The sequence below is a fragment of the Candoia aspera genome, chromosome 17, assembly GCF_035149785.1.
Source record: "Candoia aspera isolate rCanAsp1 chromosome 17, rCanAsp1.hap2, whole genome shotgun sequence".
Classification (NCBI taxonomy): domain Eukaryota; kingdom Metazoa; phylum Chordata; class Lepidosauria; order Squamata; family Boidae; genus Candoia; species Candoia aspera.
Window position 1 is genome coordinate 2,769,596 of NC_086169.1, and position 56,786 is coordinate 2,826,381.

At 49.5% G+C, this 56,786-nt stretch overlaps 2 protein-coding genes across 5 annotated transcripts; both read left to right on the forward strand.

Moving 5' to 3' along the window:
• The first annotated feature begins 3,314 nt into the window (after nucleotides 1-3,314).
• ATP8B2 (ATPase phospholipid transporting 8B2) lies at nucleotides 3,315-33,162 on the forward strand. 4 transcript variants are annotated; one of them, XM_063316585.1, is made up of 28 exons: nucleotides 3,315-3,530; nucleotides 8,268-8,335; nucleotides 9,680-9,738; nucleotides 10,985-11,098; nucleotides 11,902-12,000; nucleotides 12,573-12,634; nucleotides 13,370-13,442; nucleotides 15,135-15,205; nucleotides 15,459-15,538; nucleotides 16,137-16,295; nucleotides 16,802-16,890; nucleotides 17,394-17,590; nucleotides 19,143-19,351; nucleotides 19,682-19,725; nucleotides 20,229-20,394; nucleotides 20,951-21,139; nucleotides 21,785-21,900; nucleotides 22,856-23,020; nucleotides 23,618-23,729; nucleotides 25,337-25,442; nucleotides 25,684-25,828; nucleotides 26,294-26,477; nucleotides 27,052-27,275; nucleotides 27,375-27,458; nucleotides 28,487-28,717; nucleotides 29,028-29,166; nucleotides 29,645-29,775; nucleotides 30,815-33,162. In XM_063316585.1, the coding sequence occupies exons 2-28, from the start codon at nucleotides 8,305-8,307 to the stop codon at nucleotides 31,109-31,111; spliced, it is 3,576 nt and encodes a 1,191-aa protein (XP_063172655.1). In that variant the 5' UTR covers nucleotides 3,315-3,530; nucleotides 8,268-8,304; the 3' UTR covers nucleotides 31,112-33,162. The 4 variants fall into 4 exon arrangements, 3 of the variants coding, with proteins under 3 accessions (XP_063172655.1, XP_063172656.1, XP_063172654.1); XM_063316586.1 differs by lacking the exon at nucleotides 3,315-3,530 and adding an exon at nucleotides 6,090-6,218; XM_063316584.1 differs by lacking the exon at nucleotides 3,315-3,530 and having other exon boundaries at nucleotides 8,149-8,335.
• A 1,214-nt stretch (nucleotides 33,163-34,376) lies between these two features.
• On the forward strand, nucleotides 34,377-56,520 carry IL6R (interleukin 6 receptor). The gene is made up of 10 exons (XM_063316821.1): nucleotides 34,377-34,584; nucleotides 42,832-43,080; nucleotides 43,246-43,366; nucleotides 43,957-44,135; nucleotides 44,826-44,986; nucleotides 45,129-45,276; nucleotides 45,846-45,889; nucleotides 51,883-51,961; nucleotides 52,241-52,337; nucleotides 53,155-56,520. The coding sequence occupies exons 1-10, from the start codon at nucleotides 34,476-34,478 to the stop codon at nucleotides 53,375-53,377; spliced, it is 1,410 nt and encodes a 469-aa protein (XP_063172891.1). The 5' UTR covers nucleotides 34,377-34,475; the 3' UTR covers nucleotides 53,378-56,520.
• The last annotated feature ends 266 nt before the right edge of the window (nucleotides 56,521-56,786 follow it).

Consider the following 56,786-nt stretch of genomic DNA (forward strand, 5'->3'; position numbering starts at 1 on the left):
TTGTAATGTGCCATCCCACTGAACTACAAGGCGCAGAAGGCACATCCCACAGCCTTGGGAATGGATAAGTTTAGGCAGCATCTTGATAACTTCTCCCCAACTCTATGGATGTTCCCCAACCAAAATGTGCTTGGGCGGTAATGCACATGCAGCCTCCAGCCTTCTCTTAGCCACATCGCAAGCTGGAAGCTTTCCATCTCTCTCCCCGAAAGGAACCCTCATCCTCTTGATTTTTAAAACAAGCAAAAAGAATCCTGGGGACTGGGGAATTCTGGGAGTTGCAGTCCACATGTCTGAAAGTTGCCAAGGTTGAGAAGCACTCAACAAGGTTGAGAAGCAATGCAGAGCTTCCCTGAACTTATGACTCCAAAGCAATATGCCAGGCAAGGCTAAATCAGCCCCGCCAAACAGGGAAAGAATAAATAGGCAAAAGAAGCTCTTTTCTTCTGACAAAGAAAAAGAGGGAGCAAAATCTTAAGAAAGCTTGCAGCCTCCTTTGCAAATCAGCTCTGCTGAAAGATGCTGGCCGAAAGGGGTAAGAGTGTGTGTGTGCGTGTGTTTTGCACACCATGCAAAAAAAACTTCAGTCTTGGAAACTGGCAGAGCTCTGTTGTGAATTTTTAAAAAATGTTTAAACAACCTGGCAGCATTTCCACATTCCCTGAACTGCTGGCTGCTTGGCACCCAGCAGCACAGCCTGTCCAAAATCAGCGAGAGGCGGCATCAGAGCGGGCTCCATTTCTGCCGCTAGAGGCTGTTGTGGCCTTTCCGTGGGCTTGTGAGCACAGGCTAGGCCTCCTCCCACTGGAATGTGGACTGGCAACTCTGGGCAAGGCCTGGCGTGTCTGGGTGCCGAGATCGAGAGCCAAATCAGCATCAAAGGGATCCTGGAAGGAGCTGTAAACAAAGCCTCCCCAGCTGAAAGCTGACTTCCCAGCTTCCTTGCTCATTTCTCAGCGGCTGATAGTCAAAAAGGAAGCGCAGCAGGAGTGCAAAATGTGGCATTTTCCCCATCAACAATAACATGCCACTTGGAGCCATTCGCCCCCATAGAGTGTAGCAGTTTTTACAGACTTTTTCGCTTTTATTTATTTATTCTCAGTTGCTTTTAGGAAAACACCTGTATCTCTTGTGAGCTCTGGAGGAACACCCTATGTGTTGAGAAGCCAAAGTTCTCCTTTTGGGGGAAAAGAAAACTAAAAAGGAGAAAAAAAAAATGCTTCTTTTTTTTTCTCCCCATCCAATAAAATACAAAAGGTTCAGTTGTTGCTCTCCAATCAGAATGACTTAGTTTCCCTGAACATAGCTAAATTTTGCTATATTGTCTGCAAATTAGGCAGACCTCGACTGCCCATTGACGATTCTATCAATTTGTAAATATATTATCATGTTTTGTTCATTTCATTTAATGTATTTTTAATGTATTTCAATGCATTTCAGTGTACTTTTTTTAAAATTTGTACTTCTGGTCTGTGACCATAATAATAAAGATTGAAATGCAAAAGGTTGGCGAAATTGAGGGCTGGGGGGAAAAATGGGCAAGAGGCTTTGAAAGCATCAAGTCCCGGTTCCTACATCCAGCCGGTCCAGTCTGTGACCCAATCTTCCAATCTTACCAAATGTCCTCGGGTTGCATCACCACCCAGCAGAGAGAGATTACAATTCGGCTCAACAAGCCACGGAGCCTCCATGGATGGAACAGTGTACCTTGGAACAGCCTGTCAGTGCTGCCCCTTTGCTCTGCAGGGGGAACCCCCTCATCTTCATGGGCGTGGTCTTGAGAAGGATGGGGGTCCCCATCATGAAGGGAGAAGAGATTTAGGGGGAAAAGGACACATTAAAAGGAGGAGGAGAAAATTGCATTATATGCAATAGATTGCATTGTAGGTAATGTCTTCCCTCCCCCCATCTTGCTTCAGCATTGGATGTTGTTTTAATTGGTTTTGTACAATGTCTTATCATGCGACATGCTGGGCTTGAGGAATCCAAGGCTGGGGTTAAAATCGCTGGAAGAAACATTAACAATCTCAGCTATGCAGATGATACCACTTTGATGGCTGAAAGCGAAGAGGAACTGAGGAGCCTTATGATGAAGGTGAAAGAAGAAAGTGCAAGAGCTGGTTTGCAGCTGAACCTCAAAAAAACCAAGATTATGGCAACCAGCTTGATTGATAACTGGCAAATAGAGGGAGAAAATGTAGAGGCAGTGAAAGACTTTGTATTTCTAGGGGCGAAGATTACTGCAGATGCTGACTGCAGTCAGGAAATCAGAAGACGCTTAATCCTTGGGAGAAGAGCAATGACCAATCTCGATAAAATAGTTAAGAGCAGAGACATCACACTGACAACAAAGGCCCGCATAGTTAAAGCAATGGTGTTCCCTGTAGTAACGTATGGCTGCGAGAGCTGGACCATAAGGAAGGCTGAGCGAAGGAAGATGGATGCTTTGGAACTGTGGTGGTGGAGGAAAATCCTGAGAGTGCCTTGGACTGCCAGAAGATCAAACCAGTCCATCCTCCAGGAAATAAAGCCAGACTGCTCACTTGAGGGAATGATATTAAAGGCAAAACTGAAGTACTTTGGCCACCTAATGAGAAGACAGGACACCCTGGAGAAGATGCTGATGCTGGGGAGAGTGGAGGGCAAAAGGAAGAGGGGCCGACCAAGGGCAAGGTGGACGGATGACATTCTGGAGGTGACGGATTCGTCCCTGGGGGAGCTGGGGGTGCTGACGACCGACAGGAAGCTCTGGCGTGGGCTGGTCCATGAAGTCACAAAGAGTCGGAAGCGACTGAACGAATAAACAACAAACAATGTCTTAATTGTTAATCTTATTGTACGGGGCTCAGAGTCCCTTCGCTTGAGATGGAGGGCCATATCCTTTTGACCAGTGAAGGAAGGAAGGGAGGAAGGGTTGGAAGCGCCTTGGAAAACGGGGCGCGCCGAAGGGAGGCCGGCCGAGGCAGGATCGGAGCGCTGACGGGGGAGCCGGGGTCCGACTGGATGACCTCGGAGGGACCCAGTACGGCTGGATGGGGGGAAAGGGCTGGAGGCTTGGCGGGGAACGGCTCGTCGCCTCTGCCCCCACCCCGGGAAGGCCTGGGGGAAGGAGGCCCGGAGGGGAGGGGAGGGGAGGAAGCGCCGATCCACGGGCGCCCAAGCAGGCGAGGCTCCTCGGCCAGCCCCCGGTCGCCCCGCCGCCACCCGGAGCTGCTTCGGCGAAGTGCGGCCCCCCGGCTCGGCCGCCCCTTTCATCACTTCCGCCCCTCCCCTGCTCGCCTGCCAGCCAGCCAGCCAGCCAGCCAGCCAGCCGGGGCCGGCTCGGGGGAGCGCGCTTTCGGCCGCGGGGGCGCACGGCGGGCGGCGCGCGGAGCGGCGGGCGTGCGCAACCATGCGCCAGGGCGCACGGCCGGCCGGCCAGAGCGGCGAGGGCGCACGGGCGCCGCCCGCCAGGGGGTAGCGGCCCTGGCCCAGGGATGGAGCGCGGCGGCGGCGGCGAGCGGCCCCTGACGCGGAGGGGGCTCGTGAAGGTGCGCTGGGAAGCGGAGCGCGGGCGCCTCTCCGGCTGGCGACGCGGTGGGGCAGCTCCAGCTCTCCGATCGATTAGCGGGCTGATTGATTGGTTGGTTGATTGGTTGGCGAGGGGGGATGCTCCCCCGACCCAGCGCGCCCGGTTGCCCCCCAGCGGAGCTCGGCCAGCTTCCCCCACCCCTTGTTTTCCTGCAGCAGCAGCTCCCATCATCCCCTGCCCAAGCCGCGTGGACCTCGGGCTCCGGCTCCCGAATTCTTCGGCCGGCGTGGGCCACCGGGAGCTGCGGGGGGGGGGGGGCGCTGAGAGCGGGGAAGCTGGGCCAAGCGAGAAAGAGGGTGGAGGCCTTTTTCCCGGACGGGCGAACGGGTTGCAGGCGAGTCCCTTCCCCGAAATATTGTTGGCTCGACCCCTTCCGTCGTCTTTTGTTTCGCTCCCCAACTTCCCTTCCTTTCCCTTCCCCTAATTTTGCACGTTAGGTTGAAAAGAAGCGGCTTGTTTTCTTTGTCCCAACTTCTAATGGCCCTGATTTGGATCTTGAATCTTGTTGGTGGCGGGGGTGGGGGTGTTAGATCTCCAAGGATGCTGTGGCTTTGCGGTGTCTTTAAAAACAAAAACCATCCCTTAAAGGGGACTACGAATCTAAAAACGAAAGAAAGGAAGCCGCTGGCACCTTGAAACTTCAGTCCTCTTGATCCCCTGCCGTTTCTTGGCCTCCCCATGTTTAAACCCTTTATGCAAGTCTTCCCTCCGCTTAGAAATTGACGCCGGGCTTAGTCGGTGGCAGAGCTCGGCTGGCCTCGCCTCTCGACCTCTCCTTTTGGCTTGGAAACTCAGCAGGATGGGACCTGGTTAGTACTCCCAGAAAACGCCCGGGATTTAGAGGAAACTGGGGGAACTCAGATCACTAAAAGCCAAGCTCTGCAAATTTATTTGCGGACATCTTTATCTGTTATACTCTGCTCCTCTGCTGGCCCCGTGAGAAGCAGCTGTCTTTAATTCTTCCTCTGGGCTTAGAGATTCTCTTCTGACCTCTTCCTGATTTTTCTTCCGGCCTCTCTTGCACATCCCCGCCACCCTGTCCTTCCTCCTGGATTTTGCCTCCCAAGATGCTGAGATATACCTTCCCTTCACCCCCTTCGGGAGTCATCTTCCTTCCTGTTTCATTTTGCTTCTCGAGATGAGGGATCTTCAGCTTTTCAAGCTGTGGAACCTGCCATTTTTTAAAAAAACCCAAACTCCTCAAGGAGCAAAACTCTAGCGGCTGGAAATTGGCCATAAAACAAAACCTGGGCTCGTGGTAATTTATTCAGGCAAATGGATTTAGTAACGGTGTTTGCATTTTTTCCCCCTGCATTTGGTGCGTGGTGGTTTTTTTTTTTTTTTGAACCCGGTTTGAAAAACCCTGTTCCAGATCGCCTACTAACTTTGGCTAGGCCTGGATGGCTCCTTTTCCAAGTTGACGGCTGAATTTTTTGGCTAAGGTTCTCCTTCCTGGAGATTTAAAAAAAAAACCTCCCAGTTTTTAGCGTTCCGGATGGCTTGTGCCAGTCTTCCCTTCTCTGGGATCTGTTTTTTTTTTTTTTTAAATTTTTCTTTGGCTTCTTTCCCAACCTGGAGAAAGAAGCGGGAGGAAGTCAAAATGTTTGCATTCGTGTCGTCTCAGCAGCCGGGCCATCTCAGCATCCGGGCCAGGAGGATTCCCCACCCGGGCGCCCTCTGCCTGTCTGGGACACCGAATCCAAGCCTGTCTTAGGATATCAGGTGGAGGGAAAGCTGGGCTGAGCAGGCCATAGATAATCAAGGCCTGGGCAGCTCGGCTGGGCTCAGAGGCCTCCCCCAAATTCTACCTTTCAGAGCGAGTCGGGGAAGCCCGATGGCAAGCTTCAAAACTAGAAGCTACAATTGCCAAAATGCACCCCTGTGTGCCGGATATCAGTGGATGGAGTTGCCAGCTTGCACAGGACGGAGCTGAGGGGCGACACCCACCCCCCATTTCTTCTGCAAGATTATTTTTCAGGCTGTTGTTGCTTTCATATGCACTTAAAGGTGGCCCTCATCCCCAAATTGACTCTTTAGAACAGTGTTCCTCAACCTCAGCCACTTTAAGATGTGTGGACTTCAGCTCCCAGAATTCCCCAGCCAGAATTCTGGGAGCTGAAGTCCACACATCTTAAAGTGGCTGAGGTTGCTGAGAACCTCATTTTGGCAGAGACGGGGGCCGGCGTGGTGGTGGAAAGAGGCTGGCTTCTTTGCCTTTTGATGCCCTCCCCAAAACAGCTCCCCGGTGTTGGGCTCAACAAAAGCCCCCATGTGGTTTTTTGCTGTTCTTATCACTGGGCTGTTGGTTTGCACAAGCAGCTTGCAATAGCTTCCGGTCTGAAAGAATCGAAACTCAAAAGAGAGATGGTGCCACTTCGTTTCCTTTTCTGTTTTAAGTTTTTTCCTGGGTTGCCACGTCTTTCTTTCAGTTTTGCCACATGGAGGCTGCTCCTGCCTGGTCTCCTGAGGCCAGCAGGATTGGGCGACAGGCAACCCGGGAAAAATTAGAACAAGGATTTCCTTCCTTGCCGTCTGTTTCCACAGCCCTTTCCACTACACTATCCACTTTTGCCTGCTGCACTGGGATTTGCACTCAGACAAGGGTGGGAATGAATTCTCATTAGACTCCAGAACCCATCATTCCCAGGTACGTGTGGCTGATGGGGGTTGGGGCCTACGGTCCTCTGAAGAGCCACTGCCTATTCCTCTCCTTTGGGGCCGGAGCAGCCTCCTGCACTCCGGCATGCTGCGGACCTGTGGTACTACAACTCCCATCATCCAGCACTCCTGTTCTTTGTTGGGGGGAGGAGTCCTTTCTCCCCCCCCCTCTGCTGCTGTCATTTGAAACTCTTGAGTTCCCAAATCGGGTCAGGGCCTGCTGTGTTTGTTCAGGAGGTCAGGGTTAAACCAACCATGGTTTATCGCATGGCAAAAGTGAACCTGGTTAAGCAGTTAAGAGATTTCCAGGGCTGAACTGGGAGGGTGGGAAAGGCGTCCCCTCCTTGGCCCCTCGCAGTACTAGGGGGGTTGTGGGTTTGCTGAGGGAACCTGCGTTACCTAAGAAGATCTAACCTCCATCCAGCTGGGGAGTTGGGGAGAAACTAACCACGACAGTTTGGCACAGCCCCAGCTGCACAGGACGCCACAGCAAAGGGGGCGCCGTGTGGGTGCCGCAAGGGAGGGACGGTTGGTGGAGCACACGGCAGAGGAGCATTTGTAAAGGGGGGGCTCCCTTCTTCTCCCCCCCATCCCCCAGTGGTAGCCCCAGTCTTGGAGATGGTTCGCACTTAGCTTGCGGCCGTCCAACCGATCGGCGGACCCGCGCCTGAGGAACGTCACAAGCCCAGATTCCTGGGTAGCGTTATAAAAGACATGAAATAAAAGTTTTGTGGCTTTTATTTCTTCATTTGGAGCAAGAATAGTGTCCTGGGTGTCTTGTTTCAGAAAGAGGAAGGATCCGTTTTGTGTGTGTGTGTGTTCCCCTGTTTTTTAAGCCTGTTTTCCATCATTTTGCTGAATATGTTATTTGCTCTTATTTAAGCAATTGGGCTGTTTGTGTCACGGCCTCAGTGCTGAGAATTTCCTCCTGCAGTGCCAGCTTGATGCACCATCTTGGCCTCGTTCACGTGTCACACTAAGCGATAGTTTGATTGTGGTTTATGGGAATAACCATGTTGCTGGTTTGTATAACCAGCTAAGCCCTAAGTGGTGTTACTAGGAGTAGCATCTGACCAGTAACCATCATTAGGCTATCTTTCACAAATTGGCTTAATCTCGGTTAAAATTGGTGGTTGTGTTATTACTTGTGGCAGGGAGTTCCACAGCTCAATTCACTTCAGCATGAAGGAACTTTTTGTCTAACCCAGAAGTGCTCAGTTGTACTGGGTGATGCCAGGATCCAGTATTTGGAGACAGGGGGAAAAATTTCCCCACATGCCCACCTCATTCATACCTCTGTAACAAGCCTTGATTGCTTTTGAAATGATTTGAAGTGGAAGGAAATAAAAATTATTCTGACATTTAGAAGCCCCCAGCACTGTATCCTTTCTTCACAGGGTCTCCTTTGGTTGGCTACAGAGGCAGCTCGTTAACCAGGTTGGTTAAAACTTGGTTGGCATTAGCCTCAGTTAATGGAGGGGGGAGCACAATTTTCTTCCTTCTCTTTGTTCCCATCTGAGTTCCTTCTTTTAGTTTTGCGTGGTTTCCTTGTTTTTAAATGTTTTTAACGATTTGTGAACTGCCCAGAATTGCTGGGGGTGGGGCAGCTTGTAAATTTAATAAATTATGGTGGATCGCAGTCCGCCAGATGTTTGGACTGGATTTGGCATTTTTGTCCACCTATCGAGTCCTTCCCAAGGACCTGAGATAGGCAGATGTTTATTATTATTATCGATATTATTATAGATATTATTATTATTGATATTATTATTGATATTATTATTATTGATATTATTGATATTATTATTGTTGATATTATTGATATTATTGATATTATTATTGTTGATATTATTATTGATATTATTATTAATAATATTATTTCTATTATTCACATGTCCTGGAAATCCGGCCTGTCTGGTTAGTTTCTGAGTGGATGGATTGTGGAGATTTGAGAACGGGCTAAGTTTAATAACCAGGTTTAGCATGCTGGTTTCCCTCACCCCGCAACCCTTGTTCTTCTCTCCCTCCCCAGACCCAGCGTCTCCTATGGGCCTGACTGCTTGCCAGCAAATGCCATGGAATTTTGTGCTCAGAAACACCCCACAGGTAAGACCTCCACATCCCAGCTCTCCCTCTGGAGGGAAACAGGGTTAAGGTAGATGCTGCTTAGCTAGAAAGCTCGGTGGGGAATCCGAGGCGCCAGGGTGCAATCCCCGGGCAAAAGCAGGGTGGCCAACTTTTGCACTGTCTGCAGTGAGGGCATCTTTGCGTTTCTTTTCTCTCCCCCCCCCCCCGCGTGGGGACTCGGCGGCCTCGATCTACCTCGCAGGGCTGTCGCAAAGCCTCGCCAGCCTTGAAACAGATATTGGCCACCGCCTGACCCAACCAGGGCTTTTTAATTTGATTTTTTCCCCCCTTGGGGCGTTCCATGGGCACGAACGGGAGATGGGGCTGCCCGCACCGGAATTGCAGCGCCCCCCGCTTTGCTGGCCGTCGCGGGGGAGGGTCCGGAAAGGGGAGGCAACCCGCAGAGACCCCCGCCCTTCCCATCAAGCGGTAGCCTTGGTGACGCCATCCCTGCCCCTGATTGGATGCTGGGCGGCAGTGGGTGGCGCCCCCCCTTCTCCTTCAATGTCAGGGTAGACTTTATCTTCTGCCGCAAGTGGGGCGGGGGGCGCAGGAAAGGAAGGGGACGGGGTAGCTGCCTGTCCCGCCGTCTCCGTCCGGGCCATCCCGGCTGGCCGTAGCTATGACGATCCCCAAGGACATGCCGGAGAAGTGGCCGTGGGTCGCCGCGGCGACCACCGATGTCCGCTGCCAGCCGCCTTGGGGGACAGGTGCGGGGGGGAGCCGTGGGGCAAATTGGAGCCGTAGAAACGGGGGGGGGGCTCTCCGAGCGAAGGCCAGCCGTCCTACCTTTGTCCTGCGACGGACGGACCGGATCGTCGCCTTGCTGCGGCAATCTTGGCACATTACCTCATCTTCCACCGGCTTCCCCCCCGCCCCCCCAGCCCCTTTGCATTTTTTCTTTGTGGAGGGGGGAGATGGCCCTGCTTTTTTCACCCCAAGCAACCCCCACCCCCCTTTCATGCCACCTTCCTCGAAGAGACCCTGCGTCCAGCTGCCGTTGGGGGCAGAGGGACCCCCTTTCCCCGTCCGTTGCAGAATCCGGCAGGGCTTTTCTTCCCGTCTTCGGGGCGGGGGGGGCATTGCAAAGCTGGGGACGGGCGAGGAAAGTTGCAGCTGGAGGCTCGAGCGTGCCCCCCCCCCGCGCCCGGCTCGACCGAGGGGTCTCGAGTCCGCCCCTCCTCGTGGGTCCGACTCAACCAAGGTTTCTTTCTCCCTCCGCCCCCCCGCCCCGGATTAAAGGGGGAAGCTCGCGGTCGTTTGGGCGATTGGCGGCGGGGTGGGGGGGCGGCAGCGGCTAATCCGGATCGGGTTCTCTTCCAGAGGAGGAAAGGCGCGTGAAGGCAAACGCTCGGGAGTACAATGAAAAATTCCAGTACGCGGTGAGTCGCAGCCCGAAGTTGCGGGGTGGGGGAAGATTTTTTTGGGGGGGGGACGCGCGCCGTTCGCTTCTCGCTGCAACGGGGCAATCCGGATCGGGCCGGCGCTGTTGCGCGGGTGTCCCCGATCCAGCGGGGCTGCGGAGTTACATCGCCCATCCGGCCTGGCAGGGGATAATGGGGGCTGCCTTCCGCACGTCGGAACGCGCGGCTTTGTCTCCGGCAGAAAGGGCAGCGGGGTCCCCCCGCTAGGCAAAGACCCCAAACTTTTTTGGGGGGGCGGTCTGCGTGTACACACCATCTTAACCGCCCCAAGACATCTGTGTCTGGGCTCTCTTCCGATTTGATGAGGTCTTTGTTGGGGTGCGTGCGTGCGTGTGAACGGCACCCCGCCGTCGAGGGAGCGAGCGAGTTAAACGTCTGAGTCAGACGCAGCTTGCGGGAAAGCAGACGCCAGCAGCGGGGGTCCCGGGCGATCTGTCCCTTTAGCATCCAGCGGTCCTCCTTGGGGTCCTGCCTTCAGCCTCAGCTCTGCCCCCCACCCTTGAACCCTTCCCCACCCCACCCCACCCCACCCCCGATCTCGGCCAGGATGTGGCTGCGAAGAAGAACTTTGCCGACAACAGACTATCCAGCCGGCACTAATAAATAGACCAGACTCAATTTTTTTTAAAAAAAATCACGGTCTGGAAAGGAGACAGGCAGAGAAAGGGCGGGGGGGGGGCGGGGGGGTGTCTGGATATCCGCCTGTCTCCCCCCCCCCCCTTCTAGGATGATGGATCGGCAGTTGCCCAAATAGAGGGAATGGGAGCCTTTCTGGCAACCGCCCAGAGTCCCTCTTTTGGGGGAGATGGGGGTAACAAAATTTGAATAACAATAATAATAATTACAATTATAAAATAATAATTTGAATAATAATAATAATTATTATTATAATTTAGAAAATGTGTAAGGATTTTCAGAGGGGGAGCATTTATTTGTTAATCGCTTCTGGGGTTTCAGCAGCCCTACATCAGTATTGCTCACCCTCAGCAACTTTAAGGTGGGTGGGCTTCAACTCCCAGAAGCCCACCCACCTTAAAGCTGCTGAGGGTGAGAAACACCACTCTAGTTGTGGCAGGGCAGACATCCAGGAATAAGAAATGGGGGGTGGGCAGGCCTTGCACAGATCCACCCACTCCTGCCTGGGCGTCCCGTTTAATTCTTCCCCTTCTTTTCCTTTTTGGGGGTCTTTGCTGCTCCCCCCCAGAGTAACTGCATCAAGACGTCGAAATATAACGTGCTCACCTTCCTGCCCATCAACCTTTTTGAGCAGTTCCAGGAAGTTGCCAACACTTACTTCCTCTTCCTCCTCATCCTCCAGGTGAGGGTTCTTCCAGGGTGGGGGAAAACAGGAGCACCCCCTTCCTCCCCGCTCAGGGGGCTCCTCTACGCTGCTCGCTTGGGCCCGGGGGTTGGGGGTGCATCACTAAACCTCAGTTTGGCCTAGTTAATCCCCCCCCCCCCCAGAAAACACCTGGAAGTGCCCTGCTTTCGTTTACTGGCATTCTTTTTCTTGCTTTCTGTCCCCAGTTCATTTTTCCTTCTGTTTTTTGCTGCTGTTTTTTCTCTCTCTCGGGTTTTTGGTCTGATGTCCTCTCTTTCCTTCCTTTTTCTCATATTTTTCCTTCTTTCTCTCCTTCCTCCTCATTCTGTTTCTCTCTTTTTCCCTCCCTTTCCCTTTCCCGTTCCCTTTCCCCTTCTCTTTTTTCCTTCCTTCCTTCCTTCCTTCCCTCCCTCCCTCCTTCCTTCCTCTTCCTCTTTTTTCCGTCCTTCTCTCTTTCTTCTTTCCCTTCCTTCCTCTTCCTCTTTTTTCCTTCCTTCTCTTTCTTCTTTCCCTTCCTCCCTCTCTCTTTTTTCCTTCCTCCTCTCTTTCCCTTCCTTCCTTCCGACTTTCTCTTCCCACTTCCTTCTCCCCCCTCCCCTTCCCTTCTCCTTAGCCCCTACTGCTCTGCCTGGTGCTTCTCTTTTCCTCTGCCCTCTGCAAATTCAGCTCCTCTAATCACACTCTTGTATCCTGACCAGTATCTTATTGCCGCTATCCTTGAGCCCCCCACCCCAAGGGAACTCCGGGCCACGGGTCCAAATCACTAAAAGTGCCCCCTCTCGGCTTTCCCTCCCCGCCAGCTGATTCCGCAGATATCCTCGCTGTCCTGGTTCACCACGATAGTGCCTTTAGTCCTCGTGCTGACGATCACGGCTGTCAAGGACGCCACTGACGACTATGTGAGTGCCGGGAAGAACTGAGGCTGGATGGGGCAGCGCCCTGCCTTCCTAAGATGCTGCTTCCTTTCCTGCAGGGGTGGAGCCCTGCACTGGGCAGTGGGTTGGACTAGATGATCTTTAACTTTAACTAGATGATCTTCCAACTTTTCCATTCAGGGATCTCCCCCTTTTTCCTTAACTGGTGGGCGTGCTTTGTGCTTTGCGGCAAAGTGTTGAGCGCCGTGGCCACCTTTTATTTTTATTTCCAAAGGAATATAAAATGTTCGGTGCCCGTGTGCGGCTGCCCTTGGGGTGGGACGTTGGGCAGAGTGTGGAAAACCTTCCCAGCAGAATTGGACTGTCATTTGGAGTACAAAAAACACAGAATCCTGTTGTTCTGTTTAACCACAGGTTTAATCCAGGTTAGGGAACGCTGGGCTGCATTCACCGAAGCGCCGAGCCTTGCTCAGCTTTAACCTCAAGGGGCAGGGGGGGTTTTTTTGGCAGATGGTGTGAACTCAGCCCGAAACCATGCAGGAAAGGCAGCTTGGGTTCGAATTCTCCCCTTTTCACCTGCTACTTTCTGCCCGCAGTTCCGCCACAAGAGCGATAACCAGGTGAACAGCCGTCATTCCCAAGTTCTGATCAATGGGATGTGAGTACGGGCAGTACGGAGCTGCTGATCTGGGGGGGGAGGTGTTTTGGGGGGCCAGGAGAATAGGGGGCGGGCATCGACGTTGGTAAGAGGACTGACTGTAATGCAAACAATGGCTCCTATTTGCACGGGGGCCCACGCGCGATTGCCAGCCGCTCCCGAGCATTTGGAAAAGGCTGCTGCTGATTTTGTTTCTTTTGCGCATCACCTTGGCTAGATTTGAGACGACCATAATGGCTTCCCTAGTCCGAAAGGAAGTACATTGCGGGGGCAGAGAGATGCATCCTTAAACTCCCCCATCCTAATTGCTTCCAATTTATGGAGGCTGTTTCTGGGTCCTGCGGCAAATCCTTGCAACAAGCCTGCGAGGTAGGCTCTTCGGCTTAGGAGCGGCGTTGTGAGGAAAGCAGAACTGCAGCCTGTCTCCCTTCCTCCCTGCACGACAACCCAAGGGCCTTTTCTTACCCGATGATAGCCAAGCGGCTAGTCGCAAAAAAGATTCAGAATTTCCCAGGATACCTCAGTGAGCGAGAGGCTAGATTTCCCATTCTCCAGCCCAGCCTCCTGTCTCTTAGGGGACAGGAAGCATCCGTAAAGCAGTTTCTCATCGGTCGTCGGTCTTCGACGGTAGACTGTACTTAGGCATGGAGGCTCTGATTTTGCCTCCACGAGCCGCCGAGGAGATTTGGAGTCCCAAAGTCAAAAATGCCTTTCTGTGTCCCTTCTCTTTCCCAGCCTCCAGCAGGAGCAATGGATGAATGTTCGTGTCGGTGACATCATCAAGTTGGAGAACAATCAGTTTGTAGCGGTGAGTCCGTGCGGCGTGGAGCGTGGATTGGGGGACGAAGGCTCAGAGCTGCCAGAGGGGGAAAGGGAGAGAGAGAGGGGCTTTCCTTTAAAACTCGTTTTGGATCGACCCTCCCTTTTCCAACCCCGCCACCTCTTTGCTCTTTGACTCCGAAAACGTGCTTTTTCGTGGCTGTCCGTGAAGCCACCAGAACCCGTAAGAGATTTTACCATTATTATCTTTCGAAGGCGGGCTTCTTTGGCACGGCCTGGGTGCGTTGGCGGGAGAGACGCAGCGCCCCAAGGTGGCTGCCAGATTGTCGTTTTTAACGTCACAGCACTGATGCAACCCACAGGGGACAATCATGTCAGTCACAGGAGTGGCGGGTCTGTTTGATTAAAGGTCTATCTTGTCCGTCTTCCAAAACAGTCTGTGCTGGACATGTTGCTCTGTTGTCCAGCTTTGGGCCACCAGACATAGTGACTGGATCAAAGTCTCCAGCCTGAGCTCAGCACTTTCACCCCGCTGCCCTTCTCAGGTATTTTCTGAGCAATAAACCAGCCCAGAAAAACTATTATCAGTAATGGATAATAGTTTTATCCATAACTGATAATAGTTTTATCTGTTTAAGTCACTCCACAAACATTCCAGTTTATCAGCTCTGCAGTGGCTGCTTTTAAAAATTCTTTTGTTCTTCAACCAATGGACTTGAGGAGATGTTTTTTTCTCTAGCGCATGGGGGACTCTTTCCCAATTTCCCCCCCTCTTATCTCTTCAGATGAGTCTGCCTCTCTGGACGTCGCCAAATGTCTTTACAGGTAGTCCTCACTTAATGACCATTCGTTTAGTGACAGTTCAGACTTACGACCATGCTGGAAAAAATGACTTACAACCGGTGCTCACACTTACGACTGTTGCGGCATCTCCGCAGTCACTTGATCATGATTTGGGTGCTTGGCAACTGGTTTGCATTTATTATTATTATTATATTATTATTATTATTATTATTATTAATCAAATTTATCACTGCCCATCTCTCAAAAGGGACTCTGGGCAGTTTACAATAAAACATAAATAAAAATATAAAACTTATATTTTTATATTTTTATTTATGACCATTGCAGCATCCTACTGTCACATGACTGCCATTTTCAACCTTCCCGGCTGGTTTCTGGGAAGCAAAATCAATGGGGAACTGTGTGATTTACTTAACGACCACGTGGTTCGCTTAACAACTGCAGTGATTCGCTTAATGACCACGACAAAAAAGGTCATAAAGTCAGGTCGGATTCGCGTGATGACTGTTTCACTTAGCACCCGAAATGCCTGTCTCGATGGTGGTCGTTAAGGGAGGACTACCTATATGCTGCTCCTAAAATCACACCAGAGCTGATTGTTCCTCCCACTCCTTAAAAGATGGAAATTTTAGATTTAGTCTTTTCTTCTCGGCTTAGGGGTCCTCGGTCTAACCCCCGGCTTATGCCTGTAGACTCAGAAATCCGGATTTAACGGGAACGACAGCGTTAGAGTATTAATGTTAAAACAATAGTCATTTTAAAGACTCTTAATGGAAATAAACTTTTCGAAGTTTCCTTCTGTTGCCTTACAACTCCCCTTCCAGCCCAGTGTTTCTAGGTGTTAGGGCTTCGTTCTAATTAACACTTTGGGTTGATTGGGCAATACCATGCTAGCCAATGACGGAAGTAAATCCAGGCTGATCTGCTGCTGCTGTCCAGCAGTGAGCCTCACGGACTTTGCTACATCGAGACGGCCGAGCTGGATGGGTACGTGCTGTGCCTGTTTGCACACGTGGCGTGGGGCCAGCTGTGCCCTGTCCTTTCAAGCCGTGCTTCTCAAACGCGGCAACTTTAAGACCCGTGGACTTCAACTCCCAGAATTCCCCAGCCGCTGGGGAATTCTGGGAGTTGAAGTCCACGGGTCTTAAAGTTGCCGCGTTTGAGAAGCACAGCTTGAAAGGAGCCCCTTGGAGACCATCTTCTGCCTTCCTGCCCATGATTAAACTGCTTTTCTCTGCAGGGAAACCAATATGAAAGTCCGACAGGCGATCCCGGTGACGTCGGAGCTGAGCGACACCAACAACCTTGCGCACTTTGATGGTAAATGGTTGTTCTTCGTCGAATTGGCATCGTTTTTCCCTACCAATCCAATGACTTGTTTTTTTAAAAAAGGCAGCTTCCTACAATCATGTGCTGTTTTGAGTTGTATCAGTCACAAGGGCTCAGCATTGGGGCTGTGCAGCACAGGTGGCCTTCGCTTAATGTCCGCTTGTTCAGCGACCAAACTTGTGACCACGCTGAACGAGTGGGACTTAGGACCGGTCCTTGAAGTTCTGGCCGTCGCAGTGCCCCCACGGTCACGCGATCGCTCTTTGGGAGCTTGGTGCCCAGCCCGGATTTCTGACCATCACAGCATCCCGTGGTCATATGATTGTGATTTACAACCTTCCCTGCCAGCTTCCCACAAGTAAATTCAGTGGGGAAGTTGGCAGGAAGTCGGAAGTCGTGGTCATGTGAGGTCCTCACTTAATGACCTGTGCGGTCCTCACTTAATGGCAACCAAGGCCTGCTGGAACACGGTCATGCGACATCATGCTTTACGACCATATTGCTTAGCAATGGAAATTCCAGTCTCAATGACCATCATTAAGTGAGGACCCCGTCACTGATCTTCCCCTTGGCATCTTTTTAATTTTAGGAGAGGTGATTTGCGAAGCCCCCAACAACAAACTGGACAAATTCAGTGGGATGCTGTACTGGAAGGAGAGCAAATACCCTCTGAGCAATCAGAATATGTTGTTGCGTGGTTGCGTCCTTCGCAATACGGAATGGTGCTTCGGCTTGGTCATTTTCGCAGGTATGCAGGGCCGGCGGTCCCCCGTGCAGCTCCCAAGCAGGGACATGATATGAGATGGAAAACAGAAAGCCTGTTGGGGCAGAAAACCATTTGTGACCTCCCCAGCTGGCCTCTGACAAGCAAAGTCAACGGGGGAAGCTGGATTCGCTTAACGACCGTGGCAAAAAAGGTTGTAAAATCTGGCGTGACTCACTTAACGACTGCCTCACTTAGCGACAGAAGGTCCAGTCCCAGTTGTGGTCATAAGTCGAGGACTACCTACATTAAGGCAGCAGGGAAGTCAACAATCGCTTGAGTTCTTTGCGGTGGTCTTCCCTGTTCATTGAAAATTAATTTGCGATGTGGCTTTGAAGGATCTTTATTAGAAGCAGCGTGGGCCCCCTTCCAAGGAGGGGGCAAGCCAGGGGTGGCATCGGGATTGGCCGGAACAATTTGGTAAAAATAATTCAAAATTGGGAGAAGCGAAAAAAGTTTTGCCAAAGGGTTCTCGGTTCTCCGTTTCGCAGGGCCGGACACCAAGTTAATGCAAAACAGCGGCCGCACGAAATTCAAGAGGACGAGCATTGACCGTTTGATGAACACTCTGGTGCTCTGGGTAGGTAAGCGCCCCGTGGCCACGTTACGGTTCGTTCACTTTCCGCCCTCCTCCTTCGGATGCGGGATTTGTCCCCGGTTCGCATGCCTGCGTTTTCTCAGCCCTGGGGCATTTGGTAGACACCCGCTGCTGTTTTAGTTTTCCGGGTGAGAAACAGAGGCAGGGAATTCTGTGGGATGCTCCACTAGGGGGCAGCCCAGCCCTTGGCTGTCTATGCAGGGTTGGCATCCCTGGGAAGGGAGGGGAGCTGATTTTTACTGGATTTTACTACATTTTGGGGGTCAGCTTACTCCAAGGTGCTCTTCTGCAACGCTCAAGGCGGATCCGAGTTGGGATGACCAGTTGCCGGGGGTGTTGCTTGGATTGACCACGTCTTGGGGCAAAGGGCCAGGACACAGAGGTGGCTTTGCTGAGACAGGGACAGACAAGTTGAAGAGGTGAGGGATGCCATCCTGCTTCGTCTCTCCTTTACCCAAACTGGGCTGTCTCCTTCCCATGGGCAGATTTTCGGGTTCCTTGTCTGCATGGGGGTGATCCTGGCCATCGGCAACTCCATCTGGGAATACGAAGTGGGCGCCCGCTTCCAGATTTACCTGCCTTGGGACGAGGTGGTAGACAGTGCCTTTTTGTCGGGATTCCTGTCCTTCTGGTCGTACATCATCATCCTCAACACCGTCGTCCCCATCTCTCTTTACGTGAGGTATTTCGCACTTGGGTCTCTTGAGCTGGCCCAACTGGGATGTAGGATGAGAAGTGGAGGGTGGTGGGCATCAGTGCCCGCCCCTCACTTCTTCCTCCAGAAGTCAGACTAATCGTTGTTAAACTAACTCTTAAAGTGGGGGCCAGTTTGGTTTAGTGGTTAAGGCACCAGGCTAGAAACCAGGAGGCTGTGGGTTTGAGTCCTGATTCAGGCACAAAGCCGACTGGGGGACTTGGGGCCAGTCCCTCTCTCTCACCCCGGGAAGAAGGAAGAGGAGGCCAGGGCCGACCACTTCCAAAAACGCCACTTAGAAAATGCCACCTCCAGTTGAGATTGACTCGATGGACCATCACGAGCACCACCATGCAAGTCAGATGGGGCAGCTGGGCAAGCAAGCTTCTGAATGTCTGAACTCACCCAGCAGTTCCCCCGGTTGGGAACGATGGATCGGCTGCATTCGCTCCGGCTCAGCGATGCAGCGTCGAAGTTTCCCAGCTCAGGAAAGGGGTGAATTCAGAAACCCAAAGGCCATTTTATGGGGGAGTGGGCCGTTTTTAGCCCAGTCTAAAATTCCAGAAAGGAAGCATGGATTTTGGGGTGCAAGAGCAGATGAGCACAAATCTTTGGGGTAGGGGACTTCCTTTCTTTCTGATACTGTTGATTCCTGGGTGGGTGGGGGGGATGAACCAGCTCTATCCCGTTATGCTGAACCACAGCTGTAGTAGTAGTAATAATAACATTAATAATAATAAAAATTCCCAGCTAATTCTCAGGATTCCCTTGGCACCCCATGCTGTTTAGATTTGACTTTCTTTGTTCCCCTTTATTCTTTTGAGATGAACTTTTCCTCTCCTTGACTTTCTCTGGCTTTATCTTTTTTCTTTTTAAATCCCCTGTTCTTTTGGCTTTTCCGGCATGAGCATTTCTTTTCTCGCTCTTTAGCCCCCAGGTAAGAGGTCTCCTTCCCGTTTTCCAAGCCAGCCAAATATCCCTCTGATGTTGGCTTGTAGTGTTTCCTGCCTTGCCCCCGCCCCCCAGCTCCCTCCTTCCTCTTTCCTTCCAAGGTCGTAGCAAAATCAGAGCCCCGTGACCAACCCATTTCTCCATCTTTCTTCGTCCCTCCTGGGGTTATTCTTTTATTGATCGCTCACCCGGGCATTTCCTGTGCACTCCCTGAAGCAGCCCCCCTCCTCCCCAAAGAAATAGAAATGCCCCTAAAGCAAATCAGCCAAAAAACGGAGCCTCCATGGGTAGGAGCAGTCTGTCTTAAAGCCCTAGGTGCCGAGTGGGACCAGCAGCTCTTGCCTTTGGACCTTCGCAGGAAACAAATGCAGAGTTGCCTTTGTAGGGGTGGGCAACCTGCCTTCAACAATATTTTGGATTTCAAGTCCTGTTTGAAAAGGGTTATGGGAGACGTAGTCCATAAGCACAAAGGGAGAGTGCCAGATGGGAAGTGACAATCTCCCTTATGGGCATCCTTTGGGTGGGTGAAGGCACATGGGTTCCGGGGTCGCCATTGGGGTTCCAACCTTCTTTGCTCCATTTCCGGCAGCGTGGAGGTGATCCGCCTCGGGCACAGCTACTTCATCAACTGGGACAAGAAAATGTATTGTGGGAAACGGTGCACGCCGGCCGAGGCCCGGACCACGACGCTGAACGAGGAATTGGGTCAGGTGGAGTACATCTTTTCGGACAAGACGGGCACCCTCACTCAGAACATCATGGTCTTCAGCAAGTGCTCCATCAACGGACGCAGCTACGGTGAGCCATCCATCCATCCATCCATCCATCCATCCATCCATCCATCGTGGAGCCTCTCTGTTCCGGGGCAGTCTACCTCCAGCTGCCTTCTAAGAAAAGGCTCTTGCTGCGTCCTCTCTTGATTGCCTCTCTGTCCGTGGGACTGACGGGCAACGTGAATAAAAGGCTGTTGAAATTGGGTCCAGCTGCAATTCTTCCCACTCAGCCCAGGCAAAGTGCCCTGTTGCATTCAACGCAGAGCCCCGAGATCTGCAATCTGAACCCCTCTCTGGAAGCATTTAGGCTTCCCTTTCTTGTGTCCCGCCTTCCGAGTCTCGCTCTTTTCCGCAGGCGACGCTCTGGATGACCTCGGGTACAAGGCTGAGCTTGGAAAGGTAACACACCGCCGGGGACTCTTTCAGGGTGGCAGGAAGGAAGAGGAAAATGTGGGGTTTTAGGAAAGGCTCCACCCACCGAGCTGTGGAGCCGAAAAGCCACCCTTGCCCCAGGCCAGTCTCCCTTCAAACCCAGAAATGCAGAGATGTGCATCTCGGAGAAGCATGCTAAGCATGGGCGTGCGCCTTCTGAAAAGTGGGGTGTGGCCAGGCTAAAAAGGGGCGGGGCTGAAACACCCCCCCACCCCCCCAGACAAAGCCGCCGATTCTCATAGGCTTCAACCCGGTTAAGCGAGATGCTGCATTCCCGCTGTGCCGTTGGTTGCATTACAGGTTGCAACTTGGCGACAGCTGTGTGGAAATTTCGGGGGTCCCCTCACACCCATGGGGGCCTTGCCTTGTGGACCCCCCGGTTTACAGCGTGTGCATCGGCCCGTTAAGCCACTCGCTCTGCTGTTTGTCTTTTTGGCCTGCGGCAAGCTGCGTCGAACCCTTTCTTCCAGAGAACAGATCCGGTGGATTTTTCCTGCAACCCGCTGGCCGATCCCACGTTTACCTTCTGGGACACCGGACTTTTGGAAACGGTGAAGCTGGGCGACCTTCATGTCCATGAGTTCTTTCGTCTCCTCGCTCTTTGCCACACCGTCATGTCTGAAGAGAAATGCCCAGGTTAGGACGGGAAGTTGGCGCTCAAGAGACGGAGAAGCAAAAAATCTGGGCAACGGGGGGTCCTGTGCGGAATGCGTCGGGTTCTGTCTGGGATTCCTGCCGATCTTAGCCAAACGGAACCCAAACGATCGCATATTTTTTTCTTTCCTTTTCCCATGTTCTCTTTAATATACCGAGTTTTAAACGGTCAATTCCCTGGGCAGTGTCCTGTCCTGATAGTTTTCTGCAACCTTCAATGTACTCTGGAGATCATACAATGATATAAGCATCATATTAATAAGAATCTTGTCAATATGTGTTTTGCACAACAGCAGAAACCTTAAGCATGGTTTATAAGCCACAAGAGCAGCCAAAGCCCCAGATAGGCTACTTTAGGGCTTAGCGTGGTGTGTGAACTGAAGGCTTTGCTGCAGAAGAGCTGGGGGTGAAGAAAACTCCAAAATGCATCCTTTTCAAATATCCTTGCAGGGTTAGAAATCTGGGAGGCAACACAATGATCCAAAATGTTCAGCCTGGATTGTCGCTCCGTTCCCCTTGTTCCTTGCCCCCTTTACAGGAGAATTGTACTACAAAGCCCAGTCTCCCGACGAGGGCGCCCTGGTGACCGCTGCCCGCAATTTTGGCTTTGTGTTCCGCGGGCGCACCCCCAAGACGATCACGGTGCAGGAGCTGGGGCGGCCGGTCACCTACCAGCTTCTTGCCATTTTGGACTTCAACAACGTTCGCAAGCGAATGTCGGTCATTGGTGAGGAAGGGGAGGCAACGGCCGGGGAGGAGACGGGGCCCTCAGGAGCTCGCGGCCTCGTCCGGGCTGGGGTGGCGAGGCCGCGTCTGCGTTGCCAGCAGAGACGCCCCTGATTTGATCGAGTTGATCTGGCAGGGCTGTTGTCTTGCAGGAAATGGGTGGGGAGAACCTTGTAGCTATTATGAGTAAATAAATTATATATCTCCCCATGTAAACTCTATCATTTGTTTTCCTACCTTCCATTTCCCTCCCTCCCTTTCTCCTTCCTTTCTTCCTTCTCTCTTTCTCTCTTTCTTTCTCTTTTTCTTTCTCTCTCTCTCTCTTTCTCTTCCATCCCCTTCCCCTTCCCCTTCCTTCCTTCCTTCCTTCCTTCCTTCCTTCCTTCCTTCCTTCCTTCCTTCCTTCTCTTTCTCTTTCTTTCTCTCTCTCTCTCTTTCTCTTCCATCCCCTTCCTTCCTTCCTTCCTTCCTTCCTTCCTTCCTTCCTTCCTTCCTTCCTTCCTTCCTTCCTTCCTTCTCTCTTTCTCTTTCTCTTTCTCTTTCTCTTTCTCTTTCTCTTTCTCTCTTTCTCTCTCTCTCTCTTTCTCTTCCTTCCCCTTCCTCTTCCCTCCCTCCTTCCTTCCTTCCTTCCTTCCTTCCCCACCAGTGCGGAATCACGAGGGGCAAATACGCCTTTACTGCAAAGGGGCTGATATCATTCTCTTGGAAAGGCTTCACCCTGGCAACCGAGAGTTGTACAACCTCACCACTGTCCATCTCAACGTAAGCAGTCAGCACCTTGGGGGTTGTATGTGTGGAAATAATGCAAAAGCAGGCAAATGTTTCTAGCAGGGGACCCTATTTCTGATTTTTTTCAACATTTCCGTCCCCCCGAAGGACCCCCAAGGAAAACCTGTCAGTGAGCAGATAGATCCAAAATGTTTGAGCTCCTTTTTAATCCTTGTGGTGTTTTTTTAAAAAACGTATTTAGTACACTTGCTGATGCCCACACAGCCGGAAACCCTGTTTTATTTTAACCGTGGTACTTAGCCTGAAAGAGGCATTCGAAAGGGGGTGAAGCCCATTGGGTAAGGTCCTGCTGGGGTGATCTGGATATTTTCTTTCAATCCCACCTCCCCTGCAGGGTTTTTTGGGGGATAAAATTGGGAAAGAGGCAGGTCTCCCAAACGGGAAAAAGGAAAAGGTGTTTTTTAAAAAAAAAATTATTTAAAGTTTTACAAAGAAAGTAAAAACTAACACAAACTAATAAAGAGTAAAAGGAGGGAGGGAGGGAAGGAGGGAGGGAGGGAGGGAGGGAGGGAAGGAAGGAAGGAAGGAAGGAAGGAAGGAAGGAAGGAAGGAAGGAAGGAAGGAAGGAAGGAACAAGCTTCCGATTTCCTTTGTAGCAAATATAAGCTCAATCACAAAATTAACTCTTACTCTATGGTTACAAAAAAAAGCTCACTTTTTTTATTATCCATTTTTTTTCTAATCATCAAAACCACAAACCACAAGTGCATTTTTTCCCGTTTCATGCAAAACGTCTGTAAGGGGTGGGAAAAGGTGTTTTAGAAGCCGAGAGCTGCGAGCAAGGCGGGAGGCTGGGCGTGCAAACGTGTCAGGACCAGGATGGGACGGGGCAGAGGTGTCCGGCGTGGCTTCAGAAAGGTGAGGCCGCCCTGAGCTCCGGCCGGCTGCGAAGGCGGCTCTTTCCAGCTCTGTTCCTCCCCGCTTGCAGGAATACGCCGGCGAGGGTCTTCGCACGCTGGTGCTGGCTTATCGGGACCTGGAAGAAAAGTCCTACGCCGGGTGGGCCGAGCGGCTTCAGCAAGCCTCCCTGGCTGGCGAGGGGCGCGAAGAGCGGATGGCCCGGCTGTACGAGGAGGTGGAAAATGACCTGGTGGTGCGTGTTGGGACCCCCTTCCCTGCTTTATCCCCCTGGATCATCTTGGACCCCCCTCCTGCCACTTTGTCCCCTTTTCCATCCTGCCCTGTCGCTGTTTTTTTCTTTTAAAAAAAAAAATGGTTTGCAAAACTGTCAAACGGCTCCCCGAAGGGTCTGGTGCAGCTTAGCTGGAGCAAAACCCAGGTAGTCCTCGCTTAACACCCATTCGTTTAGTGACTGTTCAGACTTACAACGGTGCTGGGAAAACCGACTTGTGGCTGGTCCTCACACTTACGGCCTTTGCGGCATCCCCGCAGTCCCGTGATCACAATTTGGGCACTTGGCAACCGGTTCTCCTTTATGACTGTCGTGGTGTCCCGGAGTTATGTGATTGCCACTTTCGACCTTCCTGGCCAGCTTCTGGCAGGCAAAATCAACGGAGAGCTGTGTGATTCGCTTAACGACCGCTGCAAAAAAGGTTGTAAATCGGGTTGGATTTGTTTAATGACCGCTTCGCTTAGCAACCGAAATTCCAGTCCCAATTGTGGTCGTTAAGCGAGGACTACCTGTAGAACAATGTTTTTCTTCTTCTTTTTCATCATCTTTTTCCTCCAGCTGCTGGGAGCGACGGCTATCGAAGACAAGCTGCAGCAGGGAGTTCCGGAGACCCTCGCTCTTCTTAGCTTGGCCAACATTAAGATTTGGGTCCTGACAGGGGACAAACAAGGTGACAGACTGGTCAAAGGCAGCCTTTATCTTTGCGTTCCCTTGTTTTTTTCCGTCCGTTTTCTTTTCTTTCAGTTCGCGTTTTGGTGTTTTCTTCCTCCCTTTGAGTTTTCTCTTTTCCTTTGTGTGTCTCCCTGTTCCGCTTGCCTTTTCTCTTCATTTCTCTCCCGAGCGGCCCCTTTTTTCCCAGGATTGGGGTTGACTCATGCATTTGCTGAACTATTTCGAGACTGACCTCGCAGGGCACGCGGTTTCCAGAAAACCCGGCGTCCGGTTTCTGTAAAAATAACCACTTAAAATACGATATGCCAGCTAGCAATGAATCAGTGAAACAGGCCCAGGCCTGTATCAAGCTTTGAGAAAAATCTGCTCCGAATAAGTGAGCTATTAAGGACCATTTACAACCTTGTCTTGACGTGGTCCCTGAAACGTAACTCATTAGAGAGGGAGGCTTGCAGAGTAAACCTGAGCTGTCGCCAACAGGGAGGCTGAAAATCCCCATCTGCGTTTTGAGCACTTCAGTGACTCATGACCAGCGGAAGGAAGCTGGTCCATTTATCCCTCCGTGAATATTTGGTCCAACACACTTAACTCCTAAATCTGTCCATGCTCTGAATTTGTGAAACAAATACCAGTCTATCTATAAATCTCTCTCTCTAAAGGCTGCCTGTCTACATCTCTCTCTCTAAATATTTATCTCGTCTGTCTAAGCATCTCTCTTCATCTAAATATCTGTCTATATTTAAATATCTATCTATCTTTAGATATCCTTAGGTGTATAGAAAGAGATAAATACCGATCTACGTCTACATCTATCTGTCTTTAAATATATATTTAAATATTTGCCTATCTAAATCTCTTTAGATGTGTAGGAAGAGATACTTACCTATATGCAGATATCTAAATATTTGTATCTAAATATCTGTCACCTATCTGTCTGTCTATCAATTTGTCTGTCTGTCTGTCTGTCTGTCTGTCTGTCTGTCTGTCTATCTATCTATCTATCTATCTATCTATCTATCTATCTATCCTTATATCTATCTATCTATCAGTTTCTGTCTAAATACCTATCTCTATCTAACTAAATATTTATCTAAATATTTGTATCTAAATATCTGTCACCTATCTGTCTGTCTATCAATCTGTCTGTCTGTCTGTCTGTCTGTCTGTCTGTCTGTCTGTCTATCTATCTATCTATCTATCTATCTATCTATCTATCTATCTATCTATCTATCCTTATATCTATCTATCAGTTTCTGTCTAAATACCTATCTCCATCTAACTAAATATTTATCTAAATATTTGTATCTAAATATCTATCATCTGTCTGTCTTGCTCTAAATACCTATCTGTCTATATCTATCTAAATATTCGTATCTAAATTATCTGTCTGTCTGTCTGTCTGTCCAACGGTCCATCTGTCTCTGCCTGTTTAGCTCCGGGCTCCCCTAGGACGTTGGTAGCCATCTGGGAAGGGGGCAATGCTGTGCCTCTCCCGGGGTGCGCTGATAAACACGGGGACCCCTCCCTGCAGTCAGCGAGAGTCCAAGGAGCGTTGGATTTGGTGGGTCTGGTTTCGGGAACCCCTCTCTGCCTCTCCTTCCTCAGAGACGGCGGTCAACATCGGGTACTCCTGCAAACTGCTGACCGACGAAATGACAGAGGTCTTTGTCATCTCCGGACACACCGTCTTCGAGGTCCGGCAAGAGCTGCGGTGAGTGGGCTTTTCCCACACCCCGTCGCCCATCCCGGGGCCTTGTTTCCGTGCGCTTGAGATGGCATTTTCCGACTTTGTTTGCTCCCTGCGGTGTTGGCAGCATGCATATTTTTTTGGTTAAATCATCCGAGCCCAGCAAATGAAGAACTTGGACACATGAATAAATTTGGGGGGGTCCCTCCTTTTTTAGACCCCCCCTTTTTTACTGTAATAATTGTGCCTCCCCCTCCTCTGGCAGGAAGGCTCGAGAGAAGTTGATGGACTCGTCACGGTCGATGGGAAACGGGTTCGCCTACCAGGAGAAGCTGTCCACCTCAAAGCTGACGTCTGTCCTGGAGGCCGTGGCGGGGGAATACGCCTTGGTTATCAACGGACACAGCCTGGTACAGAGTGATGGGGCTGTTTAAAAAAGAGCGATGTAGATCTGGGGCTCATTCCTGTAGAATTTCAGAAGAGGGGGCTGTTGAGGTCATCCAGACTGAGCCACTGGCCAACACAACCGTAGTCTCAGCTTAGGAAAAAACCACCTGCCGTGAAGATGCCTTCCTTCTTTAATTTCTACCTGGTTTGGATAAAGTCCCCTGCAGAAAGCTGTGGATAAAATATCTTGCGTAAAGTGGTGCGCCCCTCTTTTCTCCTCTTCCCCTCTGATCCAATTTTATGAGAACCGAGTTCAGAACATTCCTTGGGAATGGTAGGGGCCAGCCGAGGCAGAGAGAGGAAGAAGAGTGTACTAAGGTAGACTGCTGCTGGCCATGGGGGTGCCATTAAAGGATCCCGACTCTTTCAGGCATGAACCGAAAAGTGGGGTGCTGCTCCCATGAACTCTCCCCTCGTTTCCCTCCCAGGCGCACGCCCTGGAAGCCGACATGGAGCTGGAGTTCTTGGAGACGGCGTGTGCTTGCAAGGCGGTCATCTGTTGCCGAGTGACCCCCTTGCAGAAGGCTCAGGTGGTGGAGCTGGTGAAGAAATACAAGAAGGCCGTTACCCTGGCCATCGGGGATGGGGCGAACGACGTGAGCATGATCAAGGGTGAGTCTCCGGGTGGGCAGTGGCGCCAGGAATCTTGAAGCCTAGGAATCCTTTTGAAATCTGCACGTGGTTCCTTGCGCAGTCGTCTCCAGCCAGTTGTGAGCTGTGGGATTCTGGGAATTGGAGTCCCCAGGTCGGGAGGGGGTGTCCCAGAATTCTCAGCCTCGTCCACAACAGCTAGGGGATTTTGGGAACTGGAGTCCCAGGTCAGGAGGGGATGTCCCAGAATTCTCAGCCTCATCCACAATGGCTGGGGGATTCTGGGAATTGGCGTCCCCAGGTTGGGAGTGGGTGTCCCAGAATTCTCAGCCTCGTCCGCAACGGCTGGGGGATTCTGGGAATTGGCGTCCCCAGGTTGGGAGTGGGTGTCCCAGAATTCTCAGCCTCATCCACAACGGCTGGGGGATTCTGGGAATTGGCGTCCCCAGGTTGGGAGTGGGTGTCCCAGAATTCTCAGCCTCGTCCGCAACAGTTGGGGAATTCTGGGAATTGGCGTCCTCCAGGTCGAGGACAGCTGCCCAGATGCCGCCTTGACCTCCTTCTGCTTTTCGGCTCCCCCCCGGGTTCGCGGCAGCCGCCCACATCGGCGTGGGCATCAGTGGCCAGGAGGGGATCCAGGCCGTGCTGGCCTCCGACTACTCCTTCTCCCAGTTCAAGTTCCTTCAGCGCCTGCTGCTCGTGCACGGACGCTGGTCGTACCTCCGGGTGTGCAAGTTCCTCTGCTACTTCTTCTACAAGAACTTTGCCTTCACCATGGTGCACTTCTGGTTCGGCTTCTTCTGCGGGTTTTCGGCCCAGGTGCGGCACCTGGGACCCGCGGGGGCTGGAGGGGGCCCGGCGGATGCGGGTAGCCTGGACGGCGTGAGGGCTGACGTCTTCCTTTTCTCTCCTCCCAAGACGGTGTACGATCAGTACTTTATCACGCTGTACAACATTGTTTACACCTCCCTGCCCGTCCTCGCCATGGGGGTCTTCGATCAGGTCAGTCCGTGCCCCCGGCCACCTTCACGTCAGCGGGGTGGGGCCAGGGGGGCAGCTGAGCAAAGGGCTCGTTTAAAGTAGGGCAACGATGCGGAGGAGGACTGCTGCTGCTGCATCTCGGTATGAGTCCCTGTTCGGAGCGTGCCTCCAGATCAGGGACTCGGGCAGAGACGGACTTTGGAGGGACGACTGATTTATTTGTTTATTTATTAAAGAGATTTATATGGCCGCCTGACTCACTCATGGTGATGCCGGGTGGCTTACAAAAATAAAAGGCTGTGAGCAACGTTTCTTTTCTGTTTATGGAGCCTCCGCAGGCTAGAAAAAAATTGCCAAAGCCGCTTCCAAGGGTAACATGAGCTGCAGATTTAAGGGGAAGCCCTTGGCTTTTGGTGAAAGCAATGCAAACCAATAATAATAAGGGGGGGGTGTCTGATTTTATTTCAGTTCCGTGTGCTTAGCATTTGTTACGGCAGGGAAAAGAAGGAAAGAAAAATCTTGCTTTGCTTTTTTAAAAAAGAAAAAAGTTAGTGGGAAAGTACTTCTCCAGGAGATGGTTACCAGGCTGTGCAGCCATGAGGTCTAGAGCCTTGAAAAGGAAGGGAGGGAGGGAGGGAGGGAGGGGGAGGATGGAAGGAAAGGAAAGGAAAGAGGGAGAATGGGAAGGAAGGAGGGAAGGAAGGAAGGGGAAAAAGGAGGGGAAGGGTGGAAGGAAAGGAAAGGAAAGGAAAGGAAGGAGGGAGAATGGGAAGGAAGGAAAGGAAGGAAGGAAGGAAGGAAGGAAGGAAGGAAGGGGAAAAAGAAGGGGAAGGATGGAAGGAAAGGAAAGGAAAGAGGGAGAATGGGAAGGAAGGAGGGAAGGAAGGAAGGAGGGAGGGAAGGAAGGAAGGAAGGAAGGAAGGAAGGAAGGAAGGAAGGAAGGAAGGAAGGAAGGAGGTGTGTCAGAAAACAGGAGAGAAGGAAGGAAGGAAACCGTCAATCTGCCCAGCTAAACTACTGCTCCCTGAATTGTTCCTCTGCTCTCCCAGGATGTGCCCGAACATCGTAGCCTGGAGTACCCCAAGCTGTACGAACCGGGGCAGTTGAACCTCCTGTTCAACAAGCGGGAGTTCTTTGTCTGCATCGCCCAGGGCATCTGCACCTCCGTCTTCATGTTCTTCATTCCCTATGGGGTCTTCAGCGACCACGCCCACCTGGCTGACTACCAGTCCTTTGCCGTTACGGTGGCCACCTCCCTCGTCATTGTGGTCAGCGTGCAGGTGTGTGGCGTCCTGCCCTGGCCTGCCTGTCCCCGAACCCCCAACGCTGATGGCTTTCCTGGGAGAGTTTCCCAGGGCCATGCGCAGATTCAGTAAAAAAAAAAAAAAGGCAGTGCCCGAAGACTCAATAATGCCCTCACCGTGCCCGCTGGCGTTCCAGGATCTGAGCGCCTGCTCCTGGGGGCAAATGCCCAACCCAATTCCTTTGGAAGCACAAAGGCCCCGGCGGTGTTTCCCAAGGCTCCTGGAATAAGCCACAGGACAGGCTTGGGAGATCTCCTGGTGGTCACCTTTCCCCCTCCCTCAACAGATTGGCCTGGATACAGGGTTCTGGACGGCCATCAACCACTTCTTCATTTGGGGCAGCCTGGCTGTTTATTTTGCCATCCTCTTTGTCATGCACAGCAACGGCCTCTTTCAGCTTTTCCCCAACCAGTTTCGTTTTGTTGGTGAGTATGGGGACAAGAAGGGAAAAGATGCCTTTGGGTTTTCTTAGTTGCCTGGGGTGGAGCTGCAGGACCCTTAAAATCCCTTATTTGCAGAAGAAATACTTTTGTGGGCAAAAAGCAACTTATGGAATAATCTTGCGCAGCCAAGGGTGGGCATCCTGGGAGAATTCTAATACCTATCCTGGGGCAATGCATCCTGGGAGAATTCCGGTACCTGGCCTGGGGCAGTGCATCCTGGGAGAATTCTGGTGCCTGGGCATTCTGGGAATGCATTCTGGGAAAATTCTCCCCTTCTTGGCTGCTTTTAGAATAAGGAGTCCTGATGGTGAAATCTCAGGGCATCTGCATGTGGCACATATAAAAAAGGGCACAGTCTTGTTGGCATGGGGGGGTACCATTCTGGCTTTCTTGCCCCTCTGTCCCTTCCCCTCCAGCCTATTGGCTTCTTTCCTTGAACCCTTGTCCTCCTTTGCGCCAGGCAACGCCCAGAACACGCTGGCCCAACCCGCCGTGTGGCTCACCATTGCCCTCACCACCGTGGTCTGCATCATGCCAGTCGTGGCCTTCCGTTTTCTCAAGCTGGACCTCAGACCGGAGCTCTCGGACACGGTGGGTGAAGATTGGGGCCCTTTGGGTTCCTTGCGGGACGATTCCCTGCTAGGATCCGTGGCGCAGGCAGTCTCCAGACAAATTTTAGCTTACTGCGGCCACGGATAATGTGGGCATGGGCCAAGACAGCCCTTTGATGCCTATTGCGAATTATATCTTTTAAAATCAATTTCCCAGTTAATCTGGGTGAGTGCGTATGAGGGGGAACTCAACCACACGGACGTTAAGCAAATCACGTGGTTCCCCCTTGATTCTGCTTGCCGGAAGCTGGCCAGAAAGGTCAAAAATGGAGATCGCATGCCCGTGGGATGCTGCGACGGTCGTAAATGCGAACTGGTTGCCAAGTGCCCAAATCGTGACCATGTGAATGCAAGGATGCTGTGACGGTCGTAAGTGCGAGGACTGGTCACAAGTTGGTTCTTTTCCAGTACCTTCGTAACTCTGAACTGTCACTAAACAAAAGATCGTTAAACGTGGACTAGCTGCAGTTGGCTGTTGGGGGGGGAGTTGTTTAAAAAAATGAAGCAGGAAAGAAATTGAAATGGAGGGCTTGGTTGGCTAGCTAGATTCCCATAACTCCAATGTTTAGTTCCAAGTCCAGCTTGCTAAATTAATTTCGTGAAGCCCACTACAGCAGGTCCCCGGTTTAAGAACGTCCCAGTTTATGGATGACTTCTAGTTAAGAACAGACTGCCATGAAGACTTCTATATTAAAAATTCAAGTGAAGTACAACATTTCGGGTTAAACACACCATGCTACTTTGTGCGTTCCTATGTTTCAGATATTTTTGTGTAATTGGAAGTGTTTCTTAAGTTTTATATGCATAGAAAGGTAAAATATATACTGTACACTGATGCTCAATAGGCTGTTCCGACTTACAGACCAGTACAACTTAACGACAAACCTAGGAACAGAACTCGGTCTTAAACCGGGGACCTGCGGTAATTAAAACAGGGATGCTGGTGCCTTCAACGAGACGGGGAGGAACAAATTGGCCTTTCTCACCTTGACGTTTCCTCGCTCTGCGTCCTTCCGCAGGTGCGTTACACCCAGCTGGTCCGGAAGAAGCAGAAGACTCAGCATCGTTGCATGGGCCGGGTGGGACGCCCGGGTTCACGACGCTCCGGCTACGCGTTCTCCCACCAGGAAGGTTTTGGGGAACTCATCACTTCCGGCAAGAACATGCGGCTCAGCTCACTGGCCCTTTCCAGTTTCAGCGGCCGCCCCAGCACCAGCTGGATCGAGACGCTGCGGAAGAAGAAAAGTAGCGCGGGAGGCGAGGCCGGGAGCGGGGCCAGCAGCCCCAGCGGGCCTGACAAGATGCTGAAAGTGTGAGGCAGAACCAGGGGATGGTCCTGGATGGGCAGACCCGCACGCCAAAGACCCCGTTCCACTCCGAGGATGTGAGAAAGCCAGGCAGGAACGGATCGGTCCTCGCGGCAGTTGCGGAGAACTGGAAACCGAGGCTTGAGGTCTAAAGCCATCGCCATTTATTCAAACCACAGAGCCCCAAATTCAAGCCACCGGTGTATTGGGGTAGCCCAGCCCTGGCTGGTTGGCGAAAGGAGGGCGTTAAGCGTTCCTGTCCCTGGATGGGAATCCCCCTGAACTTTTGTGGTCCATTTTTTAAATCCAGGAGGATCCACTCCTTTGGGTAACACAGCATCTTTCCTCCAAACCACATGCGAATGTATGAAGCAGGATGGTTGGGGTGTAACGATGGGGACAAGGTCTGGGGGTGGGGGCATGGAGAAATCCTTCTGCTCCAGCGCTACCACTGTGTGGCTGATGTCGGTCTTTTTCGATCTGGAGAGAGAGAGAAAATAATATTGCAGACGAATCACGTTTACAGAAGAGAGAGGCTTTTCTGCTCCTCGGACGTTCAACTAGTGCTCAAGGAACTGGGTTCAGAGGGAGGGCCCCCCGCTCACCGAAGCAGAAACCAGGCCAGCCTCGCCAGGACAGACCTCGGCATCGGATACTCAGGTTGGAGGAAAGACTCGCTCCGTTGTGATGCCCAAGCCTCAGCACGGGGCTTGGCTCTTCTCAAGGATCAAGAACTTAGAGACGCCCCACAAATCTTCTAAGGAGAGGCCGCGATTGGCACCGGGGGCGGCCGTCGGAGGCATTTGATCTCCCCTGCGGCGGGAGGAAGTAAAGAGGTTTTATTTTTTTATCGTGTCAGGCTTGAGATTGCAAAGAGCTGCCTCCTCTTTGCATGCTCTCCGGGGGTTGCCCAGCCGGCCCCCCGAAGCATTGCGTCCTGGGAGGTCGGGAAAACAGGGGCCGCTGAATCGGAGCAGAGCCAAAGAAGAGCAACGCCTTGTTTCTTTTCTCCCCCAGCCAGACTCGCCAAGCTGCAGGTAGCTTCCACTTCCTTTTGAAGAACTCATTCACCTTCTGGCCCTTCTCTCCTCTTGGCCTCCGTCTTCGTCTGCCGAGGCACGTGAGCTTTTGCACGGAGGGCCTCCCGCGGCTGCTAGATTCCCAGCTGCAGATGGATGGAGCAAATCTCCACAAAAGCTAATTTTCCCTACCTTCCTCCAGAGTAGTGTTTCTCAACCGGAACAACTTGAAGATGTGTGGACTTCAACTCCCAGAATTCCCCAGCATCACTGGGGGAATTCTTCAAGTTGTTCAGGTTGAGAAACACTGCTCTTAAGTGAAGGGCAAATTCCTATATTCCGGTTTGGGTAGAGAATTCCTCAGAGCTGGCTCAACCATTAGGGGAAAAGAAGTAACAGCAAATCCTGCTGAGCCCTCACAGTGGTCCTCTTCTGTCAAAAGGCAGAATTTGGGGTGCCACCTGGTTAAAAGTTTGGGGGGGCCCTTTTCAAATCTATCCTGCTGCCTTGTTCTTGGCCAAATAGAGGGGACAGGCTTACATGCGGCCCTGAAAAAGGAGGGTGAGGCTGGGGGCACCCACCGGCCGGTGCCAACATAGCTTTCCTTGCCCGCCAACATTTTGGCTGGTGTGCCATGGAAAGCGAGTAGCCCAGTTGAAAAGCGGCAGATACATCGCCCCAAGAGACACGCCAGCGTCGGATCTTGATCTTTCAAACACTTCCATTGCTCCGCTCACCAATTTGGACTGCCAACGAGTTTGGACTGATTTGGGGCAGGCGACCTGGGTCTTAGCGCCACGGGCAAGGGGCCGTGCCCAGCGCTCATTTCAGACCCACCTTGATACCAAAGAGGAACTGTTTGTCAGCCAGGGAGAGAGGGGCATTCCAGTTGGCAGCAGCCTGTCCGTTTTGGCGGAAGGTGCAAAGACGCGGCTGCGCCACGCAGGGATTAAGGAACATTCCGTATAATTTATTATACATTTCTATACTGGGCAGAATTGTATCGTTTTATGAATATAAAGAGAAATTGCATTTTCTTTAAAAAAACAAAATGTGGTTATTTGCAGCGCTGGGCATCTGTTGTGGACCTCCCAGGGAAAAACAGCCAGTTCTGTCCGCTACGGCGTACAGTACGTTCCCCTGCTAATGTGGAGGGGACATGGCTTCTAATATCTTTTCTTTTCACATTGTCACTGTAAGGACTAGAGACTTGGCTTTCCTTTTATAGGAAGCTGCCAGAGTAGGACTGGGGCTGGCTTGCAAAATTCAGGACCTGCCCAATAGCCCCGGGTGAGCGTTCCTTCACATGCAACAGAGCCCACTTACTGTATTTTGAAACAAGGAATACCCAGTTTTGAGTAAGAACCTTGTTGGCTTCTGTGGTCAAGAAAGGCTTAAATGTCTGGCTTGTTGCAGGAAAGGAAATTACATTCACACAACAGTGTGTTAACTGGGATGTGGGAAAATGCAGCAAGTGGCATTTCTGCCTGCTAAGACGATTCATTTTAAGCCCACCTTTTTGGTAGGTGGTTGGGGCAAGTTCCCGCATCCTGCAAACCCAGATTTTTTGCTGGGGCTCCACTTGGCTTGGAAAGACGCTGTGCCTTTGGGATGTTGGACAGCCTGACCAGGTGACCAGCTCCTCTCTCGGTTTGGAAAATGCAGATTTTCCACAAGCTGGGAAGTTATGAACTCAAGGTAATGAATTACATGGCCCCTTAAACTCAGCTCTTTGAAGAAAGAGCGGGCTTCATTATGCGGGTGGATTTTTGGAAAACCCGTAATGCATCTCATCGCTTTTTCTAAAATAGAGGAAAATAGAGAGGGGACCGCCCGGATGTTGCCGAGCTGCAGGAAAGCAACGCCTGTCGCAGCTTGGCTCACTCACTCGAGCGACCTAAAAGCGCTGCCTACCCCGAAACACATCTGCGCTCTTCCCTATAGTGTGGGGCTATTTGTTGATATTATTCCTGGGCTGCCCCCCTCCCCACACCACCTATACACTTAAGAGAACTCCCCTGATTTTTTGCAGGCCACTCTCGGCTAGTTGGCAATCAGATTTCAAAAGCAGTTTCTTTTGAAAGAGAAAGAGCTGGTGCAGGGGGAAAAAAGGCGCATCATGTATTTTTGTACGCAGCCCTTGTGTTTTTTCCCCCACCCACTCCCCCCTCCTGACCCACATCCTTCCAGCTCCTCCCCATTGCTCAACCTCTCCACCTGCTTTCACAATCCGGAGAGGCATTTGCTAGCTAACAGCCAAGGCCTAAGGGAGTTCCTCAAATGCTGCTTTACTACCGGGACGTCAAGAAAAGGCTGAACAAGGTCTCAGAGGCTCTGGCAAGAGTCCTGGGGACATGTGGCATTCCCTTGGCATCATGTGGCTGGCTTGTGCCTCCCTGATAACCCACATCATTGTGGCCACCGCCAGCTTCATGGACCCCACAATCCCGTGTGTGCAGCCAGGTGAGACAATTCAGAGTTGCGCTCTGGGTGCGTGTAAGGACAGACGATTAAAGCGTTGTGCCACTCTTTCCGATGGTGTGCACACGCATGTTTTTCCACCGAGAAATAGAGTTGGGGGAGTTCAAGGAAAGGAATTTGTTGTTAGGTTCAGGGGTGAATGTGGGTCAGCGTCTCGCTCTCAGCTGCCTGCCTGGCAGTTTTACATTTCTGGTAGCTTCTCCCAGTTGTGAGAACAGAAAGGGGACGGGACATGAACTATGCGCGCCGCTTTGAGAAATGGTGGGATGTGGGTCTGTGTGTGCTAGAGGGAGGAAGAGAAGTGATTAAAGACACGAAGGAAGGAAGGAAGGAAGGGAGGGAGGGAGGGAAGGAAAGAAGGAAAGGGAAGGAAAGGAAAGGAAAGGAAAGAATATAAGAAGGGAAGGGAGGGAAGGAAAGAAGGAAAGACAGAAGGAGGGAAGAAGGAAGGAAGGAAGGAAGGAAGGAAGGAATATAAGGAAGGGAGGGAAGGAAAGAAGGAAAGGGAAGGAAAGGAAAGAATATAAGAAGGGAAGGGAGGGAAGGAAAGAGGGCAGGTAGGGAAACGAAGGAAGGAGAAGGGGGAGGGAGGGAAGGAAGGAAGGAAGGAAGGAGAAAGAAAAAAGGAAAGAAGGAAAGACAGAAGGAGGGAAGAAGGAAGGAAGGAAGGAAGGAAGGAAGGAATATAAGGAAGGGAGGGAAGGAAAGAAGGAAAGGGAAGGAAAGGAAAGAATATAAGAAGGGAAGGGAGGGAAGGAAAGAGGGCAGGTAGGGAAACGAAGGAAGGAGAAGGGGGAGGGAGGGAAGGAAGGAAGGAAGGAGAAAGAAAAAAGGAAAGAAGGAAAGACAGAAGGAGGGAAGAAGGAAGGAACTTGGGAATGGTTTGTGATCCCTAACCTGCCCCACCTCACAGGGCTGTTGTAAACGATGTAAGACAAGATGAGGAAGCTTATATCGGCATAAGCTTCTGGTAAAAGAAGGTGCAGTAGGTGTCTGGGCTGAAAGAAAGTTTAGAAAGGAGAAATCAAAACAAGGGAAGGGGAAAACAACTAGTTCTGCCTCCAGAACAAAATCGGCCTCTGATAGGGAACTGAATTTAGCGAGCGGTTGGCCGGCCGATGGGGAGATTTCACTGAAACAGAACTTGATGGTTAAGGAAGACGGGGGGGTAGCCGGACTGGACCGAGATGGAGCGAACTCAGGGTTTGGGCAGGGGGGGAGAGGAAGCAACAGGAACTAAGGGAAGACAGTTTCAAGCAAATAGCTGGCGAGGCAGAAAAATGAGTGATGCTGAAACTTCTGTTTTCTTTTCTGCTGTAAATGTTGGCACGGAGGTCAACCGCTTTGGGCCTTTCCCCCCATCGCTGCCTCTTCCGCATGATCCAGTTTGGGGTACAGGAGGGCTCCTAGCATGCCCCCCTATAAAATAGTTATTGCAGGTGCAGGAAAGAATCTTGGTTCAATAATCCAGCGGGGCTGCACCACACCGTATGGTGCAATCGTTAATCCGGGATTTGTTGGCACCGTTGCCATCTCGCCGTTGGGGTGAAGGGCTGACACCCCCTTTGTTTTAAACGGGGGTGGGTGGGCTCTTCTGTCCTTTTGGGAGAGAGGGGAGAGGCAGAAGAGGAATCTTGGGGAATCAGGGGAAAAAAGGGGGGGATTGTTGAGGGAGAGAGGATCCAGGGCAGAATGAAATTTGCAAACGGGATTTGCAGTTCGTGTTTTGGGAACCAGCCCTTGGACTTTGAGAGGCTTTGCTCAGTGTGTGTGTGTGGTGGGGAGTTAATGCGTGGAAGGGGAGAAGCTGAAGGATTGAGGGAGGGGAGCTGCACTGGGAGAGCTTCCAGCATCCCTCAGAGTCTATCTCACTCCTGTGCAGCCTTTGACAGCACCCTTTTGGAACTGAATTTTTAGCCTCCCAGATCCACTCTGCTTCCCTTCACCCCGAAAAGGCTCCTGTGTGGCTGATCCGGTTAGGCATCCGACAGAAATACCGGCTTAAATTTCAGGCAGGCCTCTAAAGCTGTGGGTTAGCAGGGGCTAAACCTGGTTTTGGGGGGTTAAAGGATTACGCTAAAACATGGTTTGGGCAACTCAACAGCGCCAAAGCAAATCAAGCAACATTGTGGCTGTTCCAGAGGAAGATTATTTCCAAAAAAATTCGGATTCCTCCTAGCACCCCTTCCTCTGTCTATGCTTTTCAGACTTGAATCTACCCCTCAGAAAAACAGAAAGAGGAAGCGAGGAGGCAGAAGGGAAAAATGCCATTTAGACTTTTTTGTTGTTCTTCTTCAGCCCCAATGTTCTGCTTTCTTTTTCTTGTTTTCTGGTGAACATAAACGAAAATTAAAAAAATAAAAATCCCCGCGACAGAGGAACGGTTGGTGAAATTGACAGCTCTTGCTGAGCCGGACAAACTAACTTCTTCGATTAGAGAAAAGACAATGTCTACATTGACTGGTGACTGGAAACCCCTGATGGGCTTTTTGCATAAAAATGGGGAAAAAAAAGAACATGCGCTTTATGGTTTTGAGGATCAGGCAGGATAGATTATAGAAAGAAGAGACTCATGATGTGACTTTAGAGAGAGAGGTCAAAATATAATTGTGCTTATAACCGCTGGGAAGGAGGTCAGAAGCTTTGTATTTTTTTTCTTTCTATTTTTCCTTAACTTTTTCCCCCCGTTCTTGCACTTGGTGCTTTCTCCTGGCTTCCTTTCTTTTTCTCTCGTCTTCTTTAGATTAGCTTCTATTAGTTCCTACCTTGTTTTTAAAAAGTTATGTTTAAATATTTTAATAAACATTTAAATAAACGTTGTTTTAATATTTTAATAAATATTAAATATATGTTAAAAATTATTTAATATATATTTAATATTTGTTGCATTTAATATATATTTATAAATATATAAATATTAAATATTATATATATATATATATATTTAAAACTTTTAAATATATATATATATATATATATATTTATATAATTAAAAAAATTATATATACATATGTATATACATACATGCAACAATTGGGGGAAAAAAGACAGAAAATTGGAGCAGTATTTCATATATCACCCCATCTCCCAGGCTCAACTCTTAAGTGGTCCAGTGAATATCTCTGGACAGAATTTCCCTGCTCTCCTTTCCTTCCTTATAGTGGCAGGCAGTTCCAAAGACAGCTGAGACTGGGATAGGCAATACTGTACCGTTCCATTTTGGGATGACCCGTTTGGTCATCCTGTAATGTACTCTTGCCCACGTAGGGGCCCTTCAGTTGTGTTGGGGTATAAAACGCACACCCCCGGCTGCAGATGATGGGTGTTGGAGTATTCCTGGAGGCCCCTCCTGGAGGAAACACATTATGGGTGTCCATTTGGGGTGAGTAGGCCTCATCGCCTTCACATTGAGAAGGGTGAAGAGCTGATTGATCTCACGCACACACGCACACATACTTACCATAGCCCGGCATCTGTTGGCAGCTGATGCTGGGCCCAACCGTCCCATTAAGGGGAAAAGCGGCTGCTGGGCAGAAAACTGGCTTTCAGGTGTGATCCATCTCAGCCTCGACTGATCACTAAGCGTGAACAGCCTTGGTTGGCTCACCAGCCTGGGTCTGAGGGCATTTCAGTCCGTACCAAAATGATTTTGGACCCTTTGTGCGTGGGTGTGTGTGTTTGTGTGCCGGTGAAAATTACGTGCAGCATGGACAATGCGTTGATGATGTGCCAAAAACTCTTTGCAACCACAGAGACAGATTTTCTCCAGAAGGATCAGTCCCCAATCTGGACTTTAAAGACTTCCACCGGACGCCGCTGAAACTGGGTTTGGCCACTCAGCTGCTGGTCCTCCTCTGCTTCTCCTTCCTTCCACCTTTCCCGGCATCCGAGCCTCCTCCAGAGAGCCGGGTCTTCGCCTTAAGTGTGCAAAATGGGATGCTTTGAGCCTGGTCCTTTGTGCCTCGAGTGAGAAGTCTGGGTTGGGTTGGGTGGTGGTCTATTGCTTTGTTTTCTTGGCTGACCTGGATACACGGAGGCACCCCTGCCCAGAACCCCTCGTTCATCGGAGGGCGTGGAGAGGGGCTGGTGGCTCCGCAGGGTGTGTTGGACTGCGCTCCCCATCATGCTTTGCCATGGGGCTGGGGACAATGGGAGTTCAACACACTTCACAGTTCAGCACACCAGTTACTGGTCTGCGAAGTCTGTGTGGTAGCTCATACTGAAGGAATAGCCTTCCTCCTCCTCCTCCTCTTCTCCCCCTCCATCATCATCACCTCCTTCTTCTCGTCCATCATCATCATCATCATCTCTCCTCCTCCTCCTCCTCCTTCTTCATCATCTCACCACCTCCTCCTCCATCATCACCATCATCACCCCATCATCCGTGTATTCATACATGGGTATCACTCCAGAATTCATTCCAACAGGCTAGCAAATGCAATTCTGACAAGCCTAAGAATGTATCCAAAATTCAAATCCAAAATTCCTTCCTTCCTTCCTCCCTCCCTGCAAGGCAGATCAGGCTGCCTGCCTTCGTGGTTTCAAGCACTCCAGCCGCTGTGGCTGCTCAACCCCAGCCTGTGGCATGCCACAACGCTGCCTGCAGCCGACCTTGCTGCATTCCGCAAACCACGATTAAGCCAGCCATGGATCACCCTGCTGATTCACACCTTGGCCCAGCTTCAGGCAGGCTGCGTTAAAAGAGGCGTCCACCCAACGACGTAAGCAGAGGGATTAGCAGCGATCCGTGAATTTGTCCTGCTGGGTACCGTTGTTCTTGGCAGGGCCCGGTGGAGAGGCCGCATCGGGAGAGGAGTGAGCCTTGCCTTTCAGCTGTTAACCTTTAATCCAATGCCAGATTTGGCAAAAAGATATCCACCTTGCAGGAACGGCCTGCTATTCTGCCATGACCTTTTCCTAAATTGATTACTGTTCAGCAGCCCGGAAACCAATAAGGATTCGCTAATCGCTATTCCTGAAATCTGATCTGTTTGATTTCGTATTATCCCCAGGGGCTGTCTCACAGGATGGGTACATTTATTCTTAGCAAACTTAACAGCCTGCGTTTTCTGCCACGGTCGTCTTTAGATTCCTATTGATCATTAGCCTTTTTCATTTTATCGGATTCTGCTGGCTGCTTGCTGACGGGGGCTCTTTCGGTGGCAAAATGGGTGCAAACCACCCCATCAGAGGAATGCCCCAGTTTGACAGAAGTAGAAAAAGAGGGAAACTCCTAAAGGGAAAAAAATATATATTTATGTATTTGAATTTATTAGCCGCCCAACTCCAACGGACTCTGGGCAGCATGCAAAACTAGAAAAAAAACATAAAAACAGATAAAAATATCAAATGAGACCAAAACAGTCTTCTAGACAGCAGAATCAAACAAACCAAAATATATTCTAGGCGCCAAGGGCAGAGCGTAGAGAAAACAACAGAGAAAGAAATGAAGAAGGAAGGACGGGGATGGGGGCGCGGAGTGGAGTCCGTTCAAAAGGGCCCAGCCAGCTGGCTGGCTGAAAGCCGAAAAGCTGCACTTTATTTATTTCAGCGTTTTGCAGTGACAGCCCCACGTGCCCAGAAGGCAGCTAAGTAGCTTAATTAACTTTGGCCGGTTTGTAACCTTTGGTGAGGTCTGGCCATTTCAGCTGTGCTTGGCTCTGAGAGCAAATATTGACAAAAAAACAGCAGAGTCACTCATAGCAACGGGAAAAGAACAAGGTTAGAGGGGGGAGCTGGTGTGGGAAGAGGCCCAAGGCCACGTTTGTGGACATCAGTGAAAGCAATTCCTAGAACCCCCTGGAAACATGAACCGGTAAATATATTTAAGAAGCATCAACTGCTTTGTTTAAACAAGGGAGGTCAGGGCCTGCGGAACTCCCTGCCACTCCATTCAATGATGCACTCAGAACTGTGTCTTAACTAGGAACCTAGGTCTGAGACCCTCTGTCGATGAAAGCCTTTGTATCGTGCAGAAATTCAGGAGCTCATGCCCTGACCGGTGGGCCAAAATGACCAAAGCTGAGTTCACATCCAGATTCTTGCAGAAAAATGAAACGTTGATGCACGCTTTTGCAAAAATGGTTTTATGCAAACATCAATACTTGTTGGATTAAAGCTGGCCTTTCCTGTTGGCTGCCAACGTCTATTTTTCATACTGCCGATGACAGCGATGTTTTGGCTCGTCCGTTTTGTTTTTTGCTGTTTATTTGGAAGCTTTTGTTGGCTTGATTGTTTTGGAGAAAAACTTTAATGGGTTTTCTTGTAACAAAGGGAAGAAAAACAAGCAACCTTAAAGTGGCTTGCAACAAGCTGGAAAAACATACAAGCTACATCAGCAATGAGTAAAAGGGACCTTGAAGGATAGATACACAAATATTCCCCTCACCCCAAGCCCAAAACCAATAAAAAAATTCAATTTTATCTTTTTATTTAATTTTATTTATTTAAAGCACATATACAGCTGCCCCTCTTTTGTTTCTTATATTGTGCATTTTATGTTTTTTGTTTATTTTATGGTGAGCCGCCTAGAGTCACATAAAAGTGAGTTGGTGGCTACATCAATTGAATGAATGAATGAATTAATTAATCTGAAATCCAAATTCTGAGCAGCTTACAACCCAGCAATAAAAACAATACAGGTAGTCCTCACTTAATGACCACAGTTGGGACTGGAAGTTTGGTTGCTAAGCAAAGGGGACATTAAATGAATCTGACCTGATTTTACAGCCTTTTTTGTGGTGGTTGTTAAGTGAATCACACAGTACCCCATTGATTTTGCTTGCCAGAAGCTGGCTGGGAAGGTCAAAAATGGTGATCATGTGACCACAGGACACTGGGATGGTCCTGAATGTGAACTGGTTGCCAAGAGCCCAAATCGTGTTCATGTGACTGTGGGGATGCTGTGACGGTTGTAAGTGTGAGGACCAGTCCAAGTCGGTTTTCCAGCACTGTCATAACTCTGAACTATCACTAAATGAATGGTCATTAAGTGAGGACTACCTGTGTATACAACGAAAACAGAAACAACAAAACCCAAACCAGAAAAACTTACCCTTTTACCTTACCATGCTGCATTTTATCTTATTTTATCTTATGTGATTGCGGCTGATGCCCATTGTTTTGGATACGATTCATTGATTAATTAATAAAATTATTCCTTATTATTAAAAGTCCAACAGTACAGATCCCTCTGCTCAAAATAATTGACCAGACTGGAAAATAGCGTACTCCAAAGCCCATATTTTCTCTGGCGGGGTGAAAAAGGTTATACAAGATGAATTCAAGGGCATTTCCAAACAGAAGAATAACTCAAACACCTCCTGGTTTACCTGATGGAGGAAGTGAACAGCAGCTTTATTTTACAGCGAACGATGCAAAAATGCAACTTGGAGATTCCAAGCAAACCTCTGGAAATGTTCCAGGCCCTCCCAGTTGCCTTTTGACCTTGCTTGCCCTTAAACGCAGATTTTGATCGTATAATGCGGTCTTCCCACTCAGCAAAGGCTTATCTCGTCCAGAATTCCCCAGGTCCGAAGTTTTGAAAGCTTCTTGTTTATTTCTCCAATGCGCTAATATTTCTGTAGCTGGCTGGGTAGTTTTAGGATGCTTCGAACGCCGTGCACCGCCGTGAGCCTTTTGATTTTGCCATCTTCTCAATCTGTTATTAAGAGATAATACTCCCGTGTCTATTATAATAGACAATCCGCAATAATATTATACATCATCTATAATGGTAGTATAGATAATATTCCCTTCTCCTCCTCCTCCTCCATCTATTTTTATTTATTTATTTAGCATATTTTCTATCACCGCCCATCTCCCTCATACGGGGGACTCTGGGCAGTTCACAGTAAAACAGTTTAAAATTCAATAAAATCATAAATAATATCATTAATCCATAAATATCAATATCAATAAATAAATATAAAATGTAATGAGATCCAAGTAATGGCAGATCTTCATCCCCTTCTCTCTCTCCTTTTTTCTTTTTCTTTTTCTTTTTCTTTTTCTTTTTCCTTCTCCTTCTCCTTCTCCTTCTCCTTCCCTTTTATTATTTTACTTTTCAGTATTCTCTTCTTTTCTCTTCTCTTCTCTTCTTTTTATTTTATTTTATTCTATTTAATTTATATTTTCTATTTAATTTAATTTTATTCTATTTATATTTTCTATTTTAATTTATAGTTTCTATTTTATTTTATTTTATTTATTATTTTATTAATTTTGCAGTTCCACCACCCGGTGCCATTGTTGCGCCGCTGGGCTCAAACATTACTCTGCCCTGCCCGGAAGGGGAGCTCGGAAACCGGACCCTGCTGTGCTGGAAGTTTGAAGGACGGCCCCTCTCTTCCCCTCCTGCTGGGTGGGACTCCCCCAACGCGAGTCTTTTTCTGCCCTCCGTCCATCACAACCATTCGGGCTCTTACAGCTGCTCCAAGGGCAGCCGTCGTCTCCACACCCTGCGGTTGATAGTCGAAGGTGAGCGTTTTAATCCTCCAGTTGTGCCTGCTCTGGTTGCATTGCTGTTCTTTGGCGCCTGGCTTCTGCCCTCTCATGGCCCTGGGCCTTGCGCTCTGGGCTTCTGAGCAAGTGCAGAGTGCTTCCCCCGCTCCTGGGACAGTAATGGCTTCTCCCCCTTTCCAGAACCTCCCCAGGTCCCAGATTTTGCCTGTTTCCGTAGAAGCTTAGTCAAGGATATCCTGTGTGAGTGGAGACCATCGTCCCCCGTGTCGCCGCACACCAAAGCCTCGCTTTGGGTGCAAAGGTGGGTATGTGCAGGGGCACTGCAGCTCGACCAAGTCATGCCAAGGCTGGTGCGGCGCAGGCAGGAGGGAAAAGGAGAAGGAAGCCGGGAAAGCTGAGGGTGCCCCGAGCTGGGGCAGAACCCTCTGCAAAGCTGGGATTGCGCGCGGCCCAAAATTTGGGACGAGACAATTCCGCAGCCTCAAATCTAGAGTTGGTATGCGCCTTGAGGTCATCCGGTCCAACCCCGTACCTGGTGCAGGGAACCAAAACCTCTCTGTCTGGATGGTTGGGCAAGGAGAATAAGAGGGAGGTTTTGCTATCAACCCCCCACCCCACCCCCAGCCATTCCCTCAGGACTTAATTTTCAGGTCCTGGGAAAATTCTCCTGCTATCGTCAGAATCCTCTTTCTCCAAAGTTAAACCTTAAACCTTCCTTCCGTCTCAGGCCTCGGTGTCTCGTCCCCCCGTCCTCCTCCTTGCTGCACCTTGCCCGAAATGGGCTCCCCCAAACTGGACGCCAGCGCATGGGGGGTGGGAGATGGCTGTTAATTCCTGCCCTGTGCTGAACCTCGTGTCACCTGCCCGTCACCTTCCCTTTCCCGCCGACAGGTTCATGGGGGAGAACCATGCGGGGCAGCAGTGCCGTTATTACAGCAGGTCCCAGAAATTTTTCTGCCGCATTCAAGGGCTGAACAATGAAGAAGATGTTCTGCTCCTGGTGTCCATCTGCGTGGCCAACCTGGCAGGGACTGCGCGGGGCCAGAAATCCTTCCACATCGACATTTTGTGTGAGTGTGCTCATCTCCACCCAACAGGGGTGGAATTCACAGAAGACAATTTCCCCCCCCCCCCATCCCCAACCTTCTCTGGATCAATTGGGCATTGCAATCATTATTTTTTCTCTATCATCTATCAATCTATCATCTATCTATCTCTGTCTATCCTCTCCATCGTCCATCTATCATTCTCTATCATTTATCTATCGATCATCTATCTATCATCTCTTTCTCTCTCTCTTTTTATCTATCATCTGTCATCTGTCATCTGTCGCTATTTCCTATCTCTGTCTATCATCTATAATATGTCTGTCTTTCTTTATCATGTATCTGTATGTCTGTACATCTGTCTATCATCTGTATCTATCATCTACCTATCTATCATTCTCTATCATTTATTTATCTCTATCTATCTATCATCTCTCTTTCTTGCTATCATCCATCCATCCATCCATCATCTCTAGCTATTTTCTATCTCTGTCTGTCTGCCATTTATCCGTCCGTCTGTCCGTCTGTCTATCATCTATCTATCTGTCTTACTTTAAGAATCGCCTGGGATGTGATTGCACATTGAAAGTTTATGGCCAGGGCAAGCCCAGCTGTTGTCCAGCCCCCAAACTTGGCAGGATCAGACCGACATAGATATCATCCCTGCTTTGGGGTGGCCCCTTTCTATTGCTTTCTCATCCCCTTTTCTTGCAGTGAGGCCCGATCCCCCGGCAAATGTGCGGGTGAGCGCCGTGGAGAAGGAACCTCACAAACTCCACGTCACCTGGAAGAACCCCCATTCGTGGGGCACCAAGTATTACCACCTCCAGTTTCAGCTGCGCTACCGGGTGGTGATGTCCAGCATGTTCTCTGAGGTCAGACTCCCCTTTTTCCAATCCGTGGGGATGGGTGGGATGTTTTTCTGCAAAGAAATGCATCACTCGGGGGTGAAAGAGCCACTTCGACTGAAAAAGGGTCAACAGAAGGAGTGACAGCTGTATTCTTCTCTCGCTCCAGGTCCATCTGAAGCATGGGATGACCTCCTACACCATTGTCGACGCGGTGCAAAATTTCCCCCATATCATTCAAGTGCGGGGCCGGGAAGAATTTGACCATGGAAATTGGAGCGAATGGAGCCGAGAAAACATTGGTGTTCCCTGGTCAGGTTGGTGCCATGGACACATTCACACCTCCTGTCTTGCACACCGGCCAATGGCCGTATTCACGAGGTTTCGTCTTACATTCAGCTGGAGTTGGTTCTTCTGAGCTTTGTGGGTGAACTCTGCAGTTGAAGGCCGGGTAGAAACGATTTCCATAAATTCACGTACCTGGTTTTGTAACCAGCTCAGCGACAAAGACCAGATGGATTGGACTTCAGCTCCCATGATGCACCCCCGCCATTGTCGTTGGAGGATCCTGGGAGTTGAAGTCCAACACTTCTGGGGGATGCTAAGTTGGCAAAGGTGGGCTTTTGAGTGATTATAACACTGGGAATCTCTAGCAATGTGTTTAAGGGCCCCCAATGTCCACAGCCACATTAATGTCATGCACTCTGTTCTGAAGGAGGATCAGGGATGTGTGGAAACTAGCAAATTGGAAAAAAAAGCCTCTTTCTATCTTTTTTCCCACCTGCAAAATGCCTGATTTATTCTAGCAATATCCGGGGAGAGAGAGAAAGGGCATTACTCCTTACCTTTCTTTCATCTGTTCCCTTCTAACCCCTTCACTTTCCAGATCCTCAGGATTCCCAGCCAGAAACGACCCTTTACAGTTCAGAGGTAAGTGACTCCTATGCAAAATAATTTTTGGCAGAGGAAGAAAATGCCCAGAATTTTTAAGAAAGATTTTGGTGCTACAGCATTAAAAGGATCATTCTCATCTGCCTTTCCTACTTTCCCTAAAATTGCCCCATAGATGCAGTAAAAGTTGCAGTCGGAGCCCAGGTTAGAAAACAACAAAGCAAAAGAGTCCCTTTTGGGAGATGGGCGGTGATAAATTTGATTAATAAATAATAATAATAATAAAAGATATTACTATTATTCATAAAATTGCAAATGGGTTGCAAATGGCAGAGCTGCTTAGCATCTTCACATAATTTGAAGGAAGATCAAGAAGATCAGAAACCAAATACTTAACTATTCCAATTTTGGTAGATTTTTCCCTTTTCCTTCCCTCCCCTTCCCCTTCCCCTTCCCCTTCCCCTTCCTTCCTTTCTTCCTTCTGTCCTTCCTTCCTTCCTTCCTTCCTTCCTTCCTTCCTTCCTTCCTTCTCTTTTCCTTTCTTTCTTCCTTCTCTATCTTTCCTTCCTTCCCTCCTTCTCTATCTTTTCCTCCCTTCCTCCCTTCCTCCCTCCCTCCCTTCCTTTTCTTTTCTTTTCTTTTCTTTCCTTTCTTCCTTCTCTATCTTTCCTTCCTTCCCTCCTCCTCTATCTTTTCCTCCCTCCCTCCCTTCCTCCCTCCCTCCCTTCCTTCCTTTTCTTTTCCTTCCTTTCTTCCTTCTCTATCTTTCCTTCCTTCCCTCCTTCTCTATCTTTTCCTCCCTCCCTCCCTCCCTTCTCTTTTCCTTCCTTTCTTCCTTCCTTCCTTCCTTCCTTCCTCCCTCCCTCCCTTCCTTCTCTTTTCCTTCCTTCTCTTTTCCTTCCTTTCTTCCTTCTCTATCTTTCCTTCCTTCCCTCCTTCTCTATCTTTTCCTTCCTTCCTTCCTTCCTTCCTTCCTTCCTCCCTCCCTCCCTTCCTTCTCTTTTCTTTCCTTCTCTTTTCCTTCCTTTCTTCCTTCTCTATCTTTCCTTCCTTCCCTCCTTCTCTATCTTTTCCTCCCTCCCTTCCTCCCTTCCTCCCTCCCTCCCTTCCTTCCTTCTCTTTTCCTTCCTTCCCTCCTTCTCTATCTTTTCCTTCCTTCCTTCCTTCCTTCCTTCCTTCCTTCCTTCCTTCCTTCCTTCCTTCCTTCCTTCCTTCCTTCCTTCCTTCCTTCCTTCCTTCCTTCCTTCCTTCCTTCCTTCCTTCCTTTGCATTTACAAGTAACAATACAGTGGCAGTGTTAGCACTAAACTCCAAGATTTATATTCTTTTCCATAGCCTCAAAATAATGAACTTTGGCACGGTCCATCTTTTATCAATCTTATACTGACCCTTAATTGTCTAACTTCAGTCATTCTTTTGGTCCACCGATTGATCTTAATATCTGTTGAAGTTGAATCTTTGTTTTCAATTTTAAAAGAAACAATTGAAAAAATGAAACGGTTCTCCAGTGAGAAAAGGAGGTCACAAAGGAGAGGTTTCCCTGAGTTTTTCACCTTGGGGCTGATCCTGGTCTGCAGCGGTCTTTTTGTTAGCATGGATAAAGCAATATAAACAGCAGCACAAACGAAGCATTTGGTCTCCCAATTTCTTTCCACCTGGAATTTCAAGGGCCATCTCAAGGTTCTCTCCTGTTTTCTCATCCCTCATTTCACCATTTCATTGCACACACATAGAGATATTAGATAGATATAGAGAAAGACAGTAGAAGACAGAAGTCAGAAGTTAGAAGACAGAAGACAGAAGACAGAAGACAGATAGATAGAAGGTAGACAGAAGGTAGATAGAAGATAGAAGGTAGATGGATGGATATATAGAAAAATGACAGACAGGAGGAGGCGGAGAAACATTCATGGAAAACATGGATATAAAACGCTTTGCTTGTACGACTGTGCGGATGCTCCATAAAAAGCCAGTGCGCAAAGTGTAACTGTCCTGTTATAAAATGGCCACTACAGATGGACAACACCGAAATCAGATTGACTACATCCTTTGCAGCCAAAGGTGGCGGACATCTATACAGTCGGTAAAAACAAGACCTGGAGCTGACTGTAGTTCTGATCACGAACTTCTTCTTGCACAATTTAGGATCAGACTAAAGAGATTAGGGAAGACCCACAGATCAGCTAGATATGAGCTCACTAATATCCCTAAGGAATATGCAGTGGAGGTGAAGAATCGATTTAAGGGACTGGACTTAGTAGATAGGGTCCCGGAAGAACTATGGATAGAAGTTGGCAGCATTGTTCAAGAGGCGGCAACAAAATACATCCCAAAGAAAGAGAAAACCAAGAAGGCAAAATGGCTGTCTGCTGAGACACTAGAAGTAGCCCAAGAAAGAAGGAAAGCAAAAGGCAACAGTGATAGGGGGAGATATGCCCAATTAAATGCAAAATTCCAGAGGTTAGCCAGAAGAGATAAGGAATTATTTTTAAACAAGCAATGCGCGGAAGTGGAAGAAGACAATAGAATAGGAAGGACAAGAGACCTCTTCCAGAAAATTAGAAACATCGGAGGTAAATTCCAGGCCAAAATGGGTATGATCAAAAACAAAGATGGCAAGGACCTAACAGAAGAAGAAGAGATCAAGAAACGGTGGCAAGAATATACAGAAGACCTGTATAGGAAGGATAACAATATCGGGGATAGCTTTGACGGTCTGGTCAGTGAGCTAGAGCCAGACATCCTGAAGAGTGAGGTTGAGTGGGCCTTAAGAAGCATTGCTAATAACAAGGCAGCAGGAGATGACGGCATCCCAGCTGAACTGTTCAAAATCTTGCGAGATGATGCTGTCAAGGTAATGCATGCTATATGCCAGCAAATTTGGAAAACACAAGAATGGCCATCAGATTGGAAAAAATCAACTTAGATCCCCATACCAAAAAAGGGAAACACTAAAGAATGTTCAAACTATCGAACAGTGGCACTCATTTCACATGCCAGTAAGGTAATGCTCAAGATCCTGCAAGGTAGACTTCAGCAGTTCATGGAGCGAGAATTGCCCGATGTACAAGCTGGGTTTAGAAAAGGCAGAGGAACTAGGGACCCAATTGCCAATATCCGCTGGATAATGGAAAAAGCCAGGGAGTTTCAGAAAAACACCTATTTCTGTTTTATTGACTATTCTAAAGCCTTTGACTGTGTGGACCATAACAAATTGTGGCAAGTTCTTAGCAGTGTTGACGACCGACAGAAAGCTCTGGCATGAAGCCACAAAGAGTCGGAAGCGACTGAACGAATAAACCACAATGCCATTGGGCGTCGGGCAGCATATAAATTTAATAATCTACAAGATTTGGGACCGTTCCAGGAAAGGGAAGGGAGAAAGAGAGAGAGAGAGAGATGGAAAATGATCCAAAGGGGAAAAGGGTAGATGTCAGATCTGCTACCATCTTGCAGGCTGGCAACGTTTTTTTTTTCTCTCTTCTATCAGGTTAAAAAAAAAAAAGAGGAACTATGAATTATTTAGGGACCAAGCCAGAAACTTGGGGCTGTCCCTCAAGAGAGAAACAGTTGACTTGTTCTTCTGCCTCTTCCGTTCTTAAACTCATTTGAATGCCCCCCCCTCCCCGTTTTCCTTTCTGAAAGCGAGTTGCAACCGAACTATTTTCTCCCCTCCAAGTGGCTTTGAAATTGGAAATGGCGAAAGGGAGAGGGCGGGTGGGGTGAAGAGTCATCCCTGGATTCCCATGTTTGCACGGGCAGATGCTGGGAAAGCCTTTAGCCCAGGAGAGGTCAAAAAAGTCACACACCAAGCATTTCTATAAAAATAATTTCAGTTTGCACGGGCAGAGCTGTGGAGTCACTTGGTTTTGAATGCATCTCTCGGGGGGGGGGGCGGGGGGCGTGTGCAAAGGAAACCAGGATCAAGAGCTGGGGAGTTTGGGCTGAATTCGGGTGTGGGTTTGTAGGTAGGAGCACCCGGGCTTTGCATGGAAACGGTCCCCATAGTCGTGCAGTTGCAGAGGGGTTTGGGCACTGCCTTGGGCTGTGTGGGGCTCTAACCCCCCCCCCAATTAAGCAACTTGGAGGGCATGAGCTCTAAGCCCAACAGCTGTGAAAGAAGCCAATTCTTTTATTTCTAAAAATCATCTCTCTTCTCTCTCTTTCTCTCGCTTCGATATCTGTCTGTCATTTGTCTATATATCCATCCATTTACCTTCTATCTACCTTCTACCTTCTGTCCACCTATCTATCTATCTATCTATCTATCTATCTATCTATCTATCTATCTATCTATCATCTCTATTATCTATATCTTCTAATCTATCTATCTCTATCTTTCTATCTATCTATATCTGTCTGTCTGTCTATCTATATCTATCTATATCTATCTATCTATCTATCTATCTATCTGTGTCTGTCTGTCTGTCTGTCTATCTATATCTATCTATATCTATCTATCTATCTCTATCTATCTGTGTCTGTCTGTCTGTCTGTCTCTCTATCTGTATCTATCTATCTTTCTATCTATCTATCTGTGTCTGTCTGTCTGTCTGTCTGTCTCTCTATCTGTATCTATCTATCTTTCTATCATCTCTCTCTCTCTATTATCTATATCTTCTAATCTATCTGTCTTCTATATCTATCTATCTTTCTATATCTATCTACCTGTCTGTCTGTCTGTCTGTCTTCTGTCTTCTAACTTCTGTCTTCTACTGTCTTTCTCTATCTATCTAATTTTTATTGGAAAAGAATTTTATACAAGATCAAAAAACTACAGAAACGTAAAGGAAAAAAGGCAGAAGAAACAAAAAGATACGAACAGATAAAAGTGAGAAACAGTAAAAAGCAAAGAAAGGTATCTAAGGAAGTGACTTCCCATCTCCTTTGCAGAAGTGACAAACACCATTACGACCGTTTCCACCCTCCCTAATTACATAGCATGGTTCCCTTCTTCCCGTAAACAGCCCCTTTTAATCAGTAAATCCTGAGATCATCCGTTCATTTTTCCCCCCCTTTTCAGCAAAAAGTCCATAAAGGGTTTCCAGGCTCTTATAAAAATAGTTATCGTTCCTTCCCTAACCAGACAGGTCAATTCAGCCGTTTCTGGAAGTTCTACAGTAGCATCTTCACAATCCACTCCTCCGTTGTGGGCATTTCTGTGTTTTTCCATCTTTGTGCTAGAATAGCCTTGCTAAAGTTACCATATAGAAAACCGATAATCCGTGAGAAGGCAATTCCATCATGGTCAATGTGAAGGGAGAACATTTGTCTATTGTTTGTTTATTTATTTTCTATCCCGCCTTTATTATTTTTATAAGTAACTCAAGGCAGGGAACATACCTAATATTCCTTTCTCCTCCTATTTTCCCCACAACAACAACCCTGCGAGGTGGGTTGGGCTGAGAGAGAGGGACTGGCCAAGGTCACCCAGCCGGCTTTCATGCCTCGGGCGGGACTAGAACTCACAGCCTCCTGGTTTCTAGCCCAGCACCTTAACCACTAGACCAAAGGCAGCCTGGATGTTTTAAAACTCAAATGAATTAGAGGTACTCCTCAACTTATGACCACAGGAGGGACTAGAAAATTCATCGTTAAGCGATGCGGTCGTTAAGTGAGGCATCACATGACCGCACCCGATTTTACAACATTTTTCGCAGTGGTCGTTAAATGAATCATGCGGTTCCCCACTGATTTTGCTTGTCGGAAGCTGGCTGGGAAGGTCACCAATGGTGATCACGTGACACTGGGACATTGCAACCATAGTAAATACATGCCAGTTGCCAAGCGCCCAAATTTTGATCACGTGACCGCCGGGATGCTGTGACGATCGTAAGTGTGAGGACTGGTCGCAAGTCACTGTTTTCAGTGCTGTTGTAACTTTGAACAGTCGCTAAATGAATGGCCGTAAGTCGAGGACTACCTGTAAACAGAAAACGTGCTGCCTCTTTCAGCCCAGGAGTTCGAATCCTAACATTCCTGTGTTATTCAACAGCTGGGAGATCAACTTCTTTTGTTCTCTTCTCTTTCAGGTCCCATTTTACCCACATAGTGCCAGCACCTTCACACCCACAATCTCTGTGCCCTCTGGCCACACCGATAAGCCAATCGGTAAGTGTGGGGCTTTCTCGGGGGCCGCCAAACAGGAACCCCAACTTTGTGAGCCCTGCACAAAGAGCGCAGGAATCTTCCCGGAGAAAGCCGGCAGCCATACGAGCAGCAGCTCTCCCAGTCTCCATTCAGCTCTCCCAGAATCCACTGGAGCAAGACTAAGATGCAGGGCATTATGGGAGAGTTCAGCCCTGATTAAGGTCTCAGGAGGGGAGAAGATGAAGGGGTTCACCGAACAGCCCTCACCGGCTGTGTCTTTTTGGTGTCATTTGCTTCCAGTGGGAGAAGACGCTGTGGCGGTGCCTCTGCATGTGTTCCTCATCATGGCGGTCACCATCACCCTGGGCCTGGCCTTGGTGGTTGTCGTCTTGACCCGGTGAGAGGAAATCCTTCTTCGGGGCGGGCAGGGTGGGTTTTGATGATTGGGTGATAGGGACACCCTTCTCCCTGATCTGCAGTCCAAGAGGGAAGACCCGTGTTTGGGGAAAGCATAGGAGGGAGGTGCAGGGCCGCAACGGGGGGGGGGGGGGGCGCCAAAATGATTGTGGAATCCATGTTTGCCTGGGTGACACAGACCCTAGTTGTGGCCCTGGGGAGGTGGCAGGGCAAACAGGTTTGAAGTGGGGTGGGAGAGGCAAACTTGGTTTGTTTTGAGGGTCAGGAATTCACTGGGTGGATCCCTGGGCAGGTCAGATGCAGGGCACTTTTCCTTCCTTCCTTCCTTCCTTCCTTCCTCCGTCCCTTCCTTCCTTCCTTTTCTCTTTTTCCTTCCTTTTCTCTCCTTCCTTCCTTCCTTTTCTCTTTTTCCTTCCTTCCTTCCTTCCTTCCTTCCTTCCTCCGTTCCTTCCTTCCTTCCTTTTCTCTTTTTCCTTCCTTTTCTCTCCTTCCTTCCTTCCTTCCTTCCTTCCTTCCTTCCTTCCTTCCTTCCTTCCTTCCTTCTTCCTATTTCTCTTTTCCCTTCCTCTCCTCTCCCTCCCCACCCAAAGGAGGCTTCTCTCACCGAGGGCTGCCCAGAGCATTAGGGCTGCCAGTTGCCGACCCCACTTTTGCCAAAGAAGCCCAACAGCAAGAACCTTTGGGGTCCAATCCCAGTTTGCCTTCCAGACTGGCTTCCTTCACCTCTCTGGAGAAAGGGCAGGTCCTTTTCCAGCTGCAAATACAGCCCCGCCATGACGGTGCCTTGTTTTTCACAGGTGCAGGAAGAAGTGGGGGATTCCGCCGTTTGGAGAAATCAAGCCCAGCCCCGGGCCGTCCTATTCCCTGACGCCTCTGTCTCCGGAGCCCCCCATGAGCACCTCCCCCCTCCTCTCCCCGCCCACCTCGCCCTTCAGCGAAAGCTCAATCGACAGCCCGCGAACCCCAGACCACAGCCCTTACAACGTCTCCAACGCAGACTATTTCTTACTGCCCAAATAAAGGGCCACGGGACGAGAACCCTGTGGGTGCCGCACCACGCTAGACCTCACCAAGCCACTGATGGCTCGCAGCACCCCAAAGGTGCCTTTTGGATCAGCACTGGAATAATTGCAAAGCATTTCTCCCCAAGACCTCCAGGTGGGCTATGTATCTGGAAGGCCACCTGCCTTCCGTGGACCGTGGATTGGAGACGGGCGCCTCTGAAGATGGGGAATGCGGCAGATGTTGGAAGCTGTTCTCCTTTCCGCAATTTTTGCAGGCTGTGTCTCATCAAGGCTGTCAAAGATGGAGAGCTTGCAGTACTGAAGTGTGGATGATGTCCCACAATGCCTTCGAAGAGGTAGCCGCTTTCCAGATGTTGTCACTTTCCGCCTGATCGCCAGACCTTGCCAGTTTTGACGTATTTTCCAGACCTCCTCAGTTACCGGTTTCTTGTCGGTTTCCACCTGCTTTTTCCAAAGCTATCCCATCCTGTTTCCGCATCGATCTGCATTTACCGGTGATGCACGGGCAAAAAAAAAACCCAAACAAACTACCTTGCTTTTAAAAAACACATCATTTCCCTAAAAACACTTATTTTTATGCAGATTATCCAAATGTAGACGTCTGCTGTTCCCCTTACTCTACCTCAGCCTATGAATTTGGCACCCTTCCCACCCAAAACGGGAGCTCAGGTATTCCTTTGGCCTTAAAATGTGAATTTTTCTCTGACTTTCCCCCTTTAAGGATGCGAGGGGGGAGGGGATGCTGTTCAGTCTGTCCTCTCATCTGAATTTGGAGAAGGCCCGTTTTTTTTAATACCTTTTTCAGAAAAAAAAAAAGATGTTTCCAAAAACACGGGGATCAGGAAGAACAGAAAACAAACCGCTTTTGGATCAGCACCAACACAGCTGGTTTGCTTACAGATGTGGACAATGACAGATGTGGACAATGACAGATGTGGACAATGACAGATGTGGACAATGAAATATTGGGATCTGCTTGTTCAGACTCGGCTGTACCTCTAACACAATGGGAATCTTACTTTTCCTTGCCTTAGACTCTGAGATTGCAGCAGTACATTTTCTGAGCTTCTGGCAGAGACGTCTCCTAAAAATATTTCACATTTGTGATGCCAGACACGGAACGCTTTATGGTGCTCTGATGCTCATCTCATGGAGTTAGGAATGGGGGGCAACGTTAAACACTGCAAGTAAACACTGTAGTCAAGGGAAATGGGGGTGAACAGTCACCCTTTTATTGCAAGAAGAGAGTGGTGGATTATCCCCTGAAATAGCTTTTGGCTCTAAAGAGAAACTTTCTGCCTTCCACGTTACAAAACTTTAATTTTTTTTTTCGGGATGCTGTTTTTTGCTGCTGCTGTTGGTTCTGCAAAAACAGCTGCTCAGAGGAGAGTGTGTGTGTGTGTGTGTGTGTAAGAGAGGTTTTTCCCTTTGCTTTCTTTCCAAAGGTCAGTGTGTGGCATTATTTGGCTGCTGCTGTTCTGCATTTTTGAATGCCCGTCGATAACTTGGGCTTTGTGGATCCAATGGGAGGTTGACCCCTGTCATAGAAATCTCGCTGAAATTGATGAACGGAGGGGAGACAATGCCTGAGAAAGTTAAATCCGATTAGTTATTCCTTCGTGGGAAAGAGAACAAAGGTTGCTGAAGGACCTATTTGAACGTCACTGCTTGGCTCGTCAGAAATTTGGGAAGGGGGGCTCTTAAGTTATGACAACACAGTCAAACCCAAAATCTCGATCGCTTAGGAAGTCAACAAACTTCAAGCTGCATTTTTTTCCGAGTGGAGAGTGGATAAATGCATCAGGTGCTGCTTCTGACTTGGACAAAAAGCTCTAAAGACTTGGCTATGGTTTGCAAATCGAAGCTGCAAATTGCCCCCACCCCTCCCAAGTGGGGGTAGGCTCCAGACTGGCCTGTTGCTGCTGCTCATTTCGCTTCCCTGTTCCCTGGGCCTGAGACGGATGACTACATCAGAGTGTTTTGCAATCCAGGGTGCACTAAATGTTCCTGGAGACAAACCGCACACTTTTGGGCAATGGAACTAAAGTTGCCCAAAATTTGATCCAGTTCAGCGGGGACTTGGTTGGGAAAAGACGCCGTGGTCCTCTGCTAAATGTGTTCATGGGATGAGTGCGGTTGATGGAAAGAAGGATTATTTATCTAGGATAGGGAGCTTGATTTATCTAGATAAGAAACTTTTCAGAAGAGGGTTGGGTAAGGATCCAGCTGAACACCAGGGTATCTTGTGGTCAACCAGTTCATCCCATTCCTTCAAGAAATGATACTTTGGGGTAGTGTAATGGTATGTGGGAAAGACCTTGGGGTGAAGAGGCACAGCCAAGGGAATGGTCAGATAAGAGAGGGCTTAGCCCACAGCTGCATAATGGGTGGAGAAAGAGGCTCAGAAGGGACCCTCCCTGGTTTCTCGGGCTGTAAAGGAGACGGAAGGAGAATTGGACTTTCAGACTTGCAGGATCCTGTTAATGTAGCCTTACAATAAGGTAGAATTAGTTCATCTGGGTGTGCTTCCTGTCTGGACTACCTCGCAAGGCTGGCAGGTAACCCAACAGGCACGCACAAGAGAGAGCCTGCAGAATTTCAAAGCCATTTCATGATATTTAAAGACAACTAGTCCACCAAGGAATAAAACCAGGATGGGCAGAAGAAATGGAATATCTTAGGAAAGGGGCATGGCTGATCTGATGCCCGGAGACTTTTAAAGTTGGTCAGACCCTCTGTTTATCTGGTCATCTGAAGCGGTCTCACCCATGACATCAAATTCTGTCGGCTGCATCAATCCAAGTTACCAAAATTGTCCTCGGTCTGTGGCAGCATAACCGCTTGGCTGGACTGCTTGGGAGTGAAGAGGGCCAAGGACCCCTTGGAAGAAAATCAGGGATGCCCTGCTGGGAATGGTGCCAGCGCTCCCAGCTGCTGGATTTTGTGGCCGCAGGGCCGGCCCTGCCATTAGGCAGAGGGGACATTTGGGCTGCTGTGAAAAAGCAAGCAAAGCCACGGAGCTGTTTGCACAGATTGAGGCAGGAGAGTGGCAAAATGTTTTGTTTGGCCTTTGGTTTGGATGCTATGTGAGCATGACTGTCCCTTAATTTAATAAAATGAACTTGTTGTGGTACCCGGGCCACGTGGCATGAGATGTCGTCTTCTGGGTTTAGAAGCGGGGGCTGCCCTGAAGCGTGAGAAAGGATGCTCAAGCGGAAGAAAACAGTTGGGCAATCTTGAGAAGGGGATGGGAAATGTGACAGGTCCAGAGGAAAGTGGTGGTGAAACCATGCATCTGTTTTCCTCCTTTGTGTGTGTGCGTGTGTGTGTGATAAATAGCAAGAACGGAAGTGGGTGCCTTCTTGAAAAGGAGGGATGGAAACTCCTTGAGTGGGTTTGCGGGA

Coding starts and splice junctions, on each gene's coding strand:
- IL6R (XM_063316821.1), top strand. CDS start 34,476: ATGTGGCATTCCCTTGGCATCATGTGGCTGGCTTGTGCCTCCCTGATA. Junction 44,987..45,128: donor TGTCCAGCATGTTCTCTGAG/GTCAGACTCCCC, acceptor CTCTCGCTCCAG/GTCCATCTGAAGCATGGGAT. Junction 52,338..53,154: donor GTGGTTGTCGTCTTGACCCG/GTGAGAGGAAAT, acceptor TGTTTTTCACAG/GTGCAGGAAGAAGTGGGGGA.
- ATP8B2 (XM_063316585.1), top strand. CDS start 8,305: ATGGAATTTTGTGCTCAGAAACACCCCACAG. Junction 9,739..10,984: donor ATGAAAAATTCCAGTACGCG/GTGAGTCGCAGC, acceptor GCTCCCCCCCAG/AGTAACTGCATCAAGACGTC. Junction 23,021..23,617: donor AGGTGGAAAATGACCTGGTG/GTGCGTGTTGGG, acceptor TTTTTCCTCCAG/CTGCTGGGAGCGACGGCTAT.